Below are 72,089 nucleotides of genomic sequence, written 5' to 3' on the forward strand. Positions count from 1 at the left end.
CGTTGTTGCCAACGCTTAAAATTCTGACCAAGAAATTTTTCTGGCATACCAGATATGTTCACTTTCGGTATAAACCCCGATGCAATCGACATGCTTAAAATATTCTCTAAGACTGTTAGATCATATTTCAGATCACACAGTTTCACAATCAACAACATGAACAAAATCAGAACACGTATAAACATGATATTCATGATAGACAGTCAATAGAAACATAAACAGGGAGCAAACATGTCGGTTTCCGCATCATACCAAAATTCAGACAAAAGCAAAACAACAAACAATTGCATAGAACACAATAAAAACAACCAAAGCATATTAATATTATATAATAGGCTAAGGCGTACGAAAGTACTCCCCTTAGAGAAGATTCATCCCCATATACAGTGCAAACAGGGTCCGACTTCCTTATCCCAGTATACAACAGCATCGACGATCAGGATCAGTGCATTCTGACGAATCATCATTCAAAGACAACCTCTCTAAACCGCTGTGCAGAAAACCCCTTTCCGAAAAAACCCAGGAGAGAGAGAGAGAGCAACAGGGAGAGAGAAAACATAGAGTCAGATGTCCTCTGAATTCTGTGTTAATCATATATATATCTGTAACCTCAACCCTAACCACATTTTTATAACCCACGAACGGTTACAAAAATGTAGAAGGGGCCCGTTACAGAATTCGAGGATATGGCTCTAAAGGGCCAATTACCCGAGCCCGACCAAAAACAGCACGACGAGCGCGTGCGGGTGTGTGTGGTAGTCATCCCATCTTCTTGTTCTTAGGAACAAGTGTAAGAGTTTCCATATAGGTTATAAAGCCTATAACATTTTTGAAACTCTTTAATATGTGACTATTCTACGTCTATCATGTCCAAACTTATTCCAAAAAGAAAAGTGCCCACATTTTTGTTATTTGAATTCTCTCACCTCCTCTACTTACACCCAACAGGTCGTCCATGCAACACATGGGTCATATCCTCTGAATTACTTATAAAACTGATCATGAACAATCCTTGTTGAATAGACTAAAGTTAAACTGGCATTGAAAACTTTAATAGAGCAAGCAACTCTTTGAAGGCAAATTGGTATTCCAAATGCTTGCTGGGTTTGCCTCCCTAAAGTCCAGCTAACAATGCCCATTGGAAAGATTGTAGCATCTTGTCATGGCGTATGTTGACGTGATCTTCAACATCTATTTGTCACTGTGAATCACATATATAGTTGCTTGGGGAAAGGCCCTCGATTAAGTCGTGCCTTTCACTACGTTCACCTACGATTCGTTGGGAAGGTGGTGGAGGGTGCAAACCATGAGTGTGGGAGTCATCATGTTTTTTCTTCAACCCCATGCAAGGGACGAAGATTGCAAACAGACGTCATGGACGTTTTTCCCTCCACAATTACTTTCTACCGATGCCTTTCTCCTTTTTATTTCTTAAAAATATCACTATTTGAAGAAAACTTTTTTTCTTATTCTTTAGGTTGGGATCTAGGCCCCTCCCTCCTCTGCCCTTTTACATTAACACTCTCAAAATTTTAACTCAAAAATTTTAGATTTTTTTTAAAACAGCAAAAACAATATTTTTCGTTGAATTAAATATTTTGGACGAGTTATAATATAATCAATCATCTTTTGAATTAAAATCTAAATAATATTTATTATTAAAATCTAATTCAATTTCAATAATTTAAAATTTATATCAATCACTCTTTCTCTTTTGATTTTCCCCCTGACCCAAACCAATTAAACCCAAAAAACCAAGCATTTAGTTGTGATTTTGGCCCAAATTGAACTTGAGCTTAAGTTGGCCTAACATTGATCTCATGGTTATATAGAGAGATCTTTTGGCCAAAAGATGACCATGAAATGGTGATATGAAACCAAATAAAAAGGAGAGAAGGGACTTTCTGCCATTTTTTGGCCACCCATCAATCGGAATATGGCAAAGATGGCACCACCACCTATAGCGGAAGGTGGTAACTTGGCCATTTTTCTATTGACCGATGGGGTGGCAAGAAATTGGTCAAACTCACCTAGAGAAAAAAAAAAAAACTATTCCAAACATTTTCATCTGATTACAACAAGAAAATGGTGCATTCTTGCACTTACCAAGCGGCACCAAGTCAGCCATTTTTCTGGTCGGTCACTGGTTAGAAATGACGGGAATGAGGTGTGGGTTATGGTAGTGGAAAGGGAAGAAGGAGAGGGGGTTGGGGGTTAATGCCCCCCCAATAAACTTGATCTGGAGTGAAAAAACACCTCCCCACCAAGGTTTTTCAAAACCTGGTTTTGAAGTGGGTCGCTCCAAAACTATGTTTTAAAAAATGTCATCCAAAGATTCCAAAATGTGGTGTTGGAAGTGAAATCCAAGTTTATGCCGAAAAAATTAGTAAAACTGGGTTAATTCAATTAAGTAAAACCATGGTTCTATTAAAATCAACTTGGTAACTAGTGAAGCTGATTCAAAAAGCTTAAATCAAGTTACGGCACAAAAATGACAGGCTGAGCCAGGGTGATCAGGTCTTTGTGCCGGGTGCAGTTTCTTCGGGTTATAAATTAAAAAAAAAAATTTAAGACCCAAAATCGGGTTTTAAGTAGGTTAGTGTGTCATTGAAGCACAGCCCTAAAGAACGCATCTACAGAACGGATGGTTAAGTCACAACCGGGGGGGAGGGGTGGTGGTCTTGGGTTCGAAACCTGCTCGGTTATCCTCCGACTTTTTGCTTGATGCTTACCAGCCGTACCCCCAAAACAGAAGCGGCGAGAGAGAGAAAAAAGGGCGAGAGGTTTAAATAGATAAGAAAAGCGTCGGTTTGGTGGTAATATCGGAAGAGTAAGGAGGGTGCTCCCGAAAAGCAATCCCCCCGTCCCCTTCTTTCAGTCTTTCTTCTCCACCTTTTCAAGGCGTATAAGAATTCTGGCTCCGGGAATTCGATCGACGTTTTCCGATCCGATGGTGGTCGTCCTGTGAAGGAAGGAAGGAACCCCAGGGAGTGGGGCTCATGCTTCGCTCCTTCGTCTCCTATCTCTCGCCTTTGATCTCCCCGATTTCCTGTTGAGAGGAACTGAAGAAGAAGAAGACCGAGGGGAGAAGGAAGGTGCATGGAGATGGCTTCCATTTCGTCGAACCCTCGCAGCGTTGAAGAAATATTCAAGGACTACAGCGGCCGTCGTGCAGGAATCATCCGGGCTTTAACTTACGGTAATGTCCAGAGATCTTTCTCTAGTTTCCTTCTTTGATCTCATCCTTTGAAGTTCTTCGTCTTCCGATCATTTAAATTGTTTTTTTTTAATTGTTTGATGTTTTCAATCTTTCAGATGTTGATGAATTTTACTCGCTCTGCGACCCGGGTTAGTTGTTTCATTCGTGCGTCTACGTAGATCTGTGCATTTGTTAGGGTTTTCCTTTTTCTTAGTTGGAGCGTTTCGTGCAACAATTTTTTTTCCTCTTCATTTGTTCGTGGAAAGTTGACCGATCGTGAATGTAGATAAGGAGAATTTGTGCCTGTATGGAAATCCGGATCAGTCGTGGGAAGTGAATCTCCCGGCGGAGGAAGTCCCTCCGGAGCTTCCGGAGCCTGCACTTGGGATTAATTTTGCAAGGGATGGAATGAATCGGAAGGATTGGCTCTCGCTTGTTGCTGTACATAGTGACTCGTGGTTGCTCTCTGTTGCTTTCTATCATGGTGCTCGGTTTAACCGTAATGAGAGGTAAACCACCCCCTCTCTCTCTCTGCTGATTTAACGTCAACAATTTTTTGTACTGCCTCAAGTTTTGGGTTCCTATTCTTGGGTTTGCTTATTTTTCTCTGCTTTTCGCTAAGATCTAACTTTTAAGAATATGTAAATGGAAAAAAGGACAAAAAAGTCTCGTTGATATTTTTTATTCTAGATGCTGTGAAAGAATGTGGAAAATGCCAATCTTTTAGAAATATTTTGATGTTCCATGCATGATATACATATTTTTTTCCCCACGTCGGCATCATGAATGACAGCTGCTAATGATATTCTGACATTTGAAGGAAATTTGTGGTGTTTATCACCTAGTCATGATCTGCTGCTTTTGTTGATGTTCCAGGTGCTTGTCGAGGCTTCAAGTGTTTTGATTGTAAATCATCAGGATAAATTCCTGTGTTCCTTTTATTAGGAAAAAAACATTTGGAATAACCTGAATGGTGCTTTAGCTATGTCAACTTCAACTAAGAAAGGTTAAACGTAGAGAAGATTTATGTGCTTAGTGCGCCTGTTCTCAGAAGCATATCCACACACACACACACACACTGTCACACACACACACACGCTGAAAGATTGGGTAGCCCTATTTTACTTACAGTACTTGTTGTGGCTGTGAACTGATGGAAAAATGTATTTGATTGGAAAATGTACTCTCTGATAGTGCCTCCCTGCATTGGTGAAAGGTTTTTCCTTGTTGGGTTCTGACCACCTGGTATCCTTCCTTTAACAGCACGGTTCAAATTTGGTGTTAGGAAATACTCAGGTTGCTCCTTTTGACATGTTGCTCCCACGGTCCCACCTCTTCCTCTGGCCCCTTTTCTCATCTTTGAACTCAATTGGCTACTATGCTCGAAGTTCTTAATATTGGCTAATCTAAGGCCTGGAAGGCATTGGCCACACAAATTATTTTTAAACTTCTAGAGGATGCACTCCTTCAATTCTTTACAAATTAGGATAACATCTTATTTAAGCTGTTCTCCTCTATTCAGAGTCGTTCTTACAACTGCATTGAATCAGTGAGATGCTTCTTTTCTAAATTAGCTGGACTTTACCTTTTCTTTTCTCATGCAGTTAAAGTACAAGGTTTCCACACCTTATGCCTTGTCAGCATTGGGTCACTGCAATATTTTCTCTTCTAAAACTTCTGTTCTTTCTTGACTTTTTCGCTTCTCATGCAGTTAACCCACAAGGTTTCTGCACCTTATAACTTGTCACTATTGCTACATTTCTTTTTGCACCTTGTGCTTTGTCACTGTTGCTACACTTATATCTTAAGGTAACATCAACCATATCATCTAAGCAATGTTATCTAGTCTTTCCTACTTTAAGTTTTTTACCTTTTCAAGACATGTATTTAAACTAATATTTATAGGTGATAATCTTGAATAGACTGAACAATGTCAAGTGACCATTTTTTGTTTCTGTATTTTGGATGCATAGATCGGTAATAATCAGAATTGAGAATCCTATTCTTATTGGACAAGTGTACCTAGTGCAGTTGGATGATCCAATGCTTGAATGCCATTGTCTTGAGATGGCATACACCATTAGTGAGTGCAACAAAGAGTTGGCTATATTGGACCCCTTTGGTGCAGTCTCTTGAACAAGAATTGGCGCATGTTTTGGCTGGGATAAATGTATCAAACAAATGTATGATGTTGGTTCTACTATCTTGTCCACGGTTAAGTTATTAATTGGACCATAACGAGCACATTTAATGGTCCATATATTTCTTTTCAATTGCAATATCCAACTCTAGAGGCATGTGGAAATCCGACATAAGATTTCAAGTGCGTTATATGTATATAATGAATTTTAATATTCAAATTTATTAATTAATTTTGAAATAAATTTTTTATAACAAAGAGGCTTAGATATTGCACATCTAGTCCATGACTTGCTGCCTTTATGCCTTCATACACAAAAGGTAGTGAAGGCATGGAATATGAGGATGAATTTTAATTTGAAAGTTTAACTGAAAATACATGTATGGATGTCATGTTTATGTGCGTGCATGCTTACGTGAGTGGACAAACATATTCATTGCTAGTTGAATTCTCAAATTAATTAAGGTTCAAGGCATGTGTCACTGCAAAAAATAAAAGATGAAAAATTTGGGAGAAGGAACCAAGAGCATTTTTTTTCTTCATTAGAACAAACTAAAATATAAAAATCAGAATCAGAAAATGAGCAAAATACTGTTTAAATTTGAGAATAAAGAAAGCATTGTCATAATTTGTGATATTTTTTTTGATGTTATTGCTAAGATTTAAACTTTATTAAGGTTCTTTAATATCTAGCAACAATAATCACAAATGTCTACTCACACAAATGCAAAGATAGATAATTGCTCATCAAAGAGTGTAAGCATGGTTATTTTGCAGTGGAAGACTACCTATTAACTTAAAATGTAGTACATTGACACAATATAAGTGTGAGATTCTCCACCAGAACTTGTTTTGTGAGAAAGAGAAAAGAAGATGAGAGTAGGGGCTGCGGCTGTCACGATTTCCTTAATGTGAAATCATGACCTAAAGAGGTTATATTAATATGTTTTGAGTGTACAATATGGGTCCGGGTTTGGTATAATATCCTGACCGGAATGAAATAAAACAATATAAAGTTGTACATAAAGGCTATACAAGTGGATACGGGTCTGGTATGATATCCAGACCCAAAACACCACTTTATCACCCCTCCTCAAGTTGATCATGGTTCTGAACCATGAACAACTTGCCTTTAAGCGTCCAAAAACGATCTTTTGTCAAGCCCTTGGTAAAAATATTTGCAACTTGTCTTTCAGTGTTAACAAATTCAGGCTCAATCTCTTTTTCTTTAACCTTTTGTCTCACAAAATGTTGGTCGATCTCAATATGCTTAGCGCGACTGTGGTGTACTGGATTGAATGACATATTGAGAGCGCTTTGATTGTCACACAACAAGGTAGACGGAGAGATCGTTTCTCTCACTTCAGTCAGTAAGTGCCTGACCCATGTGACTTCGGCAGTAGCGGCAACCATGGATCTATACTCAGCTTCAGTGCTTGATCTAGCAACAGCCTTTTGTTTTCTACTACTCCAAGAGACTAAGTTTCTCCCAATAAAAACACAATATCCTGATGTAGACCTTCGCTCATCAGGATCTCTTGCCCAGTTTGCGTCACAATATACAATAAGTTCACGCACATTCTTGCCAGACGTCTGTGAAGAATATATCAACCCATCTCCAATGGTCCCTTTCAAATATTTGAGTATCCTCTTAACCGCCTCCATATGCCCAGTACGTGGTGCATGCATGAATTGAGACACTTGATTGACTGAATAAACAATATCAGGTCGAGTAAATGTGAGATACTGTAACATTCCTATTAGACTGCGATACCTGGTGGGGTTTTCATACAGGTCTCCATCATGAGCACTTAATTTTTGGTGGAGCACACTTGGAGTGGCTAAAGGTTTGCAGTCTTTCATACCCGCCTTGCCGAGAACATCTATCGTATACTTGTGTTGAGTGAGAGTCAAACCATGAGCCCAACTATCGACTTCTACGCCAAGAAAATAGTGCAAGGCTCCGAGATCTTTCATTTTGAATCTCTGACCTAATAGATCTTTTACTTCTTTGATGTGATCTTCAGAGTTTCCTGTGATAACTATATCATCAACATAAATTAACAATAGAGTGATCACATTCTGACTTCTAAAAATGAATAATGAGTGATCTAATAGGGAGCATGAGAATCCATGTTTCTGAATCTCAAGGGAGAAGCTGTCAAACCAAGAGCGAGATGCTTGTTTTAGGCCATAGATAGCTCTTTTTAGCTTGCACACATGTTTTATAATTTTGTTCTTGATATCCACGGGGTTGTTCCATATAGACTTCCTCCTTCAAATCCCCATGCAAAAATGCATTTTTTACATCAAGCTGACTCAGCTTCCATCCATGCTCAACAGTCAAGGAACGAATAATTTGAATTGTTCCCATTCTCACCACTGGACTGAATGTCTCATCATAGTCTTGTCCTGCTTCTTGAGTGAATCCTTTTGCAACTAGTCTCGCCTTGTATCATTCAATGGTTCCATCTGGTTTATACTTTATTTTGTAGACCCATTTGCATCCAACAACATTTTTGTCAGGTGGTCTGGGAACGATTTCCCAGGTTCCACATTCATGTAAGGCTTGCATTTCATCATTCATGGCTTCTACCCATTTAGTGGAAGTAGCTGCTTGATAGTACATGATAGGTTCATCTCCCTTATTCAGAGCAGTTAAGAAGAGCTGAAAGTCCAAAGAGAAATTGTTATAGCTGACCCACCTATCAATAGGATGTCGCATGTGATTGGATCTTCTGACCTCAAGAGTATGAGAGGGAGTAGGTGAAGCTGCTGAGATGTGATTTGAAAGATTTGGCGTTATCGTTCTCTGTCTAGCATAGTAAATGCCCTTGTATTTGCCCGGTACAAATGATATTTCTTCTCAATGTTGTGATCTCGATGTGCCAATAGTCTCAGACATTTCTTTTTCCTGCTGCCCACAATCTGGAGGACAAACTTCATTGGAACTAGCAAAAAGTCCTGAATTCAGCCAAGGATAATAAACTTCGGTCATGGTAGAGGACATATCCATTGTGCCAACTTTGTGATCAAAATTGTGTTAATCAAAGATGACATTTCTTGAGATTCTGATACGTCTGTTGACGGGATCGTAACACCTGTATCCTTTGTAGTCGTCGGCATATCCCACAAATCTATACTTCCGAGCCTTGTCCTGAAACTTGTTTCTTAGGGACCGATCAATATGCACATAACAAACACATCCAAAAGCACACAAATCATAATCACTAGAATGAGCTCCAAAAAGACAGTAATAAGGAGACTTATTTTCTAGAACAACCATAGGCAATCTATTTATCACATGCACGGCAGAATGAAGGCTTCTGTCCACAGATTAATGGGAAGATTACTATCATGGAGCATACTCATGGCACTTTCAACGATGTGCCTGTGTTTTCGCTCAGCAATCCCATTTTGTTGAGGCGTGTGTGGGCAGGACACCCTTCTTCCTATCCCATTATTTTGAAAAAAAGAAATAAAGTCACTAGAAGAGAACTCCCCACCTCCATCACATTGAAAGAATTGGATAGACTCAGAGAATTGATTTTTTACTAAGGAAAGAAAATTTTGAAACAAAAGGAAAACTTCTGACTTATTTTTTTATGAAATATATCCAGGTGTATCGAGAGTAGCTATCAACAAAGATTAGGTAGTATATGCTCCCAGATCCAGAGACAACTGGGGCAGGTCCCCATACATCAGAACATATCATCTCAAAAGGCTTTGAAGCTCTTTTATTAATAGAATGAAAAAGCAATACATGACTTTTGCATAGAGAACAACTCGAACATTTCTGGCTTTTCTCATCCACATTGAGACTTTCTTTTGGAATGAGATTATTAGAAACAAGTTTCTCAATAAAATGACTCCCACAATGTCCTAATCGACTATGCCATAAAAAAAGCTTATTACATTCAGAAATACTAAAAACATTTGCTAAAGGGAAGGAACACGACTCTAATGAAGACTTCGAATCCAGATGAATAGGGCGGACGGGATGACATGGAGCTTCTTCAAAGACACATATTGCCTCGTCTTTTTCCTTCAGCGAATGTTTCCCTCGTGCGAAGGTCCTTGACCTGCCCAGAGAAGAGAGTGAATTCGACTGAAGCATGATTATCATCAACAAGCTTGGAAACATAGACAATATTTTTCTTGATATTTGGAGCATGAAGTACATCAGTAAGTTCAAGAGTAGAATGTGACATGAGAATAACAGATTTTCCAACATGGGAAACAGGATGATAGGATCCGTCTCCAGTGACAATGTTACTTTTGCCAAAATAAGGGATAGGTTTAGAAAGTTTACCTGCATCACCAGTCACGTGAGTTGCTGCCCTTGAGTCGACGAACCATGTGCCTTGATCGTTCTGTTTTAATTTTAATTCTGAGAGGACATATATATTAACAGATCTTTAATCTCTCCATTGTCTCTGATATTAGTGGGCTTTGCTTTCTGTTCTGTCTGTGGAGCCTTTCCTTTATTTTCAGGGTTGTGCCAACAATTCGCCTTGATATGCCCCCTTTTGTTGCAGAGGAAGCAAGTGAGGATTGGCCTTTGTCCCTGAGTATGAGTCAAGATATTTGGAGTGGGAAGCAATCCACGTCCTCCGTGTCCATTTCGCCCTTGTCCTCCTCGCCCTCGTCCTCGACCATAAGTCACTCCTGTGGCAAAGACTTCTTGGGAATTTATATGAGCATGTATTTCTTGAGAAAATCCCTTCAGAGTCATTTCATACTAAATTAGTTTAGCTCTCAGCTCATCAAAAGTAGGAAGGGCAGGTAGACATAATAGTGAAGTGACGATCATATTATAGTCGGGTCCTAATCCACTCAGAGTTTGTTGCACCATATCACTGTCACTCACGGCATATCCTATAACTGCAAGTTGGTTTGTGATAGTCTTCATCTTGTTGAGATATTCCATGATGGTCATGGAATCTTTTCTCAGTAGCTGAAATTCCATCTTGAGAAAAACCATCCTCGCTTGTGAAACTTGTGAATACGTCTGAACCAATTTCTCCCAAAGTTGCAGGGCTGTACAATTGTCGGGGATCGCAACAAGAATTAGAGGTAATGTATGCAACTACTGATTGGTCTTTCCTTTCCCGGTTAAGATATTCTGCATTTTTGACATACACAATTGAAGTTGCTCCTTTATCATCTTTCTCTTCTCTCGTAACAAATTCTAGCGGGATTGGAGTGGTTCCATCCAGATGACCTAAGAGACCTTGACTCCTTATAAGGGAAATGATTTGTCTCTTCCAAATCAAGAAGTTTGAGGTGGTTAACTTTTCAGAAACAAGCTGGTTGAAGAAACTTGAAGGAAGACTCGATTGAGAAGAATGAGAATCCTTAAAAAATTTAACAAGGATATTCACGAAGTGTGAAATGCAAAAATTGAACAAGGCTATTCAGGAAGTGCCCAGTCTACTGTCGCCCCCCCCCCCCTTTTTTTTTTGAAGTTGAGCAACCTTCTAGGACCTGACGATTAGATACTGTCAGATTTAAAGAGAAACCAGACCTAAAATTTTCCCTTCCCCCTTTTTATAAGGTTTGTGATTGACGCAATAAGGAGTTCTCACACGTTGAACAAAATTTGGAACTAACTGTGTTTTCAGGCAAAACGCAGATGGTAATAGCAAGAAGAAATATGCTATAAAGTGGAGACGCTTGATAGAAATAAAAACAGATTGAAATCTGCTGTCAAAGAAAAATCAAGTCTGAAAAAAAAAAAAACTTTAATATTTCAGATCTGATGCAATTTCAGATCTGAATATTCCGGTTCACGTGAAAGGAGAATGCACAGAGATGAAATGTTCAGATCTGGTGCAAGAACACGACCAGGTCTGAATATCCCAAATGAAGAATAAGATGGGTCGTCTTTAGGGATTCATGTGAAACAGGAAATTCACGTGGGACGTAGTAAGAATTAGGGTAGTTTAAGAGATTCACGTGAGACGTGATGATTTTAGGGATTCACGTGAGACGTGAATCCTCCGAACAATGGAAGAGAAGAAGTTGAGATGAAGAAAACGAAAGGAGCTGAGATGAAGAAAACGAAAGAGAAACCTCTGGTCGTACCTTTTGGAAGCCCCTTCAAGCCCTATGTGGATCTCGGCTCTGATACCATGTGAGATTCTCCACCAGAACCTGTTTTGTGAGAAAGAGAAAAGAAGATGAGAGTAGGGGCTGCGGCTGTCACGATTTCCTTAATGTGAAATCGTGACCTAAAGAGGTTATATTAATATGTTTTGAGTGTACAATATGAGTCTGGGTCTGGTATAATATCCAGACCCGGAATGAAATAAAACAATATAAAGTTGTACATAAAGGCTATACAGGTGGATACGGGTCTGGTATGATATTCAGACCCAAAACACCACTTTATCAATAAGCTTGAAAAAGTATGCTGAATTTGCTCTGTGGGATTTGTATTTTCGTTGTTTGTTTTGAAGTTTGAGAACATAGCCCATATTTAATTATATATGCAAACTATCTAATAAAATTGTGCATTTATTTTTAATGTGGCTCGAAGGAATGAGTCTCTTCATATTCAAAACTTTGTCACGATAGTTTTATTTATTCTTGGACCAAATTTCATGGATTTGGTTCTACTCTTTGGATTGTTATTATCTGGAATCTATATATTCTTGCATTGAGATGGCAGTAGGGGTGTGAATTGGTCAGTCTGGGGTCTGATTTGGTTGGATCCAGGTAGTACCAAATTCGGCCTAAAATGATCTGTGTTTATGAGAGGTGGAGTTGAAGCCAGATTTGGACTTATATCATCCAGCTGAACTGGAATTCACATAATATGATAAAATCTGGAGTGAACCTAACTATGCTTATATATTTGGATTCCAATAAAAATTCAAATCAGTGTTTGTGTTTCTTGTTCTATATATAATTGATCTCACATTATCACACCATTTAAAGTGGATTATGTATGACGTGCATTGTTCAAGGTGTTCTATGGCCCTCTTGTTATGAGATGAAACCTGAAAAAGCTCGATTTTGTGTATATGGACACCTAGTACAAAAATCTGATTAGATTGTAGGAAAAATCCACATTCTAATCCGAATAGGATTTAGTAATTGATTTGGTCAGATTATTATCAAATACAAATTGATCGTATAACTAGATGTAATATTGCTTACAAACCCGACTGAAGAGTTGTCTAACAAAACCTGCACGTTGACATCTCCCAGTTGACTGGTATGGAACTTGTTCTTTTTTTCCCCACTGTTTTGGTGCTTTTAATAAAAGGTGGTTGCCATTGAGCAGCAGCCAAGAGAACAAGAAACTCAAGAAGAGAGAGTGAGAAGAAGAAGAAAGCCTTTATCTAAAACTTCATTGCTTGCAAATGATGGAGAGAATACAATATAAGGGGACGACCCCTCTTTGTTACAATACAAAACAAAAACTGTTGGCTCATAACCACTAACTACTTGTTAAAGTGCATAAATGCCCTCATTAAATAATCTATGTACATAATAATGGAGGAAAACACACAAAAATAGAAATATATATGATACAAAGCATATTACACTTCTAAATACTCCCTCTCAAACTTGAGATGATGCCAAGGGAATCATCCCAAGTTTGAAAAGGAAGGGCTGAAAGTATGAAAGAACTAAATTCTTTGTAAACACATCAGCCACTTGCTCTTTTAAGCTCACATGTTCTAATAAAATGATCCCATCTTCATATGTCATCATTGTAAAGTGACAATCAATCTCAATATGCTTTGTCCTCTCATGAAATTCAATATTTTTAGCAATATGAATGACACTCATATTGTCACAATACAAGGAAGTTCTTCCACAAACTTCCATACCAAGATCCTTAAGAAGCCATCTTATCCAAATAGTTTATGTAGAAACTTGTGTCATGGCTATGTACTCTGCCTCAACTGCGGACAAAGAAACACACTGTTGCTTCTTGCTCTTCCAAGATATCAAGGAATTGCCGAAGAAAACACAAAATCCCGTAGTGAAAAGATAATCTCTAGTTGATCCTCCAAAATCTGAATCACAATATGCTCTAATGTCTGTGGAGGACGAGACCGAAAAGAACATGCCAAAACATATAGTGTCTCTCACATACCAGATTATTCCGAGCACTGCTGGGTATTCATAAACTGACTGACTGCATGAATTGCATATGTGATGTCAGATCTAGTAATAATCAGATATATCAAACTGCCTATAAAGCACAAGATCTTCTAGTTTTTCTCCATTTGAAGCTCTCAACTTGACATTTTCTTCCATAGGAGTTGCAACTCTTCTGCAGTCATATGCTAACCTTGCCTTCTTTGCTAGATCTGTGGCACACTTGTGCTAAGATAGATAGAGTCCCCTCAATCCCTTCATTGAGTATGCAACTTCCAAATTTAGGAAATACTTCAAATTTTCTAGATCCTTCATCGCAAATACTGCAATTAGACTTTTCTTGGTATCCACAATTTTCAGCATATCATCAACATACAAGAGCAATATACATTTCTCGGGCTTAGAAGAGGACACAAATAAAGCAGGGTCATGATAACTTGGCAAAAAGCCAAAGGACTTTACTTAACTACTAAATTTCTCCAACCATACACGTGGTGCTTGCTTGAGCCCATACAAAGCTCTTCTCAACCTGCATATTCGTCCCTGAGAATCTGAATATCCTTGAGGTAATTCCATATAAATCTCCTCCTCCAAGCCTTCATTCAGAAAAACATTCTTCACATTAAGTTTCCAAAGGTTCCATTGACGAATTGTAGCCACTGCAAGTAAAGTCTTTATGGTGGTCATGTGGGCCACTGGTGGAAAGGCTTCAGTGAAATCAATGCCAAATTGTTGGCTATAGCCTTTAGCCACGAGTCTTGCCTTTACATCTCGATTGATCTATCTGCCTTAGTTTTGATTTTGTATACCCACTAGCTTCTTACTACATTCTTGCCATGCGGAAGGCCCACAAGGTCCCATGCTTGCATTTGTTCAAGAGCTTCAAACTCCTTTGCCATTTGCCTGCTGCCACTCCTTTTGAGGTTGCCTTTGCATAGGAACTAGGCTCGACATAGAAGTGAATTAAAACAAGAAAAACACGATGATGAAAAGAGAAAGACTCATATGACACAATATGAGTTAGAGGAACAAAAACTCGAGAAGTGCGATGTACTTGAGGAGGAGAAGGTGCAACATGGGACTCTTGACTAGTGTGTTTTGAATCAATAAGAAGGGGATCAAAATTGACATATGGACTTCTTGCTTCTTCAAATTCTATCTAATCCAATAAGAATATTTCTACTATATTATCTTGCCTTCTAGAGTAGCATAGACCAAACCTACCCCTTTCCTCTTGAGTTATCTTCCCTTGAGCTCTTACATTCCTCTCTACCTCCTTTGATTCAGGAAAATGTATTAGAAAAAAAAGACTACAAAATCCTTGTTAAAATATAGTTTGCGTATGGATCTGGATCCAGATCCATACGCATGTCATGTTAAATGAAACACATGCTTAATACAAGGCTCATTGTATACCTGTTTTATTTTATAAAGCCTAGGGTTTGGAGGTCGAGCCTGTGTGTGCCGCCCTAGCCGATTGTGCATCTCCTCTCTCTCTCTCTACTTTCCTGTGCAAGTTGAACCATACGTACAAAATTTAATATGGTATCAGAGCTTGGGGTTGCGGAATCCTATTAGAGGCCGTGTTCAGCGAGATCTGAAGAAACAGGTTTTGGCTCGTCTTCCCTTTTTTATTCTCCTCTCCCAATCTTTCTATGCAACTCGTCTCTTATTCTCCTCTCTGAGTAGCAGCCTGTTTGATTTATTTTTCTTTTGGTTGTAGTCACCATTTTTTATTCTGCTAGTTCTCGATTCTTAACGTGATATCAATCCCATCGTCTGCTACTCATAAACAGGTTCGTCTGTTTTTTTTTATTCTCGTTCGACGACTGTCAGTCATCCACGACTGCAGCCATCAACGACTGCAGCCATCGACGACTGTCAGTCATCGCTCTTTGATTTCCACTCTTAACGTCTGTCAGTTTTTATTCATTCTTTGATTCCAGAAATTTTTCCACAATCTCTTTGATTTCCACTTCTAACGTCTGTCAATTTTTATTCATTCTTTGATTCTAGAAAATTTTCCTTTCCTTTATTGCTATTTTAGCGTCTCCTGTGCAACGCCTATAGGCAGATTATAACAGTTTACAATCTCGATTCTGAATCTGCAAAAAAAAAAGGTTATTTCCAGATATCGGTAGCACAGGTACATGTCTTGTTGAAGTTCTCCTGATTGATTAAGTGATCTCAAACCTGTTTGTTTTCTTTCCATTCGTTTTGTTTGCTTATTCATTGTCCCATTGATATGGATTACTCATCGTCATCCGGTCCCTCTGCAAATTTCTTGAGTCAGCTCGTTAGAGAAAAACTTGCTCATTCTAATTTTTTGACTTGGAAGAGGCAATTCCTTCCTTTTATACGGAGTCAGGATCTCGATGAACATCTGGATGTTTTAGTTCCTATACCACCACGACTTATTTTGCAGGAAACCAAGGATGAGAAGGGTGACACAATTACCATTTCTATTAAGAATCCAGAGTATACAACTTGGAGGAAGCGGGATCAGTCTTTGGTTGCTTATTTTACATCAACACTCTCTCAAGAAGTGTTGGTTACTCTTTCAGATGATTGCACTGTGTATGGATCTGTGGAGTAAGCTGTCTCAGACATATTCTCAGATATCAGAAGCCCGAGTTATGTACTTAAAAAATGAATTTCAAAGTTTGAAGAAAGGCTCCATGATAGTCATGGAATACATAGGCCACTTGAAGAGTATTACTGATCAATTGGCGGTTATTGGAAGTGCTATTGCAGATAAAGATAAAGTTCAACAACTTCTCAATGGATTGGGTCCTGATTTTGACATGTTTATCACAACTTTATCATGCCTTCCGCAGTTGCCCACTTTTGACGACCTTCAAGCGAAACTTCTCCAGCATGAGATGATTATGAAACAAAGGGCAGAAGGAAATGAATCAGCTCGTCCTCATTCAGTTTTGGCCATGGACACTTCTGTAGGTTTTGGACGAGGGAATGAAGGGCATCAAGGAGGCAGAGGCCGCAGACGTTTTGGGCAGGGAGGACGTGGTATCTTGCCTACACCTAATATTTTAGGGGCTTTTAATACAGGGAATCAGAGGAGAGTGCCCACTTGTTTCTTATGTAACAAAAGAGGACATGTGAAAGCTGATTGTTGGTTTAATCTACAGAATAGAGGAATAATAAACAAAATTGAGAACAAATCAGCTACTACTGTGGACACAAAAGTGCCATCCACAGATGTGCAACAACTTTTGTTATCAACATTGTCACAAATGACGATCAAGCAAAATGAACAAGGCGAATGGTATGTTGATTCAGGTGCCGCCACACATGTTACGGGTAATACGGGTAAGTTATCTCACTTATTGCCTTATTTTGAAAAAGGTAGTATAGTTACGGGAGATGGAACTGATCACTCCATTAGTCATACTGGCAGTGCACATATCCCTATGTCAAAGTCCTCACTTCACTTGTCCAATGTCCTTCTTGCTCCTAATATTAAAAAGAACATTGTTTCTGTAGCTAAACTTGTTGACGATATGAATTATTCCGTCGAATTTACTCCCTCTTTTGTTTATGTTAAGGATCTACGAACGAAGGAGACGTTCGCTAATGGGGAGCGACAAGGAAACATGTACGTCTTCAAGGAGATTCCTTCAGTGTCTTCGTCTTCAGTCCCAGTTCTCCAGTTGAAGTCGTCCAAGCATTCTTTAGTGTCTTCGCCTTCGGAGTCTTTGTTTTTCCCTTCATTGGAAGTTTTTAATTCATCTCATTGTAATAAGCCAGATATTTGGCATAGCCGTTTGAGACATTGTAGTCGGGGTTTCGTTGAAAATCTTGTATCTGATGGTCTCCTTCCAGAGTCTAGTCTATGTTCATTTTTTGATAATAATAATAAATGTTCTTCATGCGAACTCTGCAAAAGTCATGTTCTTCCTTTTCATATTATAAATAAAAGAGCTTCAAAGCCATTTGAGATTATTTGTTCCGATGTTTGGGGACCCGCACCTATTCATTCTCTTTCTGGTAGTCGTTACTATGTTATCTTTATTGATTCTTATTCCCGTTATACTTGGATATATTTCTTAAAACACAAGCATGAAGTTTTTCAAATATTTCGGGAATTCCATTCGATGGCCAAAACAAAGTTTGCTTGTGATATTGTGCATTTACAATGTGATGGTGGAGGAGAGTATTCATCGAATGAGTTTATTGCCTTTCTTCGGGATAAAGGAATAAGTCGACATGTTTCTTGCCCTCATACTCCTCAACAAAATGGGGTTGTGGAGAGGAAACACAGGCATATTGTCGAGAGCGCGATGAGCATGTTACATGATAGCAATGTGCCCGTTAGTCTCTGGACAGAAGTTTTTCACACATCTGTTCATATCATAAATCGTCTTCCTATGGCACTTTTGGATCGGAAGTCTCCCTATTATACTTTATTTGGGCAACATCCCTCTTACGATGAGCTGCATGTTTTTGGTTGTGTATGTTATGTACATATTGATTCATCTCTGCGAAATAAGTTTCAGGACAAGGCTGTCAAGTGCAGATTTGTTGGGTATGCAGATGAATACAAAGGTTATCGATGCTATGATCCTACTACAAAACATATTAGGACCTCCAAAAATGTTGTCTTTGACGAACGAAATTTTCAGGTCAATGACTCTACAGCGTTGTCATCTCGAGAATTAGAAGTATATGATCCATGGATGAGCGCAAATCTTTTTGCTAATACAGAAGAAACATGTCAGACAAATTGTCCTTCCTTCGGCTTGAGTAGGGAGTTGAATGACCCACAGATGCATGTTGAATTATCTCCAATTGAGTCTCCAGTTGAGCCACCCCCAGTAGAACGCTTCTATGGACAGATATACACTAGACGAAACAAAAAGACAGAGCCGAGGAATGTGGAAAGCATCACCAATGACCCGGCTCAAAGGCCGTCACGCATTAAGCATCCTATTCAACGATGGGTGAGTTATGAAACCTTCTCCCTTGATTTCCAGTTGTTTATGTCTCAGCTCACAAAACAGGATGAACCCACTTGTTTTAATCAAGCTCTTCAATCCCGTCATTGGACTGAAGCTATGAATGAAGAAATGGAAGGTCTTCATGAATGCCAGACTTGGGAAATAGTCCCTCGGTCAGAAGGAAAGAATGTAGTTGGCTCAAAATGGGTTTATAAAACAAAGTATAAGCTTGAAGGAAGTATTGACATATATAAGGCACGACTTGTTGCTCGAGGATTCACACAACAATATGGTGAAGACTACGATGAAACTTTTAGTCCGGTAGTCAAAATGGGTACTATTCGTGCCATCATATCCCTAGCAGTCGATCGAGGTTGGAGCCTTAGCTAGATGGATGTTAAAAATGCATTTTTGCATGGAATTTTAAAGGAAGAAGTGTATATGGAGCAACCTCCTGGTTATGCCGAGAAGGATCCTACTGCCTGGGTGTGCAAACTAAGGAAATCTCTGTATGGGTTGAAATAGGCATCCCGTTCCTGGTTTGAAAGTTTCTCTATGCAAATTCAGAGTTATGGTTTTAGAAGATGCTATCTGGATCACTCACTCTTTATTTACCAAAAGGCAGACATTGTTATATTTCTTCTGTGATCACTGGGAGTTCAGATAATCATGTGCGACGTGAAGCAGTTTTTAATGAAAACTTTCAAGATGAAAGATTTAGGGGAGTTGAGGTACTTTCTTGGTGTGGAAGTTAACAGACAACAAGACACATTGACACTCATGCAACAAAAATACACTCTTGACCTTCTGGAAAGAGCCGGGATGATGAATTGCAAACCAGTCAATACTCCTAGTGTATTACATCAAAGGCTGAGCTCTGAAGATGGTCATCTTTGTGTCAACCCTACAACGTATAGAAGTCTCGTGGGGATGTTACAATACTTGACCTTTACCAGACCTGATATAGTTTATGCTGTCAATCAGGTATCCCAGTTTATGCATGCTCCAACGGAAGGTCATATGGAAACTGTGAAGCGCATTCTACGCTATTTAAAAGGAACTATAGGAGACAGACTTGTTTATCGCAAGAACGATAATATGCATAGAGGACATGAACTCATCACTTATACAGACGCAGATTGGGCAGGGGATCCAGATGAGAGACGATCTGTCTCTGCATATTGTGTATATATTGGACACAATTTAGTGTCATGGAGCAGCAGAAAACAAAAGGCAGTGGCACGATCGAGTACAAAGGCTGAATACAAATCGATGGCTGCAGGCACGACAGAAGCCACATGGATTAGACACTTATTGAGTGATCTTGGGGAGACAATTATTCGATCATTTCTTCTATGTGACAATCAAAGCGCAATAAACATTGCATGTAACCCTATTCAGCATAACAGAACGAAGCACATTGAGATTGATCAACATTTTATACAGCAGAAAGTCGAGATGAAGGAGATAGAACTACGTCGTGTTCGAACAGAAGATCAAGTGGCAGACCTGTTTACCAAGGGGTTAACAGGACGTCGATTTTGGCTATTGAAGAGCAAGTTGTACATGCTCCAAAATCACGTACAACTTGAGGGAGGGTGTTAAAATATAGTTTGCGTATGGATCTGGATCCAGATCCATACGCATGGCATGTTAAATGAAACACATGCTTAATAGAACTTCATTAATGACATCCTTGTAATATCTCTGATATTACAAGGCTCATTGTATACCTGTTTTATTTTATAAAGCCTAGGGTTTGGAGGTCGAGCCTGTGTGTGCCGCCCCAATCGATTGTGCATCTCCTCTTTTTCTCTCTCTACTTTCATGTGCAAGCTGAACCATACATACAAAATTTAATAGTCCTTTTCCTTAAGTTCAACTTTGCTTAAATAAGTTGTATCCTCATGAAATACCACATGCCTTGAAATCCATACACGCTTTTTCATTGGATCATAACACTTATATCCCTTTTTGTTCAAGAGAAATCCCCAAAAAGCAACACTTTACTGAACATGGGGAAAGTTTATCTCTATATCTACTAGTCAATAAAACAAAGCAAGTGCATCAAAAACTTTCAACATGCTATAATTAGAGGCACAAATCCATATTTTTAAATGGAGATATACTTGTAAGCGCACTTGATGACATACGATTGATCTGGTATATTGCCAAACAAACTACATATGCCCAATATTCTTAGGCACCATTCCATAAAAAGTAATGCTGTAGTAGTCTCCAAAAGATGTCAGTTATCCCTATCTGCTACACCATTTTGCTCAGGTGTGTAGGGACAAGTCTTTTGATGTTCAATTCCTTTATACTGCAAAAAATTCTTAAACATGCAACTCGTATACTCTCCACCAAAATAAGTACAAATAGCTTTAATTGCACTAGAGAATTGATTTTCAACCATTGCACCAAACTTCTTGAAAATGTCGAAGAGTTCATTTCTATTTTTCATCTATAAAGGTAACAAAATATGACGAACCACCTTTCGACAAGACATGAGAGGGTTCTCATATTTTTGAGTGTACAAGTTCAAATGGATTCTCTGATTCTATCTCTCAAACCAAATGGCAAGGTGATGGCGATGTTTGAGAATCCATTTTTTTTGAATGAGAATCCATTTTTTTCAGTTTTCATGAGGTGTAGGTGATGTTTGAGAAGTAATGCGATGACGCAATGTGGCGGCGAGGCCGGAAACCATATTTTCTATTTGTTTTGTCGATCTTAGGACTTTTGTGTATCTTAATTAGACTGAGATGTTTGAATTTAATTTCGCAAACTCATTGTGAAATGATATGATTTTGGAATGGATATGCTTTTTCTTATAATGTGAGTCGAGGTGGATCTGGTTTCAAATTCTAATTAGAAATGGATCCAGCCCAGTTCAACTTTTCATCTTTGTAACCCGCTCAGGGTTGTCCAACTTTTAAAACCCAAAACAATTTTCGTTGTGTTACATTAAAAAAAATTGGGTTACATTTTTACATGTCCTAAGTTGAAGATTTTAGGGCGTTATAGTGAACATCTATCCAAAAACGAAAGTAGCATTTTTCTCATTAAAACATGTGAGATGATGCCAAAATTTCTGGCAAATGATTACTCGAATCCTAAATAGCATGTCTGTGCCCTCGAACAAGCGTAACATTTTCTCCATTAAACATGGGAGATGCTACAAAAAATTCTAGCAAAATACTTACCTAAGCTAGTATGGATGACATGATGATGCCCTCGTTGTTGAAACCCCACTATGACTAGTTCCATTTATGCCTTCAAAGACATCATACTCGTAAGGGCCGCTGCGCCAGAATAGTTATTGCATCTTGTTAGGCCGGTGCTCATTGCGGCTAAATACGCTCAAGCAGTCGATCAAAAGTAATCCTTGATTATGCATGCTTCTTGAAAAAAATGGGTTCTCATACATATGTAGATCACATCTATGCAAAAAAATGAAAAAAAATATTACATTATTTCATTAGAGGGTTCCTTACCCAAGAGGGTAGCAAACGTTACCCCTATATATATGTATGTATGTAAAAGATACATTATATATTGTATTACTCTGCCGAGTCAAACCATGACTTGGCTGAGTTTTGTTAAGTTCCAGGTCATTTAATAATTTGATCTGGTGAATGGCCGAGTTGAGCCGAGTCACCGAGTTGATTCAGTGAGTTTTTAAACACTGATATATACCAATAAACCCAATAAACTGATTTAAGTATCACTTGCATCTAGAGGCTAATGAAGATAGGTGGTTCACTTTTTGGTGTATTTGCTTCCTTATTGAGATGTAATCTCTTTTCTTTCTGTAATGGTTTCCAAATCGATTTCCTTATTAGTAGGTTCTCATTGGCACACCCTGTTATTTGAAACTTTGCAATCTGTATTAATAGCTTATTGTGTCTAGTAAATATGAACCTATGTCACATGGATATGGATGCAGGAGCACGCCACAATACAGATTTGCTTGGTACAATTTGATAATTTCCAATAATTAGGACACAAGAACACGGCTGTGCACACACATAAATGTATGTATGTGCTTGTGTGTATAAAACAACAATTCTAAATCACTATAATTAGTAACATCAAATAATGAAAGTAAATTGAATGTAATGTAATTGATGACAATTTTTAAATGAAAAATGATTCAAGTGAATATGAAATAAGTAAATAAGATCATAAAAGAAAATAAATAGAGTTAATGAGTCAATGACACGATGTTGACAGTGTGAAACTGGTTTGACTGTGCCCATGAATTGTCATGTCGTGTCCATGAAGTGTCCAAGTGTCGTATGGTGTCGATATGGGATACACATGCTAAGTGAAGTGTCTGTGTGACAGATGTGAACAGTTGCTCTCACCTTTGTCCTTACTGCCTCCTTGGTTTCTTTTTTTTTTTCAAGACATATCCCTCCTTCCGTTAAAATGAAGATGATGCCCACTTGATGATAACATTTGGCACAACCTTGCTGTTAGAAAATTTTGCTCCATCTGGTAGTTGGTAGAGACCTTGTCAGTGTAAGATGAGTCAAGTCTTCTCTATTGTGCTTTCTTATCACATTCCATGTTACTGACAGTCGTGATCTTTGTATTTGCAAATGCAAATGGTTTTTCAACCATGTAGTTTTAGCAAATTTTGCAGTTTAAAATGATGGAGTGCGCATATGGAATCCAAAATATCCTATTAATCTTTAATAAGTGGTTTCTCTTCTACTTTATTATTTGCTTCATGATCAGCCATCAATTAAGTTGTGTTGTCAGGTTGAACCTCTGGAACGTACTGTCAAAATGCTCAATGTGAAACTATTGCTGTACTCCTATTGAAGTGCATTGTTGATTATATACAAAATGCCACGTTACTAGATGAAAATATGCTACCAAGTTGTTACTCTTGATGTTATCTATTACTATTTTCTCATATTGTTTTCACTCTTAATTTTAGTTTGATTAGTCCAGCATGGATGAGTACTAATTTTTTTTCCATTTTAAAACACCTTGCTTTGGTGGCACTACCCTATTGAGGTAGGCTCTCTGGGTCATGTTATACTGTGCTGTTATTTTGATTTAAGCTCATCATTTTAAATGTGCATGCCCTTATCATACACCTGCCCCATAATCTTGGGTATGGGGAAAGAAAAGGATAAAGGGACCTACCTCACTACTAATTGCAGAGACAGTAAATACTCCAGTTAGATCCATCAGCATGTTTGTATCTATGTAGTCAAAAGCTCCGACTAGGCACCGACTAGTCCACCTAGTTGGTCTAGGCATAAATAAAACGCCTAGGCTTTGCAATTCCTAGGAGGGTACCTTAAAAGGTACCAATTTTGCCGACTAGGCACTGACTAAGGCGCCTAGTCCGCGACTAAGTAGCCTCCACCTAGGCACGAGGGTGGTCTAGTCATTTATTATTCTTATATATATATATATTTTGTATATATAATTATATATGTGTGTTTGGGTGATTTGTTCTTTGAAATCATGAAAACATACTTAGTTATTATATATATATATGTGTGTGTGTGTGTGTGTGTGTGTGTGTGTGTGTGTGTGTGTGTGTGTGTGTGTGTGTGTGTGTGTGTGTGTGCTACTTTGCTTTTGGGATTTTTCTGTGAAACATTGAAAGCATGCACAGTTAATTTTAATTGATTATGTTTTTTTATATACGCGTGTTACTTTGTTTCTGATGAATTTTTCTGCAAAAGCCTGAAAACATGTTTAGCATTATGAATGATGCAATATGTTATTTATATATGTATGTGTTATTGTGCTTCTGTGAAAGGTTGAAAGCATATTTTGTTGATTATACTGAATATATTATGAATAATTGAATATGTATATATATTTGTGTGTGTACAATTATATATATGTATCTATGTTACATAGACACAGCAACTAGGCAGCTGTAATCTTGTCGACACAGCCCAACACAGGTACTGGTACCTGACGCAGCACGGATACATGCTGGTCCGGATTGGGTTGGGTCCAACCTCAATCCAATCCATTTTTTTTTTGTTTTTTTTCCTCGGTGAATGGCCGGGAGGAAGAAGAAAAAGAAAGAGAAAGAAGAAGAAGAAGAAAAGAAACAGGAGGAGAAGGAAGAAGAAGATGAAAGGGAAAGTGGAAGAGGTGGGGAAGACGGGAGAAGAGGACGAAAGAGGAAGAGGAACAAATGGGAGAGCGTACATTTTCTTCTTTTTCTTCCCGCAACAATCCAAGAGAGAGAGAGAGGCTCAACTTCCCCTTTTATAAGAGATATAAGAGTGAGAGAGTCGAAAGAGTTTGGGTCTGAATTGTATGTGGATCCAGACCCAAACTCTTTCCTCTCTTATATATATATATATATATATATATATATATATATATATATATATATATATATATATATACAACAACAACAACTACGCCTTCATCCCAAAACAATTGGGGTCAACGATATGAACCAAAAAAGAAATTCATTTTGGGTCTTCCACATGAATCCTTTTCCTCCAATCATTTCTATCCAATGCCATGTCCTCGGTGAGGTTCAAAGCATTCATATCCTTTCCTATCATCTCCATCCAAGTCTTCCTAGGCCTACCCCGACCTCTTTTAACTAATATATTTTCCCATTTCTCCAACCTTCTAACTGGAGCATCATTAGGCCTTCGCCGAATATGTCCAAACCACCGTAAACGATTCTCTCGCATCTTATTTTCAGTGGGTGCAACGCCTACCTTCTTACGTATCTCCTCATTCCGAATCTTATCTTTTATTGTATTTCCACACATCCATCTCATCATACGCATCTCAGCTACACTCATTTTTTGAATATGATGCAACATTCTGTACCATATAGTAAAGCGGACCTACTAGTCGTTCTATAAAACTTTCCCTTCAACCGCAATGGCATTCTACGATCGCACAACACTCCAGTTGCACTCTTCCATTTCATCCACCCAACCTTTATCCTATGATTTACATCTCCATCAATTTCTCCGTACTTTTGAATGATAGATCCTAAATATTTGAAAGAATCATCCACCAGTATTTCTTGCTCACCAAGCTTCACTACACTCCCATCACTACTTCGTTGCTTACTAAATCGACATTCCATGTATTCTGTCTTACTCTTACTCAACTTAAAACCTCTTGCTTCCAATGTCTGTCTCCATAATTCTAACTTAGCATTAACCCCAGCTCTAGACTCATCAATCAAAACAATATCATCAGCAAACAACATACACCACGGTACATTTTCTTGAATTGATCTCATAAGCTCATCCATCACTATCGCAAATAGGAAAGGGCTTAAAGCAGATCCTTGATGTAACCCAACCGTTATCGGAAAATTGGTTGTCACCCCTCCACAAGTGCGGACATTGGTTACTACTCCTTCATACATATCTTTAATTATACTAATGTACTTGAGAGAAACACCTTTCTTCATCATTGTCCACCAGAAAACGTCCCTAGGTACTCTATCGTATGCCTTCTCTAAATCAATAAAAACCATATGCAAATCTTTGTTCCTCTCTCTATATCTTTCAATAAGTTGTCTAAGGAGATGTATAGCTTCCATAGTTGATCTTCCAGGCATAAAACCAAATTGATTCTCCGATATCATGACAACCTTCCTCAACCTAGACTCAATCACCCTCTCCCAAAGTTTCATAGTATGACTCATGAGTTTTATACCACGATAGTTTGTGCAATCTTGTATATCACCCCTATTCTTATATAAAGGCACCAAAGTACTCTTCCTCCACTCATTAGGCATCTTATTTGTTCGCCAAATCAAGTTAAAAAGATTTGTCAACCAGTCTAAACCTTTCTCTCCCAAGCATTTCCAAGCCTCGATAGGTATACCATCTGGGCCAACTGCCCTTCTTGATTTCATTTTCTTCAAAGCCTCTGCAATTTCTTTCTTTTGAATCTTGCGCATGAAGTCACGATTTATCTCATGAAAAGGAATGGAGAAGTCTCCAAGATCTTGAGCATGACTATCATTAAATAGCTTATCAAAATAATCTTTCCATCTCTCCTTAATCTCCTCATCTTTGACTAAAACCCTTTGCGTTTCATCTTTGATACATCTAACCATACCCAAATCCCTCGATTTCCTATCTCTCATCTTTGCAAGCCTATAAATATCCTTCTCGCCTTCTTTGGTATCCAACTTGTCATAAACCTCCTTATATACCTTAGCCCTCGCGTTTCAAACTACTTTTTTAGCTTCCTTTTTTGCTATTATATACTTCTTTAAATTCTCATTATCACGACTCTTACTTAGATTTCTATAACACTCTCTTTTAACCTTAATAGCTAATTTGACATCTTCGTTCCACCATGATGTATCCTTACCTAGTGGTGCACCGCCTTTAGACTCACCCAATACCTCCTTAGCCACTTTTCTCATGCCACCCGCTATCTTATTCCACATTGATTCTGAATCCTCCTCGAGACACCAATCAGCTTCCTTAACTACCTGCTCTACAAACATTCCTTGTTTAGCTCCTTTCAGTGCCCACCACTTAATTCTAGGATCTATCCTATGTCTATCCCTTTTTCGGCATTGTCTAATTCTAAGATCTAAAATTAAGACTCTATGTTGTGTAGCTACACTTTCTCCCGGTATAACCTTACAATCGATGCAACAACCCCTATCTCTCTTTCTAAGTAGGAAAAAATCTATCTGACTCGTATTAACCACACTTTTAAATGTTACTAGGTGAGACTCCCTCTTCCTAAACCAAGTGTTTGCTAAGATCATATCATAGGACAAACAAAAATCTAAAATCCTTTCTCCACTTTCATTTCTTTCTCCTATACCATAGCCTTCATGGATACTCTCAAATCCATCCCTACTAATGCCTACATGTTCATTCAGGTCACCGCCGATGAAAAGCTTTTCTCCATAAGATATCCCTTGTACTACTCCATTTAAATCTTCCCAAAATTGATACTTAATGGAATCATCTAAACCTACTTGAGGTGCCTAAACACTAATAATATTAATATTATCCGTACCTAATACTAATTTAATAAGTAAAATTCTATCACCCTTCCTACGGACCTCAACTACATTATCTATAAACTGATGACTCATAACAATCCCTACTCCATTCCTATTCCTATTTATTCCTGTATACCAAATCTTATATCCCCAAGGTTCTATCACTTTTGCTTTCTCACCTACCCATTTGGTCTCTTGTAGACATAAAATATCAATCTTTCTCCTACACATAACATCTACTAACTCTACCAACTTACCAGTTAAAGACCCTATGTTCTAAGTGGCTAACCTAATTTTATGGTCTTGGACTAACTTCTTTACCCCCACTCGTCCAACAAAGTGAGGGAACCCTTGCCTATTTGACACCACACCCGGGCGCCGGTGTGACACGTCGCTTCTGGGCGACGACCTAGCAACCCTTGCCCATTTATCACTGCCTCCGGGCCTAGAGAGTACAGCGCGTCGCTCAGTAGGGAATGCCCCAACGAAATTCTCATATTGGTTCATTTTCATAGGGTATGACTAAGTTTTTATGCTGGCTGTCACAGGCCTACCACAACCCTCCTCCTTTATCCGGGCTTGGGACCGACAGTGTATAACTAAACAGTTATACACAGGCGGAGTTATATATATATATATATATATATATATATATATAGCTGTGTCCCCATACCCACAGTTTTTGAAATTGTCGTGTTGTAACCTCCATACCATTTCTCGTACCCTTACCCATGTGACATAGATCTATATATTCTGGTTATGTATATTAATAAATGTCGTGAAAGCAGGTGTAATTTTGTACTTGTGTAATGAAAACATCTTATTAGTAAAAGAATTAAGCATATTTTTATGTATATTTTGTGTACTTTTTTATATTTTAATTGGAGTACCGACTAGTACGACTAGTCCCGCCTAGTCCTCAATTAGTCTTTTTAGGGGTCCTCAATTAGTCAATTAGCGCTTTTGACTACATAGGTTTGTATTAATCTACTTTTACAGTTAGGTTCCATCAGCTCATACTTTGGGTTCTTGGAAACTCCACTATGTGCAAGTTTGTATATTATGCTTACAAACTGGCTTTAATGCATGTCTTTATGGTAGTTTGGGGAGGATTTTGTTGATGGTGGTTTGATGTTGACGAAGTTTGTTCTTCCATGGTTGCGTTCTTGTGTACAAGGGATTTTGTTATGCTTTACCAAGGACAAAGTGATCATGTCCTTAGCTAAAGGAGTAAGTGCTCATTTTTTCCCTCTCCAACATCTCTTTTTATTTTAGTTATATAAACAATATATTTAGTCAAACCAACATGGCCTACAGATAAAAAAATACACTGACCTTAGAAAACTGATAATACTTTTTAAGATCTTTGTACTAAGTAGACTTGTAATACATAAGAAAATATTTAGTGAAGAACCATGGAGAGTAAGGAGAAAAATGGAAAAGGTATTTTCATGTGATCAATATGGGTCTCTTTCTTTTGGGACACCCCTTATAGGCAATCAGGGTTACATCTTAATCAGGGTTATTATCTTAAGGTTATCTCTTTATATTACATTTATAACATGAGAACACAACTCTTATAACATACAATCAATTATATTAAAAATCTGTCTCAGGAACACAAAGGATTGAAATACCCCTAGGCTAAAAATGCCTCTTAAGCTGTGCAATGGTAAGAACTATGTACAGCTTGTTCTTTTTAGATGCTTCACATACAATGACTTAGTGAATAGATCAGCGATTTAAAGTTCATGATTCATCAAATATAAATCTGGTCTTGAATTCCTGATTCTCAATACTGTCATGAACAAAATGTTTATCTAATTTTATATGCTTTATCTTGCCTATGCTGAACAAAATTCACTGAAATTGCAACTGCACCTTTATTGCCACGATACTTGCACTGTGAGAGTGCCAAATGATTAGGTCTACGGTTCACTTCTATTTCAAGAAAGTGTTACGAGTGGCCACAATTGTTTCATTTAGAACTTGTCATTCAAGAGTGCCTTATAATGAGTGAAGGACGATTCCCAATGATACCATGTTACCCATATATAAGAGAATGAGAGTAATATGAAAGCTCTTACAAAGTAGGAATAAGGGGTTTCATGCTGCCGGGATGGCGATCATAGGTACAGCAGGCTAAGACCAGGATGACCAGGTCTCTGGTATTGGGTGCGGTTTCTCCACGTGATGAACAAAAAAAAATGTTCTGCTTTGCTTGATGAAATCATGTGTACACATAACCTGCCAAAGCTGTCAAACCAATTATGTGATGTTTACTTAAGTCTATAGAGAACTTTATGTAGCTGACACACCTTCGTTAATGGATCGCCTTCATCGAATCCAGGGGATTGCTCCATATGCACATCCTCATATAAAACTCCATGCAAACATGCATTTTTAACATCTATTTGTTCAAGGCTCCATAAACAACTGATTGCTAATGATGAAACAAGTTTGATAGTCCTCATTTATACGATTGGTCTGAAAATTTCTTCCTAATCTAATCCAAACACTTTTTAAGTCCTTTGGATACCATCCTCATTTTATATTTGTTGATACTTCCATCAATTTATGCTTTATCTTATAAACCCATTTACAACAACAAGATTTGGCGGACAAATAAGATGCCTAATGAGTGGAGGAAGAGTACTTTGGTGCCTCTATATAAGAATAAGGGTGATATACAAGATTACACAAACTATCGTGGCATAAAACTCATGAGTCATACTATGAAACTTTGGGAGAGGGTGATTGAGTCTAGGTTGAGGAAGGTTGTCATGATATCAGAGAATCAATTTGGTTTTATGCCTGGAAGATCAACTATGGAAGCTATACATCTTCTTAGACAACTTATTTAGAGATATAGAGAGAAGAACAAAGATTTGCATATGGTTTTTATTGATTTGGAGGATGCATATGATAGAGTACCTAGGGACGTTCTCTGGTGGACAATGATGAAGAAAGGTGTTTCTCTCAAGTACATTCGTATAATTAAAGATATGTACGAAGGAGTAGTAACCAATATCCGCACTTGTGGAGGGGTGACAACCAATTTTCCTATAACGGTTGGGTTACATCAAGGATCTGCTTTAAGCCCTTTCCTATTTGTTATAGTGATGGATGAGCTTACGAGATCAATTCAAGAAAATGTGCCGTGGTATATGTTGTTTGCTGATGATATTGTTTTGATTGATGAGTCTAGAGCTGGGGTTAATGCTAAGTTAGAATTATGGAGACAGACATTGGAAGCAAGAGGTTTTAAGTTGAGTAAGAGTAAGAAAAAAGATATGGAATGTCGGTTTAGTAAGCAACGAAGTAGTGATGGGAGTGTAGTGAAGCTTGGTGAGCAAGAAATACCGGTGCATGATTGTTTCAAATATTTGAGATCTATCATTCAAAAGTATGGAGAAATTGATGGAGATGTAAATCATAGGATAAAGATTGGGTGGATGAAATGGAAAAGTGCAACTGGAGTGTTGTGCGATCGCAGAATGCCATTGCGGTTGAAGGAAAAGTTTTATAGAACGATTATTAGGCCCGCTTTACTATATGGTACGGAATGTTGGGCTGCCAAGAGACATCATATTCAAAAAATGAGTGTAGCTGAGATGCGTATGCTTAGATGGATGTGTGGAAATACAATAAAAGATAAGATTCAGAACGAGGAGATACGTAAGAAGGTAGGCGTTGCACCCATTGAAAATAAGATGAGAGAGAATCGTTTACTGTGGTTTGGACATATTCGGCGAAGGCCTAATGATGTGAAAAAGGTGGAAAGGATCCGACCCGATCCATGTAACATATCCATACTTATGTATTGTAACCAGCTTAGACTATCGGGTCTGGATACACCAGACCCGGATCCATATCACTGTGTTATAACATTATAAAAACATCTTTTAGGTCACGATTCTATGAATGAGAAAATAGAAAGCGTAACAGCTGAAAAAGGCCTTGCGTTTCTTCTTTGCCTCTCTCTCTCTCTCTTCGTCTCTCTCTTTTCTCTACAGGTGAAAAACTTTCATGGTATCAGAGCGTAGATCCGACTAAGGCTGAGAAGGATTCCGGCAAGAGCGAAGTTCGGAAAATCGAGGTTTTTCTCTTCTTTCCCTTTCTCCTTTTTTTCTGTTCCTCCTTTCCCCTTTTCTTCTGTTCCTCTCCATTTCCTCTCCTCTTTTCTGAAATCTACTGTGTACCCACACCTCACGTGGGTTTCTTCCCTTGGTGAAACCGTGATCCACGTGACCTCTATTCACGTGGGTTTCATTTTTGGTGAATCTGCGATTCACGTTTACGTGAACACAGACTGTGGGTGACTGTGTTTCACGTGAACTGATTCACGTGAAACACCGAATCTCTCCTTAATTCCTTTCTTGATCTGCCTTACCTAATCTCCTCTAAGTCTGTCTTTCACATTCGAATATTTTTTTTATGATTCTTTACTGCTATACTGTGAAACTTATCCTTTGATTATCTATTTCTATTCTTATAAAAAAAAGGGGTTCTTTTAACGTGTGAAGGCATTCTTCATCTCATCAATCTCAGTTTCTTGACTGCATAGAAAAGGTTCAGAAATTGAGTTCCCTGCATCCGACAACCTGCGATTCTATATCCTAAAAAAAAAAACAGGCTGAACTTTTTGTGAACACTCTGGTCGACATTCTCGTTGTTTTTTTTCAAATGGACCCTTATCACTCTCAATCAAATCTTTCTTCAAGCTTCCTCAACCAACTCGTCTATGAAAAGTTGAATACCTCAAATTTCTTGATTTGGAAGAGACAAATTATTCCTTTTATAAGGAGTCAAGGTCTCTTAGGTCACCTGGATGGAACCACTCTTGTTCCACCAGAATTTGTCCTGAGAGAAGAGAAAGATGATAAAGGGGCGAGTTCGATCGTGTATGTCAAAAATGTAGAATTTCTCAATTGGGAAAGGAAAGATCAATCAGTTGTTGCATACATCACCTTAACCCTGTCTCAAGAAGTTCTAGTTGCCATTCCCGACAATTGTACAACGCTACAACTCTGGGAGCGACTGGTTCAGACGTATTCGCAGGTTTCTCAAGCAAGGCTGATTTTCCTTAAAAGGGAATTTCAGTTGTTAAGAAATGAATCCATGACCATCATGGAATATTTGAACAAGATAAAGACCATCACAGATCAACTTGCAGTAATAGGATGTGCCGTAAGCGACAATGACATGGTGCAAAAAACTCTGAGTGGATTGGGATCTGACTACAATATGATAGTCACTTCACTATTGTGCCTTCCTGCTCTTCCTTCCTTCGATGCGTTACAGGCGAAATTGATTCATTATGAAATGACTCTGAAGGGATTCTCTGAAGAAACTCACATCCACACAAATTCTCATGAAGTTTTTGCCACAGGAGTGACTTATGGTAGAGGACGAGGACGAGGAGGACAAGGGCGAAATGGATACGGAGGGCGTGGTCTGCTCCCCACTCCAAATATGTCTGCCCATGCGCAGGGATCAAGATTCGTCCCCACTTGCTTCTTTTGTAACAAAAAGGGGCATATCAAGGCGAATTGTTGGCACAATCCAAAGAATAAAGGAAATGGCCCACAGACAGAAACAAAAAGAAAGTTCACAAATACCAGAGATAGTGGAGAGATCAAATATCTACTAATATCTGCCTTGTCAGAGTTGAAATTGAAATAGAGTGACGAAGGCACTTGGTTTGTTGACTCAGGAGCAACAACTCATGTGACAGGTGATGCAGGTAAGATTTCTAATCCTATTCCTTATTTTGGAAAAAGTAAGATTGTTACTGGAGATGGATCCCACCATCCTGTTACTCATGTTGGAAAAACTGTTATTCCCATGTCACATTCCACTCTTACTCTTTCTGACGTTCTTCACAGTGTTTTAAAACTCGCCGAGTCAACTCGTTGACTTGACTGACTCGGCTCAGCTCGGCCCTCCAGCGAGTCAACCCGGCAAGGCAAACTCGGTTTGCCAAAACTCGGGCTTGACTCGGCCTGACTCGGGCGAGTTTTGGGATGTTTGAAATTTGTTTTTTGAGTTTCAAATTACAGTTTCGAAATATATAAGTACATATATTTTAACAAGGGTTACCCCCAGATTTTGTATAAAAAAGAAAATAAAAATCATTTAAAGATAAAAAAGCATTTAAATCTATAGAATAAAATCGCCATGTTGTTCGAACTACTGTTCACCCTATGTTATCAACTTATTCTAGCAAAATATTTTAAAGAAATGATTCTCACTATATATGGAGGGTCAATTGTGCCTATGAGAAGTCACATTTAGGTTTCATCATCCATTTGTTATGTGAACAAGCATTGTACATATTCAAATATTAGTAGTCTTTTTATAGTTGTGCCATTAATATATTTCCTGCATAGTTTTATACATGAGAAAATTGCTTATTTATGTTGATATTGGGCATTCTGTAAACTTTCAATATGCACATATATCCCTATTTTACATTTATGGATTTGTTAGAGAGGGAATTACAACTTTTAAAACAAGCTAGCATATATGATTGGCCATTTTAGGAACCTTAGGTAGTAGCAGACTGAACTCATGGTGACCAAATCCTTTAATTCAAGTCATGAATTAGTCAAAGTGCTTGTATAGATATCAAATTCAATTATTCAAGCAAACCTCTATAGCTCTTTGCAGTTGTTTTTATATTCTTACAGACATTTGGAGACTGTTTACTCAAAAACATGGTTTCAGACAAATTATATATTGTTTTTCTTTTAAAATCAAAAGTTAACAAAACCTGGTCCGAGTCACCGAGTTGACCCTCCAAGTCACGAGTCAATAAAGAACGAGTCGAGTTCCGAGTCACGGGTTTTAAAACCTTGGTTCTTCATGCTCCTGACATTAAGAAAAACATCGTCTCTGTCTCCAAGCTTATTGATGATAATAATGCTTCAGTTGAATTTACTCCCTTCTCTGTGCAGGTCAAGGACCTACGCACGAGGGAAACATTCGCTGAAGGAAAAAGACGAGGCAATATGTATGTCTTTGAAGAAGCTCCATGTCATGCTGTCCGCCCTGCTCATCTGAATTCGAAGCCTTCGTTAGAGTCGTGTTCATCTTCTTCTGCCAGTGTTTTTAGTATTTTTGAATGTAATAAGCCGTTCTTATGGCATAGTCGGTTAGGACATTGTGGGAGTCATTTCATTAAGAAACTTGTTTCTAATAATCTCATTCCAAAAGAAAGTCTTAATGAGAATGAGAGCAATCATGTAACGACCCCAACTCCTACCTTTGAAAAATGCAGAATAATTTTTTTTTCTAAGAGTCATGGAAAACTTCCCAGAGACCTGGGGTCCCTACAGTTCCAATTTCAGTTGGATAACCACACACCACAAAGCAACTTACATTTATCAATCATAACCAATCCACTGAATTCTTTTATTAATGAATCAATAAGAGTAATATGTTCCATGTCAAAAATGAAATATCAAATTGCAGGAAATCAGAAGAACTAAAAGAAAATAACAGTAGAGCCACTCTGTCCGTAAGTGAAGTCGTCTGAAACAAATGTGACCCTCGTATCCCTCAGAAGCGAGTCGACTTCACTGATCACCTGTGCCTGAGAAAAACCAATAAAATAAGAGGGTCAGAAATCCGAAGAATTCTGCGTACAGGTTTCCCTAATGAATCAAATAAGAAAAAGAGCATAAATAAGATCTATGTAATATTTTGAGGAATACGATTATAATCAATTACTAAGTCAATTAACCATTCATGCATAATTAAACATTTAACAAGAGGGAACACGAAATATGCAACATTGATCACAACTTAATCAATAAGGCAATTAAATGTAAAATAGATCAACATAAACAACTAAGTGAACAGGTAAACATGCATGAACTAATGCAGAGCAAGAATATGCATGATTTATGTACAATGCATGAACCATTTATTATCTTCCATTTAAGTTTTTCTCTTTCCATATGCATGTCCTATTAAATGCACACAATCCTTAAGTTCCTCTTTTTAATTTATCATTGCCCGCGGATACACCAAACGGGTACAATCCCCGAGGTCAAGTAGGGTTCCTGGGGTAGCTTCACACACAATTTGTATTTTATTACCGGGTTCCAAACTCAGCCCTCGACCGATATCAGGAAACAACACCATCAATCGGAACCTTGGAAAACAACATCCAAAGTCGGGGACACCAGAGAAAACAGCATCCACTGGCGCCACTTTCTTGGTATACCAAAACAAACTCACAGCTGTGACTAACACACCACTCCCGGGTAAAGTGGCGGGTTCTCCCTAAAACCGTGGCCAGGAGAAGAACCTCAATATCGGGTTCAGGGGCAACAAAACGCACACGGAATTTTTGTATCCTCACGGTTTCCCCTAACCGCAACATCCAAGATTCCCACACTAAAGCAGAGACATCAAGGAGAAAGTGAATTACACTGTTCTTTATTTTCTTTTATCTAGTTATTAATTCATTTCTTTTACGTTTGCAAATTTACATGCAGAATTAATAACATAAGCTTGCACATCAGCATGCTAAGCTTTTCACGGGACCACCGCCCATGACAACATAGAACAGGGTGGTAAAACAACAAATCTCACATTTGATTTGTTGAAATGCATCAAAATAATTAAAACGGAGAACAACTAGTTCTCGAGGCTCACCCAGCCCCTGATGATCCAATTTGATCATCACAGTATTCATAAGCATTAATCCTCAATCACATGCCACTATGCATTCTTTTCACATGCTTTCCAATGCGCATTCATGTATGCAAGTTGTGCATGAATCAATAATTTCATAAGCATAAGCATAAATTCACACCCCCACATTAAATGCATGTTTTCATGACATGCGCATACTCATGTCAAATGCAAGAGTTCATTCATGAATTGTTCCAATTAAAACATACGAGTACTTATGCCAATACACATAAGCATAGCAATAAAAATTCAAGATTTGCACATGCCCACAAGATGTGTAACATTACATTTGAAATTTGATCACACATAGTTATTCAAGGCGAATTCCAATTCTAACGTGCACATATCCGAAGCATTCATAACAGGAAAAATCTGGGAATTTAGTGCACTAAACTGAACTTTCAGCAACATATGACAACATATTTAGTGTATACAAATCTTAAGATTTGATCCACATAATCCCGTACATTATCCACATCAAAATTCCTGTGAAATGTGTAACCAGTATGAATCTATATTCATCGCATGAAAAAAAAAGAAATTCCGATCCATGTCCCTACACAAGGTAACAATGCACTAGCTGGTCTTACCAGACAATAAAACAAGAGGTTAAATTTCCAGTTTTTACACTATGATCAGATCATGCTTAACCACAATAAAGTATGCAACAAAACAAACTTTAGTACAGAAATTTCTAATAACATTAATATGGTCTATACAAACAATTTGTATGAGAAATCTAGGAAAAATGGTACAATAACTAAAGTAGGTATTTGGCATTTAATTTCACCAAGCACAACACTCAAAAGATCCCTTTATGCCTTAAATCAGTTTACAAGTGAAAAGGTTTGTATTTCCTTTCACAAATAAGATAAAGGAATTATGAAAACAAATTTCCTCAAATAACAAGCATGTAAAGATAATCGTACAAGTGATAAGCCCTTTATTCACCTTATAATATGTTTATAATTCATCTTGTGCAGTCATAAACAAACTTTCAGTTTTAGATATTTTCGAAAAATAAATACATGTGAAACAAGTTTAAGTTTGTATACAGTGAGTTTTTTTTCAAGTATTTGGTATTCCTATATATGCTTTCTCAAATTAATGTTAACACAGTTCTAGGTAATAGAATTCTGTTTGGAGTAGAAACGACCTACACAGAAAATTACATTCTTGACATGCATTGAAAAACACACAGTTAAGGAAATCTGGAATTTAGGAAACACACCACATGTATCTAAAAAGGATCGAACAAGTGCCTCAGTCAAAACTGGGTCTAGCACACAGCCAGACTCACCCAGCCGACCCAGTGGCTGGGTCTAGGACACAGCCCAGCCGACTTAATACCTGGACCCTATTCCTAAAAATTTATCGACTCTCTTTTTTTTTCTATTATTGCTGACAGCATCCCAAAATCAAAAAGAAATTTGCAGAACAGCAGGTATGCTCGCATAACTCAAACATACTCAGGTTTATAAAGTTCCTACCTTACGTTCGCCTATATTTTTGGCTTTATTTCCAGATTTACAAGCATTAAGAATCCCTAATATGGGTTTTTTTTTTTCATAAGGATCAGAACTACTAGACTGCACATACATAAGAAAGTGGATCAACCTTCTGTTTTACTGTAAAAACACCATTACACGAGTATTATTCCGCAATAAAAAAAACATGAATACACATGGATTTCATCCATGGATCCTAGAATAAACGCTCGGATTTACCTACCCACATGCTTCCACCCTAAAATACTTCATGGAATCGAATCCATGTTCGATTTCCTCACTTAACCCAAAGAAAAACCCGTACCTTGTTCGCTGGTTTTCCGGCAATCTTTCCGGCGGTCGGAGGTTGGAGGCACGGTCAACTGGGCTGCTTCTTGTTGCTGCCGTGACGGGGAGATCACTGGAGGTCGGCAATGGTGGACGTGGGCTGCCGCAGCTCGCCGGCGACCTCCTCTCACCCAACTCGACAGAGAGAGCGATAGAGGGAGAGAGAGATCAAGGGAGAGAGAGATGAGGGGAGAGGGTGAGACCCCCCTCTTCCACCTCCCATTTATCGCCGAACCCCCCCTTCTTGCCGAGATGGGTGGGGTTTCGGTTACGCCTGTGTAACCCCCCCCCCCTCTTTCCTGTTTTGTTAGGGTTTATCGGGCAACCCTTATCGGGTTGCCCCTTGCCTTTTAAAAACTTACAGGGGCGCGGCTCGGGTCCGGACCCGAGGCCCGTAACCCGACCCCCAACTGCATGGATCCATCAGTTGGATCTGAATGGATCCAATTGTGGATCCTCGGATAATAAAAAAAAATTAAATTTTATTTATATATATTATTATTTTTATTATTTTTATTATAGATATGGATATAAAGACCATTTTATGGATCTTAGATCAATATGTTGGATCCATTTGGATCCAAACACGGATCCAACATTAAATACTCAGTTTTTCTTTTCTTTTTTCCTTTTTTTTTCTACTATTAATTATTTATTTAACTATTATAAGTATAGTTTTAATACCCCATGGTGGGTTATTTACACGTTCTTTTATGGATCCGGTAACGGATCCGAGGCCCAAATTTAGAAAAATACTCGTTGTTTTCAAATAAATTTAAATAAATAAATTACAAAATTTGAGGTTATTACAAATCATAAGTGTTCCAATTGTCTTTCATGTAAGAGTCATGTATTGCCTTTCCATTCCATTAATAAGAGAGCTTCAAAACCTTTTGAGATTATTTGTTCTGATGTATGGGGACCCGCCTCAATTGTCTCTGGATCTGGGAGCAGATACTATCTAATCTTTGTTGATAGTTATTCTCGATACACTTGGATATATTTCATAAAGAATAAGTCGGAAGTCTTCTCTTTGTTTCAAAATTTTCTTTCCTTGGTCAAAAATCAATTTTCTGAGTCCATTCAATTTTTCCAATGTGATGGAGGTGGGGAATTCTCATCTCGTGATTTTGTTTCTTTTGTTCGAAATAATGGAATAGGAAGAAGGGTGTCCTCCCCCCACACCCCTTAACAAAATGGGATTGCTGAACGAAAACATAGACATATTGTTGAAAGTGCCATGAGTATGCTTCATGACAGTCATCTCCCTATCAACCTGTGGACAAAAGCCTTTCATTCTGCCGTGCATGTAATAAATAGGCTGCCCATGGTTGTTCTGGAAAATAAGTCTCCTTATCACTATATTTTTGGAGCTCATCCTAGTTATCATGATTTGCCTGTCTTTGGTTGTGTTTGCTATGTGATATTGATCAGTCTCTAAGAAACAAGTTTCAGGACAAAGCCCATAAATGTAGGTTTGTGGGATATGCAGATGACTACAAAGGATATATGTGTTATGATCCCACCAACAAACGTATTAGAATCTCAAGAAATGTTGTCTTTGATGAACAAAATTTTGATGACGGAGCTGATGCAACGAATATGCCAACTGAAGTTTACTATCCGTGGTTGAGTTCAGAACTTTTTGTTGACTCCAATGAAGCATGCTCCTCAGATTGCGTGCAGTAAGAAGAAGAGAGTTTTGAAGACACTGGGACGTCGGGATCACAGAATACCGAAGAAGTACCAGGCAGATACAAAGGCATTGTCTATTCTAGACAGAGATCGACAACATCAAGTCATTCAGATCATGTCTCAGACGGCAATCCGACTCATTCTCATACTCTTGAGGTCAGAAAATCAAACCGCATACGACATCCCATTGACAGGTGGGTCAGCTATAACAACTTCTCATTGGATTTTCAACTCTTCTTAATTGCTCTCAATAAGGAAGAAGAGCCCACTATGTACTACCAGGCAGCCACTTCTACCAAGTGGGTAGAAGCCATGAATGATGAAATGCAAGCCTTGCATGAATGTGGAACCTGGGAAGTTGTTTCCAGACCACCTGACAAAAATGTTGTCGGATGTAAATGGGTCTACAAAATAAAGTACAAGCCAGATGAAACTATTGAACGGTACAAGGCAAGGCTTGTGGCAAAAGGATTCACTCAAGAATCCGGGCAAGACTATGATGAGACCTTCAGTCCGGTTGTAAGAATGGGAACAATCCGAATTATTATTTCCCTGGCGGTTGAACATGGATGGAAGTTGAGTTGCTTGATGTAAAAAATGCATTCTTACATGGGGACTTAAAGGAGGAAGTATACATGGAGCAACCCCTTGGGTATCAAGAACAAAATTGTAAAACTCATGTGTGCAGGTTAAAAAGAGCTATCTATGATCTGAAGCAAGCATGTCGCTCATGGTTTGATAGCTTCTCGCTAGAGATTCAGAAACATGGATTTTCACGTTCCATGCTGGACCACTCATTATTTATCTTTAGAAGTCAGACTGTGAGCACTCTGTTATTAATTTATGTCGATGATATTGTCATCACAGGAAACTCTGCGACCCACATCCAAGAAGTAAAAGACTTACTAGGTTAGAGGTTCAAAATGAAGGATCTTGGAGTTCTACGTTATTTTCTTGGCGTAGAAGTTGATAACCAGGCTCATGGCTTGACACTCACTCATCACAAGTACACCGTAGACGTTCTCAGCAAGGCAGGCGTGCAAGACTGCAACCTATGGGAACTCCGAGTGTGCTTCATCAAAAAATTAGCGTTCAGGATGGAGATCTGTGTGATGACCTCACCAGGTATCGAAGCATAATAGGAATGTTACAGTACCTCACATTCACCAGACCTGATATTGTTTATTCAGTCAATCAAGTGTCTAAATTTATGCATGCACCACGTACTGGACATATGAAAGCGGTCAAGAGGAGCCTTAGATATCTGAAAGGGACTATTGGAGATGGATTGATATATTCACCACATTCATATGGCAAAGATAAGCACAGACTCACTGTATATTGTGATGCAGACTGGGCAGAAGATCCTGATGAACGAAGATCTACATCAGGATATTGCGTTTTCATCGAAAAAAATTTAGTCTCTTGGAGCAGTAGAAAACAAAAGGCCATCGCTAGATCAAGCACTGAGGTTGAGTATAGATCTATGAATGCTGCTACTGCCGAAGTCACATGGATCAGGCATCTACTAACCGAAGTAGGAGAAAAGATTTCCCACACTACTTTGCTATGTGACAACCAAAGTGCTATCAACATGTCATTCAATCCAATACATCATAGTCGTGCCAAGCACATTGAGATCGACCAACACTTTGTGAGACAAAAGGTTGAAGAAAAAGAGATTGAGCCTGAGTTCGTCAATACTGAGAGACAAGTTGCAGATCTATTTACCAAAGGGTTAACAAAGGATCGTTTTTGGATGCTTAAAGGCAAGTTGTTCATGGTCCAAAACCATGATCAACTTGAGGGGGGGGGGTGAAAAAGGTGGAAAGGATCCGACCCGATCCATGTAACATATCCATACTTATGTATTGTAACCAACTTAGACTATCGGGTCTGTATACACCAAACCCGGATCCATATCACTGTGTTGTAACATTATAAAAACATCTTTTAGGTCACAATTCTATGAATGAGAAAATAGAAAGCGTAACAGCTGAAAAAGGCCTTGTGTTTCTTCTTCGCCTCTCTCTCTCTCTCTTCCTCTCTCTCTTTTCTCTACAAGTGAAAAACTTTCATGATGCTCCAGTTAGAAGGATGGAGAAATGGGAAAATATATTAGTTAAAAGAGGTCGGGGTAGGCCTAGGAAGACTTGGATGGAGATGATAGGAAAGGATATGAATGCTTTGAACCTATCGAGGACATGGCATTGGATAGAAATGATTGGAGGAGAAGGATTCATGTGGAAGACCCAGAATGATTTTCTTTTTTGGTTCATATCGCCGACCCCAATTGTTTTGGGATGAAGGCGTAGTTGTTGTTGTTGTTGTTGTTGTTGGCTTCAATTCATCTCACACTATCTTTGATTTCACATAAGCCTGGTGTTCTTTGGATTGTTGTAATCCTGCGATAAATATCTGAAGTTCAGCAGAGAAATCATGACTTATGAATTGATCAATGAGACATCATGGCCTCCAACTACTTGTGATGGTGGATCTGTCATATGTAGAGAACTGAAATCAGTGTCGTCAGTATTATCACAATCAAGAGTATCTAATGGATCCTCTTGATGCCTTTCACAAAAAAGAAAAATGGTTCTTGATTATTTTTTAATCACCTCTTGTTGTGACATTGATTTGGCAACCCATTTGTTCACAGCAGAATGGAATTCATTGGTTGCTTTCTCACTTGAAATGTTTCTAGGTTCAGGGAGAGGTTATGCATTGTCATGGACTCATGCATCAGAGACTCATGCATCAGATGTGTCTCCATCATTATGACTTCTCAAGGAGTCAAGGTAGTATTAGGCTCTAATCCTCCACTAAATATAAAATCCTCTATTTTTAGACCTCGAGCTGCATCTTTCCATGCCCATTGATGATCAGAATTAACTCATCGAATATGACATGATGAGATATGAGTATCATCATAGTTTATGGATTGTAGTGCTGGAATCCTTTATGTTGATTATCATAATCACAATCTGCAAACTTGAGCTTGAAGTAAAAAAATTATCATGGATTGATTTGTCTACATGTAAATAACACGTGCAGTCAGAATTTGCAATGAATATGGAGGCTTCCCAAAGAGAGAATGGTATGGGGAGATTTCATCCAAAACATTGATGGGCATGCATTGATGAGAAATTTAACTGTGTAAAATAATTCAGTCCATAAATTATTTAACTACAGTTCTGAACACCATTTTGTTGAGGTGTGCTAGCATAGGATATCTCATGCTTTGTCCTCTTATCTAGAAGGTGGATTTAAACACATTGGAGATATACTCACCACCTCCAGAACTTCTATATGTGCCAATATATGCAGAAAAATAATTCTCAACATAAGCTTTGAAGTTTTTTAGTATGAAAGGGCTTTCAAATTTGCATTTGAGGAAGACAATCCAAGTGTACCATGTGCAATTATCAACAAAAATGACAATAATGGGATCTGGGCAAATAACCACAAGGTTGGTAGCAAATCAGATTGTGTCCTTGTATTAACGGTAAAATCTGTTCCTTCCATATAATACAACTTTTTGAGTCAAGCTTTTCAGGGTTCAGTTGGGACAAAAAAAAATAAAAATTAAAGGATGAGAGGAAGAAAAAGAAGAGAGAAATAAGGTACCAAATATGCTTTGATACCATGCTAAGTAGACCTGCAACACTTCAAGTGTTAAACAAATGGGTTCTCTCATTATGGGACATCCCTTCTGTTGATACTTATAAGCAATTAGGTCGGAACTCTAATCAGGTTAACCAATATCTTAATGCTTATCTCTTTATATTTCTTTTGTGCCATTAGGGCACCACTCTTGCAACTTATAATTTATATTACAAATCTATCCCAGGAAATATCAAAGGATTGAAATAGATTTAGACAAACACTTTTGCCATGTTGATCATGTCTTCCAATATTTGTCTGGTGCAATAACTGGAAAAATAAGTTCTAGAAGAAGTTTCAAGATTAAAAAATATGTTTGTGCAGTCTCCAACAGACTTTGTTAGCACTCTCCTAAACCTCTTTGCCATCCCATTCAAGATTAGATGGGTGCTGTGCACATTTTGATTGGATACATAATTAGATCCTAAATCATATAGTCTAGTGGATGGTTGATCAAAGTTCATGTTAATCATTTGTTTCTTGTGTAAGGTGCATCATCTCTTTCAGAAGTCCATCCCATTAGAGGACAATTCCTGAATTAGAAGTCTTATCAATGTTGATATTTCCAGCTTGCCTAAATTGGGTTCGGCGTTGGCTTCAATTCATGTCTGTCCATGGGTCCACCTCATACAAGTCAAATACCTCAAGTCAGAGTCTATTTGGTTCAGTCTTAAGGCTAGGGTCATATATTGGGGATGGAAAAGTCTAGAGTGGAATTGATGTTCTAATGAAGAGAGCTAAATGGGAGGTTCGTAATGGTAAGTCCTTAGAATTTGGTTCTAAGTATGGACATGTCACTACTCCTTGGTATCTTTTCTTGAGAGATGTCAAATAAATAATTATACAAAAGTCTTCATACTGTTCAAGTCGTGGAGGCTTTCGAAGTGCTTAAGACCCCAGGCTGTGTATTATTTCTAGCAATTGTATGCATGTTCTAGATGAGGTGGTGGCAATTCTTAGTCTACTATTATTGGACCTAGTGAAAGAAGATTGATTTAAATTTGCTCATTTTAACTCCTTTCCTCAAACTCACCTTTGCGTTTGATTTGTGAAAAAGGGAATCAGCTTCCTTGGAGTTAATTATTATGGTTCATGCAACAGTACCATGAAACGATCCTCCTCAGAATTGTTGTTTCTAATCATCTGCTTATAGACGAAAGACTTAAACCTATGTCACATGGGTGTGGGTGCGGCACTTTCAAAAACCTTGGGTGCGGGGGTGCGGCAAAAAAATATTATATATATAATATAATTTTTAAGTTTTATCAGTTAACAACATTAACACTAATGAAATAAAAAACAATTATCACAATATCATCAAATCAATCCATCATGCATGAAATAAATCAACTTAACAATCTACAAGGCTATTAACTCTCGCTTTACTACGATTATCCGAGTAGCAGGTGCCATCAAACAAACTATAACTGATTTATTGAGCCATTTGCAATTTCACTGTCTGAATTAGTTCATACTTACACATGCAAGTGTTAATCTTTGAGACAAGCATAGACTACTGGCAAGATCAACCAGGTAGCATCCCTCGTAAATGTCGCAACACTGGCCCGAAGGCCACGCAACTGCGAAGCATCATCCGTCGATTCCGACATTGAAAATATCAGTGCAGGAAGGAGAGCTTTTTCGACTCCCCACCCGAGCCAACACATACCGAACATCCGAAAGCCCACATAGCGGCAAGGGGAGGGGCCGAGCCCCCTCCCTTTGCCCTCTTTGTGCAGGGGAGGGGCTGAGCCTTCTCTCTGTCATCCCTCTTTGTGCAGGGGAGGGACCGAGCCCCCTCCTTTTGCCATCTTTGTGCAGGGGAGGGGCCGAGCCCCCTCATTGCGCCCTCTTTGTGCAGGGGAGGGGTCGAGCCCCCTCTCTGCACTCTCTGTTTGCAGGGGAGGGGCCAAGCCCCCTCTCTGCACCCTCTTTGTGCAGGGGAAGGGTCGAAGAGGAGAGGAGGAGAGCAGAGAGAGTTAGAGAGGAGAGGAGGAGAGTAGAGGGAGTCAGAGAGGAGAGAGCGTACCTGAAGAGGAGCGGCCGACGGCGGCGTCCGACGGAGTGGTCGACGGTGGCGTTGGGGTCTGGTGGAGGCTTCAGGAGGAGAGGTTGGGAAGAGAGGAAGGGAGGATTAGGGCAAAAATTTGCCCTAATCCTCCCCTCAGCATCACATTTATCGGGCAATTTTTTTTAAAGTTTAAAAAAAAGACACAAATAACCCTGGGTGCGTTGACTGCACCCAGGGTCGGGTTGACCGCACCGGGTGCCGCACCCGCGTCGCGTCGACGCGGGTGCGGCACCCGTTTTGCCGAGTCCCTATGACATAGACTTAAACAGATGCAATCCAAATTGGCGAGTTTGTGCATTTTTTCCATGATAAATATGAAGAAGGTATTGCCCATTTGTTCTTTAACTATGAAATAAGTAAAATAGTGTGGATGAAAATTACGGCTGTTTGGTGGGTGATGAATGCCACATTGTGATGTTATGAATTAGAGAAGTGTGACGATCCCTTTCAAGGGAAAAATCATCGTATGATGTTGGCTGGTTTCCTTTTTTTGGTAGCTATGAAGGCCTTATAGGATCTCTTAAAAAAATATGTTCTTTGGTGGCAGGAAAAAAACAATCCTCCAATGAAGTTGTGATGATGTGACTCAATACTATATGGGAATATGTGGTGCGCATTGGTCATAGTTATGTTTATGCGGTCATTGCTAGATGGAATTATGCAGAGATGGATTTCACCAGAATGGAAACTGGATAGTGGTGAACATTTTTGGCTTTCAATGCCTCTTGTTGGAAAATATGGTTTATGGTAAGAAATAGTGAAGGTCAGTGTCTAGCCATTGGTGGGATGGTGGGTGAAAAGGGAGGAAAGTGGAAGAGTGGGTTTGGCGGCCGAGGATATGATAGAACGTAAATCAATCTCAAAAACATTGTATTAGAATCCTCCAGAAGCGATCTGATTCATATTCTCTATAACTTATTATAGGCATGTGGTTGGATGGAACTTATGTCACACAGACTCGGCTAGGGAGGCACCACACCCGAGTCGACACTCCCCGACACGGGTGCGGACACGGACATGGCCCGGACTCAGTCAATGCCGAGTCGGATTCAATCAACGAGTCAAGGCCGAGTCCGTCCTTGTTTTGGACTCGGTCAACGTTGACTCAGTAAAAAATTGTCCATTTTTAGGGCAAAAAACAAAAAAAAATGATCTTTATATATATATTTTTTAAAAAATATATATAGCATGAGTTTCAAACATAAGCCCCATAAAAAAAAAATTCGGGGGGCTGGACCGCTGACCGCGCAGCGGGACCCACGTCGGGGGGAGCCCCTGGACCCCCCTTTCTGCAAGGGCAAAAGTACAATTTGCAAAGTTTGTAAAAACACTCATGCTGGTGCCAAACTTTAGAGGACAATATCCACATATATGCACACACTGGATATATTATTATATATATATATTTTTAAAAAATATCTATATATATATATAGCCGAGTCCCCGTGTCCAAAAATTTTAAAATTACGCCGCACCCGCACCTGCACCCGCACCCATGTGACATAGGATGGAACTAATGGATTTACACATTATTTACTTTATGTATGAATATAATAGGTTAAAACTGGATCTGACTCCAGGGCCTCATAATTACATAGCTAAAGCTTGAGCCAAATAGCAATAGTGGGTCATCACGAGATCTGGAAAATAAATCACCAGATTGGTTTCTAATGGTTTTAAACGCTTAAGTTCATCAATTAATTAAGTTTTAGGGTCTGCCTAAGCCAGCTTGCCTACCACACATTTCTCAACTTTTGATACCAGTGTTCTTAGAAGCCCCCCTGTGAGGAGTTTAAAGAATGATCCTCATGGAGATGAGCAATGCAGCCCACTTCAATCTAAGAAGGGAAAGGTATTCTCCAAAAAAGGATGACAAGCATGTCCTTTATCAATCATTACTATATGCCATGATTCGATGTGGGGCATGAGTCGCATGACCCAAACTGAGGTGCAGTCTTCATTAATGCCATTCAAACTGCACCTCAATATGAGGTGTGCACTTCGATTACACTTGGTTAAATGGTTACTTAATCCTTTGATAATTTCTTAAAATTATAATGAAGGCGACCTTCTCTCTCAATCTCGCCTGCCACTCCTCTTTCCTTACCATCATAACTTGGAACCAATGTCTCAAACCTCTGCTAATATACCAGCAAATGGCAAGCTTTTAGTAGGTGGTGGTGACAATTTGCGAGCAACGGGTCAAGGAGTTCGAAAGCCAGTTGACAAGATGTCACCAAGTTACAAAGGGCAGTCAGAAAAAACAAAACAAACAGAAAATAGGAGCATTGGTAGCAAGCCAAGGATCCAATTTTGCTAGGTCAATCCAGCTAATGTTTGGGACTCAAGTCTGCTCCTCCCTAGCAAAGGGAAAAAACTGACTTCGAATCTTGCTGTGTAACAATAGGATGTCTACTGCTTCCCACTTGAAAATCTTGTTATTCCTTTTGTGGCAGGTGTACCACCCAGACAAAAAGTGCAGTCTCCATATAACTAACCACCTTTTCCCTTTTGCATAGCCCATGGGTCCTTGAGGATGTCTGAAAAATGGTATTCCAAAATCATGGTCCCAGTCAGGCAAGCTGAGATTTAAGAGCCTGGTTTGATCAGAATTTAGCTTAGCTGCAACAATCAATTTACAGATAAGAAAATTCTTGATTGTATTCCGTAGATTTGAATTAAGATTTGATCAGAGCATGGATCCCAATGTACTCTAGAATGAGCACCAAGAACCAAAATATAATGTATTTGAATACAAGCTCACCATAAGAAATAAAATGGAACACAAGTATTATGAATGAATAATTTTATTAAGAATGAAATTCAAAAGATACAAAGAAAGAATTCAAAATACAAAAAACCTTACTACAAAACACTCATATTACTCACAAAGACCCTAAATCTATCCATCACTTTCTCACCTTCACTATGCACATACACTCACATATTTATAAGGGAAGAGTGAGGAAATAAGGGAGATTAGAGAGGAAAAAGGAGACCACACTAGCTGTTGGACTAGCTTCCAATAGTTAGTCTAAGTCAACCATGGTTGACTTAAAGTCTATAATATATATATATATATATGTATGTATATACGTATATACATAGAGTGATGCGTAGGTGCTTGAACACTTGATGTTGCTAAGCGTCCATCGCGTGCACGATGGACACTCAGCCTTTTTTTACACAAAAACATGCAAAAATAGGTGAAAAGGGCTTTAGGCTTTTGAAGCGCCACTAAAAAACAATTTCAAAATGCCGCACGTCCATGTGGACTATCTAGCCTTATTTGGCTTAAAAGTCTATTTTTTAGCATTTTTTACCCTTGTTTCACATTGTCCTTTCATCATGCGCTTGCGATGGGCGGTCAGTGTGATTAAGCACGAGTTAAACACCTATTTCATCTACACATTTTCCTAAATATATTATAGACTTTAAGTCAACCATGGTTGACTTGGACTAGCTTTTGAAAACTAGGTTCAACTACTAGATTTCTAGCAGTTGGACTAGCTTCTAATAGCTAGTCCAAGTCAACCATGGTTGACTTAAAGTCTATAATATATATATATACACATATATATATAAACAATATATAATATATATACATATATATGTATATCCATATACAATATTATATATATACAAAAAGATATATATCTTAACACAGGTCCGTTCAGATTAGTCTATCACCGAAAAAAAAGAGTTGCTGTTGATTTTTTCCAGTGACCTCTATTACAAAAACGGTCAGTTGATTGTGTGCCCTTAAATTCGATCTAGAAATTGTGCCAATTTGAGGTAGGAACTCCTCCCTATCTTTGATTTGCCCAAGATCTCAAAATTAGAGGTGAATTGGATCTATTTGATTGACTAATTGGATCAACATTTAGATGGGTTGCTGTACCCTTTTTTGGCAAAAAACTCAGTGAAATTCTGTCTGTTATATATCACTTATCTTGTATACCTAATTATCCTTGGAAATCTTTGCTGGAATCTCCTCAAATTCGGACTAGGGACTCCTGATTGTGTGTATATAGCTATCAAAACTGAAAAAATTGCTGGAAGTATCCAAAAAATTCAATCTTGAATGAAAAGCCCAAAATTGGTTTTACAGTTCCCCACGCGAGGCTAGTTTTCATCTATAGCTAGTGTCATGTGCCAAATCCCCACGGAATTGTCCCATATTTTTCCAGACCTAGTGGACACTGTTGTATGGTCAATTCATTGAAAATCAATTTTTTGCTGTGGAGATCAGACTCAAGACTCTGTCTCTCGATGGAGACTGTAGAATAATTCGGTAGTGTTCTGGAAATTTGCTACTTATTGGAATTTTGTGGTTGCTACTTGTTTGAGGTTGATATAAGAAATTTGACAAGATGTCAGAAAACAAGAATTGGTGCAAAATTTGAGTGCTGAGACTGAAGAAAAAATCAGTTCTATTAATGGGATGTTTAGTTACTTTAGTACCATAGATGAGAAGTTAAAGATGATGGCCGAGATGTGCATTATCACTGGAAAATCTAGTGGGCCTTTGGCTCTAAGGGCGGATTCCAGCCAAGTTGAGAGCTTTAGGACATTGCTAGGCATGGATAAGTTCATGGTACTTTCTGAAATGATCGATCAAGAAGAATAATTAGAGAAATTAAGGGAATTTGAAGGAAAAAAAAGGAACAAAAGATATTGGATGTGGACATATTAGGTTTATTGAGTAGGGTTGAGTTAAGGATAAAGTATAGTTTGTTCCAGAGTTACCGGAAGCGCCTAGGTAAAAGGGGAAGCGCGCTTCGGAAGCGCGAAACGTCGCGCTTCCAAAGCGTGAGGGGAAGCGTCCCCCTTTTATGGGAAGCGCGCTTCCCCCATGCTTCCCCCCACGCTTCCCCCCTTGCTTCTCCATTTTTTCCATTTTTTTCGCTTCCCCTTCGCTTCCGGTTCGCTTCCTAGGTCGCTTCCGAGACGGTTCGGAATTTTCTTCTAAGTAGTCCCACGCTTCCCCGCTTCCTAAGTTTTTGAAAGTGCCTCGCTTCCCGCTCCCGCTTCCTCGACTGGTAACTCTGGTTTGTTCTCCAATCTTTAGCTAAACTAGAGCTTTAAAGCTTCTCCCACTTAGAGGCAGGGACAACCTGTCAAGAATTCTAGAGAATTCATACAATTGGATTAATAAGCGAAAGATCTTAACACAAGGCAGGGGCTAACTATTTATAGCTCATGGAAAGACTTCCTACATAAGTTACCCCATGTAGCTTTTCTTGCAAGTTTCTTTCATGAGCTGCTTCCTCTATAGGCTAATACAAGTGAGATGCATTGAACCTAAATCCCTTATAAGATATAGTGCACCCAAACCTAATAATTCTCTCAAGATGGATGTAGGTCTTGGTATAAGGAGATCCAATCCACCCCATGTGGTGTACATGTAACAATCTATCCCCCTTAAAATTTACCTTGTCCTCATGGCAAGAATTTGATAGGATGCGTAAGGAGCTCATCCTCCCTCTTCCAAGTGGCTTCATCTTGTCTATCTTCATTCTTGCCCCATGACCGACCCATACAACACATGATAGTGATCCAACTCATCTGGCCATCCCAGGACCGACATCCAATGAATAATCCCAACCCAACTACACACACATGAATACAACTTCAAAATTAAGCATACTACTACTATATATTGTACTAGTCTCATCTATTTACATGGTAGTGGGGTTTCCCTAATTGAGAAACCACAAAAGGCATGGGAACATATTTTGCTTTGACTCCATGGTTGAATCACCGAAAGACATGCTAATATGTGTGCTTCCTCAAATCTTGTGCATTCACCTCTTGAGTGAACTCTTTCTTCATAGCCATTAGGACATGCATTTGTGGTTTCTTGTAGCAATATTTCTTGATGAGAGGTTTCCTTGGTGCCTTGGGTCTCCACACTCTCCTTCATGTATGAACTCTATCTTCATAGATGCCACTTTTGGGGGGATTCTTAGCTGAATCTTGAATTGTCAATCTTTGAAGCACTTTTTTCTCGACTTGAAGGCTGGCCACTGTTGAAAGGCCTGGTCACATGGTTCCACCATATTGTTTTGCTTCTCTTTGACAATGCATGCCAATTTGAAGCACTCAATGAGGCTATTGCTCCTAAGACCAACAGTGAATGTTCCAATGAGTGAATCTTGGGACCAGCACACCACAAGATCACTTAGCCTCTCAAATTGGGCTTGGGAGTTGAACACACCATCGGTTTGTCTGATTCTTGAAAATGCGACATTATGATTGACAAAAGATGAGGTTCCAAAGCGTAAAGTGGGTGCTTTGGGGAATGATTTCTAGTTGTGAGTGCCCAAATGTGTCTCAAACTATCTATACCACCAAATTGTATCTTCCTTAAGATCCATCGAGGTGAGATTCACCTTCTAGTTTTCTGGCGAGTGGGTAATCTTGAAATATTGTTCTACTTTGAATAACCAGCTTATTGAGTCTTTGGTGGAGAACTAGGAAACTCTACAATAAGATATAAAAAGTTAAATATTTTATTGATGAGAAATAACCAAAAAAATATACAAGAAAAACCTCACTACAACACATGCACACACACTCAATATACATCCATCCTCTCACGCCTATACAACAAAAGAAAGAGCAATATATAGAGGAAGACACAACGGCTAGTTTGACTAGTCGGCAAACTAGCCATCTCTAACGATTAGTATACAACAACAACAACAACAACTATGCCTTCATCCCAAAATAATTGGGGTCGGCGATATGAACCAACAAAGAAAATCATTCTGGGTCTTCCACATGAATCCTTCTCCTCCATTCATTTCTATCCAATGCCATGTCCTCGGTGAGGTTCAAAGCATTCATATAATTTCCTATCACCTCCATCCATGTCTTCCTAGGCTTACCCCGACCTCTTTTAACTAATATATTTTCCCATTTCTCCATCCTTCTAATTGGAGCATCATTAGGCCTTCGTCGAATATGTCCAAACCACCGTAAACGATTCTCTCTCATCTTATTTTCAGTGGGTGCAACGCCTACCTTCTTACGTATCTCCTCATTCCGAATCTTATCTTTTATTGTATTTCCACACATCCATCTCATCATACGCATCTCAGCTACACTTATTTTTTGAATATGATGTCTCTTGGCAGCCCAACATTCCGTACCATATAGTAAAGCGGACCTACTAGTCGTTCTATAAAACTTTCCCTTCAACCGCAATGGCATTCTACGATCGCACAACACTCCAGTTGCACTCTTCCATTTCATCCACCCAACCTTTATCCTATGATTTACATCTCCATCAATTTCTCCATACTTTTGAATGATAGATCCTAAATATTTGAAAGAATCATCCACCAGTATTTCTTGCTCACCAAGCTTCACTACATTCCCATCACTACTTCGTTGCTTACTAAATCGACATTCCATGTATTCTGTCTTACTCTTACTCAACTTAAAACCTCTTGCTTCCAATGTCTGTCTCCATAATTCTAACTTAGCATTAACCCCAGCTCTAGACTCATCAATCAAAACAATATCATCAGCAAACAACATACACCACGGTACATTTTCTTGAATTGATCTCGTAAGCTCATCCATCACTATCGTAAATAGGAAAGGGCTTAAAGCAGATCCTTGATGTAACCCAACCGTTATCGGAAAATTGGTTGTCACCCCTCCACAAGTGCGGACATTGGTTACTACTCCTTCATACATATCTTTAATTATACTAATGTACTTGAGAGAAACACCTTTCTTCATCATTGTCCATCAGAGAACGTCCCTAGGTACTCTATCGTAAGCCTTCTCCAAATCAATAAAAACCATATGCAAATCTTTGTTCCTCTCTCTATATCTCTAAATAAGTTGTCTAAGAAGATGTATAGCTTCCATAGTTGATCTTCCAGGCATAAAACCAAATTGATTCTCCGATATCATGACAACCTTCCTCAACCTAGACTCAATCACCCTCTCCCAAAGTTTCATAGTATGACTCATGAGTTTTATGCCATGATAGTTTGTGCAATCTTGTATATCACCCTTATTTTTATATAAAGGCACCAAAGTACTCTTCCTCCACTCATTAGGCATCTTATTTGTTCGCCAAATCAAGTTAAAAAGATTTGTCAACCAGTCTAAACCTTTCTCTCCCAAGCATTTCCAAGCCTCGATAGGTATACCATCTGGGCCAACTGCCCTTCTTGATTTCATTTTCTTCAAAGCCTCTGCAATTTCTTTCTTTTGAATCTTGCGCATGAAGTCACGATTTATCTCATGAAAAGGAATGGAGAAGTTTCCAAGATCTTGAGCATGACTATCATTAAATAGCTTATCAAAATAATCTTTCCATCTCTCCTTAATCTCTTCATCTTTGACTAAAACCCTTTGTGTTTCATCTTTGATACATCTAACCATACCCAAATTCATCGATTTCCTATCTCTCATCTTTGCAAGCCTATAAATATCCTTCTCGCCCTCTTTGGTATCCAACTTGTCATAAACCTCCTTATATACCTTATCCCTCGCGTTCCGAACTACTTTTTTAGCTTCCTTCTTTGCTATCATATACTTCTCCAAATTCTCGTTATCACGACTTTTACTTAGATTTCTATAACACTCTCTTTTAATCTTAATAGCTAATTTGGCATCCTCGTTCCACCACGATGTATCCTTACCTAGCGGTGCACCGTCTTTAGACTCACCCAATACCTCCTTAGCCACCTTTCTCATGCCACCCGCTATCTTATTCCACATAGATTCTGAATCTTTCTCGAGACACCAATCAACTTCCTTAACTACCCGCTCTACAAACATTCCTTGTTTAGCTCCTTTCAATGCCCACAACTTAATTCTAGGATCTATCCTATGTCTATCCCTTTTGCGACATTGTCTAATTCTAATATCTAAAATTAAGACTCTATGTTGTGTAACTACACTTTCTTCCGGTATAACCTTACAATCGATGCAACAACCCCTATCTCTCTTTCTAAGTAGAAAAAAATCTATTTGACTCGTATTAACCCCACTTATAAATGTTACTAGGTGAGATTCCCTCTTCCTAAACCAAGTGTTTGCTAAGATCATATCATAGGACAAACCAAAATCTAAAATCTTTTCTCCACTTTCGTTTCTTTCTCCTATACCATAGCTTCCATGGATACTCTCAAATCCATCCCTACTAATGCCTACATGCCCATTAAGGTCACCGCCGATGAAAAGCCTTTCTCCATAAGATATCCCTTGTACTACTTCATCTAAATCTTCCCAAAATTGACGCTTAATGAAATCATCTAAACCTACTTGAGGTGCATAAACACTAATAATATTAATAATATCCGTACCTAATACTAATTTAATAAGTAAAATCCTATCACCCTTCATACAGACCTCAACTACATTATTTATAAACTCACGACTCATAACAATCCCTACTCCATTCATATTCCTATTTATTCCTGTATACCAAATTTTATATCCCCATGGTTCTATCACTTTTGCTTTCTCACCTACCCATTTGGTCTCTTGTAGACATAAAATATCAATCTTTCTCCTACACATAACATCTACTAACTCTACCAACTTACCAGTTAAAGACCCTATGTTCTAAGTGGCTAACCTAATTTTATGGTCTTGGACTAACTTCTTTACCTCCACCCGTCCAACAAAGTGAGGGAACCCTTGCCTATTTGACACCACACCCGGGCGACGACCTAGCAACCCTTGCCCATTTATCACTGCCTCCGGGCCTATAGAGTATAGCGCGTCGCTCAATAGGAAATGCCCCAACGAAATTCTCATATTGGTTCATATTCATAGGGTATGACTAAGTTTTTATGCTGGCTGTCACAGGCCTACCGCAACCCTCCTTTATTCGGGCTTGGGACCGGCAGTGTATAACTAAACAGTTATACACAGCGGAGTTAAATTAGCTGTTAGAGCAAATCCCAACAGCTAGTTTGACTATTCAAACTAGTCATTAAAGCGGTTAGTATGACTAGTCAAATTAGCTGTTAGAGCAAATCCCAACAGCTAGTTTGACTATTCAAACTAGCCATTAAAGCAAATCCTAACGGTTAGTTTGACTAGTCAAACTATCCGTTACAAACCCCAATGGCTAATGGTCAATCTCATTTGATAAAAAAGAAAAGTAAATAAATAAATAAAATTACAATATGTAGTCATCTTAAATAATGACTAATAGTAATAAAAATGAAATCCCTATTCTACCCTAAAGGTCATCTGTCCTAAAGTATCCTTTTACTAAAATCTAAATCACAGTAAGTATACTTTAGTATACTTGGAACTACAATGAGAAAGACAATACAAATGAAAATATCTGTAAGTATACTTTAGTATACTTAGGTATATAATACAATGTATATTTCTTAACATGTATAAACTTTAGCAGTAACTGTGCTTTGTGAAGTGATTTTCAATCATGTTCAATCCTTCGTACACTTGGTTCATATTTGTAGGAAGCGTCTGTTCAGCATGATCAATAGACTGGCGGTAGGCCGCTACGACCTATATATATATATATAAACTTTAGCGGTAATTGCGCTTTGTAAAGTGATTTTCAATCATGTTTAATTTTGTTTTTCTGTTTCAATCCTTCGTACACTTTGTTCATATTTGTAGGAAGCGTCTGTTCAGCATGATCAATGATCTGCCGACCGTCTTTGAAGTTGTGTCAGAAAGAAAGCCTGCAAAGGAAAAGCTCAGTGCAGATAGTGGAAGCAAACCAAGGCCATCAACAAAGGTTGGCAACTGTAACGATGATGTGGTTTTTGGATTGATAAGAAATTTTGACTGCTTGCCTTTCTGCAGCGTTCAAGTGATGGGATGATTAAAAGTAGTTCAAAGCCAACAGTCGATGGAGATGCATATGATGAAGAAGATGATGAACACAGTGAGACTCTTTGTGGAAGTTGTGGAGGCAACTACAATGCGGACGAGTTTTGGATTGGGTGTGACATCTGCGAGAGGTGGTTCCATGGCAAGTGTGTGAAGATAACACCGGCCAAAGCTGAGAACATAAAGCAGTACAAGTGCCCTTCATGCAATCTTAAGAAAAGCAAGTAGAGATTACAGAAGCAGTGTCTTCCCAGTAAACATGTGAAACGTAAGAGTTGAGACTATAGACTTTTTAAATTTGTCAAGCTTAGTGGAATCCAGTGAGAAAATCTTTGTGCATTGTTGAAATATTATCGTTGTTAAATTTTAAAGAAGAATTTCTGTTGTACACGTGATTACTTGGTTACCTGTTTATTAACGGTGGTTGGTAGGAAGTGTTAGAATCTGAGGAAGTCCTTGGGTTTCTGGCATATGATAGAATTGTTTTGCTGGAAAATTTGCCAATTCTTTGGTTTTCTGACGTATGATAGAATTATTTTGCTTGATAATATGATTGTCAACTTTCCACCCATTTACTATGTTTCCAATGAGTCCATATCATTCAATCATTTATAACTTTGTGGATGAGATGTGGAATCTGTCACCTATGAGAGAAATAAGAGGGGCGTTGAATATGCCAAATCAGGCTAGCAGGTTTTATTAAAGCGTACACAGTAACCGACTCTAGAAAATTGAAAATATTCACGGTGTATTTGTATTCAGATCTGGATGTCTAAGCATTCTGGTTTCTAAAGTTTTTATGTTCTTGGGGTTGAATGTGATAGCTGGATGGTTAGGTTGCATCCTCATTACTGAGGAGGCTATCGTTTCTGAAAGTGTCTCGGGTTTGAATCCTACAGGGTTTATCCCCCGGTTTGCCTGTCAAAATAAGGAAAAAAGAGAAGTTTTTATATTATTTAATAAGTGGTTTGCTCGGTGAGAACTGATTTTTTCTTTGTACAAACTTGCTGGGATAATGGCTCTTTTCAAAATTTATCACTGTTAAATTTTAAATTCAGTACAATGAGTTGATTCCACAGGAATAAATCCAACCCGGAGGTTTATGCTTCCAAAACAAAAGGTATGACTGGGCTTGGGATATTTTAAATGCTAACCTTGCCTTATTGTCGAATTAAAACACATTTAGGTCTACAATCCTGTTTCGATTTAGAGTTCAAGCTGCTTCCACCATAGCCATCCATTTTCTCTCGTTGGCGATAACTTCAGTATCTTGAAGATCTTGCCGCAGACTTTCAATGTTCGATGCCAATGTGTAAAACATCAATCTTTGTCCAATAGAATGTATATTCATTGCTGGAATAATGAACTGAAAGCCCTACATCTGCTCTATCACTTCCTTCAAATCACTAAGCCTCTGGGAGCTTCGAATCAGAGCTGGTGGTTTCTCTCAGTGTTCTCTGCTGTCTTGGATCTGTGGTGTTGCCAAAACATTGCATTGAGTTGGCAGCGTCAGCATCATATTTGAACATCATTCACAAGATGTTTTTGGCATCTCCATCATTAACACCAGATTTTGACAAAACCATATTTTGGCCACACATGAAATTGGCGTTTCCATCTCAATGCAAGGTTCCCAAACAATGCCCAAGTATATATCAAAGAAATAGTGCATGCCATCATTTAGTAAAATTTCAGAATTCATCCAAAATGTTGCCCTATCCTTTCAATTATCACTCTTTATAGCCGTTCCGAATATCACTCTTCAATTTAGGAATGTGTCAGTTTTGGTTCCATATGGAAACATGAAACAGAGGATCCCAAAATTGCTTTAGCCCAAGGCTAAGAATGCTCCACTAAGAACCGCCATTTCATCACTTCAACTAGAGACATTGAGGATATCTTTATGTAACAAACGATTTCCTCTAATTTCACATAAAAATCGGCTAGATCCTCCAATCAGCTAAGACAATTTTTTTGTTTTTGATGTAGGATCAATGTTCTGATACCAAATGATACCAGACCGTCTTTAGATAAGAAAAATGAAGAAGAAAAGGTGATAAAGTAGTGGTAAAGGGGTTGGCTAAACAGAGCCAATTCTCTCTCTATAAACTAGAGGGAGAGAGAGAGAGACCAAAGAAACTCAAGTCTTTTTAAATTGAGTAATGGATGATACAAAACGTGTCATGCTGCTACGCATGGCCCTCCGGAGGGGGCCTGGGCCTACTTATAAACTCCATGGATCACATACAATGACAATTATGCCCCTCACTTATGCTAACGTTTCTTCTATGTATATGACCCAATCCAGATACAATTAGTTAATCTAATCCCAATGCAAGGCCTAGTCAACTCCCATTGAGCCTAGGTAAGCTAAACTAGCATAGTATGTTCCTCCATCACATGAGTCTTCCTCTATTGGGTTGGTAGCAATTTTCTTACTATTAGTTTTCATAGGACTTTTTTTTTAGGACTCAGTTTTTTTCCTAGGATTTAGTGTTTACAGGATGTCATTTCCTTAGGAATTAGCATTCTTAGGGCATAGGATTAGATTTTTTTTGGATTTCTTTTTCCTAGGATTTGTGCTCATAGAAATCTTATCTCCAAGGAAGTTTTCTTGTTTGCTATCACACACTGTCTTGGGGTGTTTTTTTCATGGAGGTCATTATTTCTTTTACATTGCTTAGGTTTTCTGGTGAGAAACCTAGTTTTTCCATAAATTAGGCAATTCTACCTAGCATTTTAGAGACAAGTAGGCTAGTTTCCTTCATTGTGCAAGCATATATATTATGCCTTTGTCGGTTTGAAACATAGAAACCCTTACTGGAGCTTTTGCAAATCACCTAGTCTTAAGAAAATATTAAGCCCCAACAAACTTAGGTCTCATTTTTTTTTTTTGGAACAATGTTTACAAGTGATTGCTCATTTCTCTTGTTTTAGGTCTCGTTCTTAGGACTTTTGAGAGCCCCTCACTTTTGTGTGCATTTTTCAAAAAACTCCCATCTTGTCGTATCTTTAGATCTTCAGATCCCCTTACTACTACCTTAAGTTGTATTCTTGAGTATATCAGTAGAGTACCTTGAAGTCAAATTATCCATTTATCCATACCAATTGACATATATTAATAGTGAACCTAGAAAGTTGAGAAATTTCAACTTTTGAATATTTTATGATTTCAATGAACAATACATCTTAGCAAGATTGTCTATTTTTGTTAAGCTAGATGGACCAAAATCTTCCACTGCATTGACATGTTCAAAATCTTCCTTTTCAACATAATTCTCAAACACCTCTTCTTTCAAAATAGGAGCTACAGTGGTTTGATTTAGGCACAATGAGTGCTCCTTTTTCTAGAACCATGGCAAAAAAAGAATGATTATCGACCTGAGCCTCACGTTAATGAGCCTAGGTGTGAACCAGCTTGGGCATTTTGATAACTTTGAGTGTAAGAACCTGTGAAAAAAAAATCATGTGTCATGTCAGACATGCCGTGTGTCTGACTCGTGTTGGGCACGTCGCGTGTTCGACATGTATCCAGCACACCAGACTCAGTGTGCTGGACACGATCCGGATCCGAGTGAGATCGGATCGGGTTTGACCCAGACCCGGTCTCCAGAACCTTCAACTGAGCCTTCAAAAGGCTCCGGTGAGGCTGTGCGAGGAGCAAAAAGCCAGAATGAAGTTATGAAAAGATTCAAAAAGATAAAAAGATAGAGTCCTGATCCAACTAGGACTCTAAAATTTTAAGATTTTTGATAAATAAATGAATCCAGAAGCGACACCACCTAAATAGGTCTCATCTTAGAATTGAAATTGATTAAAAATGAGTTTAAAATGAATCCAGATTGTTTTATGCAAAAGCATTTAGAATATAAGATCCTGAGGGTTGGCAAATGGCAAGAATATCGATTTAAAAGCCAGGTTTTAAAATTGATTTCGAAAGAAAAGTTTTAAAAACTCGAATCTGGATTTAATATTTTGAAAACAGGAGTTCTGAATCTCGATGATGAGATGCAGTGACATGTAATGCCGTGCAATGCAATGAAATGATATGCTGAATGCATGCAGTGATATGCAATGATATGTAAAATGTAAACCTTGGATGAGGGACTTGGAATCCTGGATCCCTAGCAGAGACAAAGAATTTGAAGATTTTCATCTGAGGATGAGAACTGATAATTGAAATTGAGCCAAAATGAGGGTTGCAACACAAGGACCTGATATTGGACTTGCATGTCTTGGTTGGAACATGGCCTGATGTGCTCCTGCGGCTGAGAAGGTTGTTCAGAGATAACTATCGTGTTATGAGGAAGAAATGGTTGCTTCATGATATTCATCCTCTGCACGCTCTATCAGCAGATCCTTGTCAATAAACAATGTTCTTGAGAACAAAGCAGTTCTCAGTGTTATGCCTCACTGTTCTATGAAACTTGTAGAATTGATCCTTGAATTTCCCTATGGGTACAAGGGAATCGACCAGCCTGGGCAATTTGACCATGTCTTTGGTCAACATGTACTCAAGCACAGTCTCGAGTGATTGGTCTAGTAGAGTGAATTTTCTGTCATAGCTCCACCCCTCATGTTTCACCTTTTTTCGGGCTTTTGGTCCCTGCTCCAGCTGAAGTGGTTTGTTGAATTGAGAGACTGACTTGCCTTTTGAGTCATTTTTGTGGGGATTTGAACCCCCTACACCATAACAAAAGTCTTTGTTCTGTCCTTTGTGATGGTTCTGGTTGTTGTTTCTGGTAGAATTAGTGAAATGAGCATTTTTCTTCTGTTTGTTCTGATTATTGCTTTTGGTAAATGCAAAGCCTTCATAGAATCCATTTTCAATGCTCAATTCGAGCCATTTGGCTCTCTCTGTCAATTCAATAAATGTTCTGGATAGTGCAGTAGAAATGAGGCCTCTCAAAGGCTGTGAAAAATTACTTAGAATTAGAGATAATGCATGCCCCTATGATATACGATCCCTCGTCTTATTGCAGGCCGACCTCCAACGGTGAATAAATTCTCTTGCCTTCTCATTCTCTTTCTGCTTGAGGCTGCAAAGGTGATTGAGGGTGGAAAGTGCCTCAACATTAAAGCGGAATCGCTCGATAAACATATTTACTACTTTGTCAAAATCTTTTAACTCAATTGGGTTTACATGCTTCGACTACCATTTTGCTGTTGTACCCTCCATACTGCGAGGGAAACAAAGGAAAAGTGCCCGATTATTTTGCCTAAACATTGCACATTCGGCAAAAAATATAGCCAAATGTGCCTTCGGGTCACCAGATCCATCAAATTTGATGAACTTTCTGGGGAGATTCTCAAGATTGTCGTCCCCATCCAAACCATCATAGAAATCTTTACTGGTAAAAACTTTCTTGCTCTTGTTGCGGGCTTGCAGATCCTTAACCATTTTAACCACATCTCTGAGTTGTGGTTGGTCAGAATTATTGGCGGTTTGTTCTTTGAACTTGAGGGTTGACCCTTGCCCCTGAGTTGATTTCTGAAATGCCTGTTGGGTCTCAAATTCTTCGTCATTATCATTAACTGCCTCTGACTCATCGGATGTATCCTCATGCTGACTATGCTTTTTGGACACCTTGACCTACTTTTTTAATTTTCGGCCATTGGCCTTCTTCTTGATGGAAACTTTCTTTGAGCTGGCTCCAGCTTGCTCACTTATCATTTTCTTCATCAATCTTTGAAATAGGGCATACATCTGAGGATCAATGTTGTCCTCATTCTGCTGACTTTGACTTCGGACTGATCGGAGGGAATCCATTTCTTCTTCTGAGATTGAGTACACTATGCCCTCGACTGGTGCAATTTTTTTCCTGACCTTGTCTGAACCATTAAGTGTCATGAACGCTCTCTGTAGGGCAAAATTGAGGGTTAGATGCTGAAAATGAATTTGAATAGGAAATATTTGCTGGATATCTGGTAGACAATTGAGAAGATGTCCCATCACTAGGAACCGAGTCATCGCTAGAGTCACAATAATTGCGTTGCTATTCTTTGCAAAATAACAACTGGAAATGCGCCTTGTTACCTAGGCGAAGTCGTCAAACCATGATAGAATAAAAATGGAAGGAATTTTATTGAAGAAAACATGATTTAATAATAAACTTGACAGAGAGAAAGGGGACAAACAATTTTCCACCACTCCTGATAATCATTAGACACCCGAGGACCCGGAAAAAGAGTAAGATTGACAAAAGAATCTTAGCCATATCTGGCAGAATGGTATGCTCCAGACCACTGTGCTGATGGGAGATCGAACTCTGGCATGATCTCTGAAAGTAGACGAGCTTCTACGCGTTTCTGCCTCTGAGAAAACTGCCTGGCACAACGCTCTGGATGACAGTAAGTGCAGAAGAATAGGCCAAGTAGTTTGAATCGCTTGCCATACGCATAAGTATATTTGGGAGGTGATTCCTGACGATCAAAGTAGTCCCACACGACCTCCTCTTGGAGATTGTTGATCAAGAATCTGTATCGTGCAACTGAAAGAAGCTTTTCGTCGTCGTATCTGAATGAGCTAGCTCTGGTTGGCACATGCCGAAGGAACCAGGACTGCATAAGTGCACCCTTCAACTAAAATTGATTCTCCGAGTGTGAAGTGAGTGAAGCCATGGCTATAGAGAGGTGGCTGGTCTGTCGACTTTCCCACCTTCGCAAGAGCTGAACTATCCTGATGTCCACCTAATTTTGTCCATCTGGGAAGAAAGTCAGTCCCACAGTGCATATAACCATCTCATGTTGAATTCTCTCTCGAGCTGTTCTGGATAACGAGCTGACTTCTGTGAATGCCCCATACTGCCGGTAGATCTCGAGCAAATCTATGTATTCATTTCTATCTGCGTCAATCAGTGGCTAAGATTTTCGTCCTATCATGCGAGTTAAAGCATTTTTAGGATCCAGACTCTTAACATTGATAAAAAACTGCTACTTTAATGGATCTTCAGGTTGACCAACTGGCTCTGGCAATTTTATAATCTCTAAAAACTCATCCATCAACAGGATCATCTCTCCCCATGAGAACCAGAAAGTACTAGTGCACGAGTTTCACCGCTCTGCCAGGGCATGAATCAAATTGTTGTTGACTGTCAACTTTCCCACTGCGAATGCCAGTTCTAACCCACAATCGCTCAAATGGTCCGGAAACATACGAGAGAATTTTTTGAGCCATGAATAATACCACCGTAAAATGAAGGATTCAGTGTTGAGGACTCGATGCTCGGGAAGACCTTGTTGCATCTCGTAGGAGATGTGACCCTCAGGAAAGATAGAATCAAGCTGAATGTATGCCATCAGACTGAAAACAGAGAAAATTGGAATGAGACTTGAGAAAATACAAAAATTTTCAAAAATTACAGGCAGGATAAAAATGAAGCTAGAAATTTGAGATCCAGAAGAACGAAAGGATGGAAAATCACCTGGAGTTTTGAAGAAAATTGAGGAGAATTTAGAAAATCGTTCAAGGTTTTGAGAAAATACAAAGAAGGTTTTCATAAATTGGAAAATGAAGTATTTTGGAAAATCGTCCAATATTTTGGGAAAGATTAGAAAAATATGACAAAATAAGATAGAAAATGAATACATCACATCCTGCACAAACAATTATGCACGTACAACATTCCCTAAGAAGCTGACTTTAAATGCATCAGTTTTGGAAAAGCTTGTAGGACCTTAATCCTGACTCTAGGCTCAGATCAGTTGTGTTCAATCATGCTATGTAGATATACTCGAGCCGAGGCCTAATGTACGTGGAATAAAATTAATTTCTCTAGTTCTAGGTTCATGTTTTCCAACATCCTTGAGCACCTGCCGATATACTTTGAACTATGGCCCTTGGTACGTGGCAGGGAAGCATCAACCCAAATAAGTGGCCCAGTTGTGAGGCTTTGTCCCGAACTATGGTTCTGGAAGAAAGCCTAGCAACGTGAAGACCGAGTAAAGATAGGTGGAGTGGTTTTTGAAAAAATGAGCACATGAAAGCAAACAGAAGGCTCTAAGACCTAAAGAAGTAGAGATTTTGAAAATTTTGAAGAAGCAAACATTATTTTCGTATAAATCCTAGATTGAGAAGTGTTAAATTAGACCTAAGTCTATGTGAGCATGAAAATTTCTCCTCAATTTGGTCCTACCAAACTATGCCTAGTCTACATGCAATCCATGTCAGTCGGGTTCGAGTCTAGGCTCCTAGGTTCACATGATATCAGAAAATAAAAGTTGACATTCCATAGAACACGATTTTAACAATTTGAACTAAGTCAAGCATACAATTGATCAGGCGAAGATAGGTCCCATCACAGTCGTCAAACCTGTTATCATCACAAAATTTTACTTTTGCATGTCAAACTGACCTTTGAAAAGTTTTTGAAAATAACTCACCTCCGTTTTAAAATGCGGGAAAATTCTGTAGAATGAGACTTGTCTGTCAGTACGAGGTTCAACCATTCCTGATGTCTTTACCAGGGGGTAATTGAACCAAGGATCAAAACTATGCTTGGCTTTGTTCAACTTATCTAAATTGATGTTATATTTCCTAAATGCACAAAGAATCAGGCATGTGCTATGGATTTTCTAAAAATGCAAATTTGAAAGCATGATGTATGCTTCTGAGATTTGAAGTACTTGGAAAATTCTTGGAAAACATAACACTTTGAAAATCGTGAATCATGATTAGGAGAGAGTTTTTGAAGAAAAGAAAATCAATTTATGAAGAAATACAAGTGTTTTGTGAAAATCAATTTTTGAGAAATTTCAAATAACTTTGGGAAAAACTTGGTTTCTCTGAATTCAAACTTTGAAATTTAAGATATTATGACTTGGAAAATCATGATTTGAAGTTGAGAAATACTTGAAATACCATTTGAAAGCTCAGAGTTTTGAGACAATCAATTTCTGAGTAAGGCTTAGAAAATTTTGAGAAAATTGATTTCTCTGAACTAGAATTGGAATTTGCAAATTGAATGAAATAAATGAGTATGGATTTGAAAGACATGGTTTTGAAGAATTGAGAAAATCTTTTTGTATTTTTGAGATATGCAGTGCATTTTGAAGTTAGCCTAAGAGTGTAGGTTGAATGTGGCTAATGCGAAGATCACAAATCTGGGTCCCATTCATATTCTGACTATGGCCATGAATACGAATTTCACCGAGTTTGTCAACTCTTTAAGAGCTTGTGCACGTGCCATTTGTGTAGACCATGGTGGTTTTGTAAAAAAATGCATGAATTGGCATACATCAGATATTGAAATTTGCATAATTAAACTATATGCAATGCCCCCTATTCTAAGCAAAAAATGTAAATTTTATTTCAATATTACATTTGATATTATATTTGAATTGAATAAAAGAAAGATAAAATGAAAAGCTAAGTCCTCCACTTTAATAATCCTGCAAAACTAGAAAATATGTTAGTACATAAATGTAGGTTTATGTAGATTTATCCAAAAATACTAAGAAATTATCGAATGTTATCCAAATATAAACCTAGTTCATACTTTTCTGATATAAACATAAATGATGAAATTGAATTGAGAATATGAAGATGAGTTTTGAAAATTTGAAATTGGGGTTCAAATGACCAAAATGACCCTGATAGCAAGACTATGGCCTTGAAATCAGGGTTTTTCAGAAAGATATTTTGTAAAATGCAAATTTTGAAATTCAAATGAGAATAAATCAAACACAATATGATATGATATGATATGATTGAAAATAAGAAAATCTAAGTTAGGAATTTTGAAAATGAGGTCAAATGACCAAATTGCCCTTGATAGCAAGACTATGGCCTTGAAATCAAGGTTTTTAGAAATTATTTTGGTAAAAACTTTGGATTTGGGGTTTGAATGAAATCAAATAAACATAAAATCGGATGTAAAAACAACCTAACATGATTAAAAACATACACAAACCCTAAAAACATGAGCATATACATAAAAAATTAGAAATATCATGAAAATCATGATTTTGTTAGTGTTTCGGGATCCTGCGAGTACCCTATTCTGCAATTCGACTCATCCAAGCATCAAATGATATCCAAAATTGATAAAAATCGACATCTGCACTCTTTATAAACCTAAAAGTAAATTGAAAATAGAAATATTAAATTTTTACATAATTTTAATACGAAAATTATTAAAAAATCCTAAAATATGCTATTTTTACCTATAGGCATATACCTGTTTCAGTGTTAGACCCAAATTAGGGGACAATTCACCATGAAAATTCATAAAAGTTTACAGAGCCATAATAGACAGAAAAACAAAGATTCTCCTTTATACAGATCGGAAAAATAATCTTTGGTTAGGGAGATATCATTCTGACAATCTGTACTTGAATTTAGCAAATATAAAATCTATCAAAACAAACACTTCTGGATGCAAATATAAGGAAAAATAGCAAACATCATCAAACAATTCTAAAATTTTGGCATTGAATATAAGATAGACATATAAACAATTTCCTTTTTTATGGATTGTTGATCGAATCTTCGGTTAGGGAGATACGATCAACACAAGTTGCATTAGGGTTTAAATAAAAGATAACGAGCTCTAAAAAGTTGATCTAACTCTCTGACAAAGAAAAAATAGCAAACAGTGATGGAAACTTTTAAGAAAATTACAATAAATAATAGAAACTAATACGAAGCTACTGCAATTTACGTATCTTGAATCAAATCTCGGATGACAAAAATAATGCCACTATAAGTTGTACTTGAATATGAACAACGTTTTTAACCAACAAAAATTATAATTCGACTTTATATTTTTTTTAACAGAGTTCCCAAATCTCAAGACCTATGATTTTTTTACAAGGGTTCACTGACACATCCATAGACTGTATATAAAAAAATCAAAAAATTTTAACAAATATTTAAATATGAAGTAGCATGATTTCTATGGATCTAAAATCAAAACACACAAAAATCTAAGAAAACCCTAAAAAAACATTATTTAACAATGAAAAACAATAAAAAAATATCTAAACAGAAAAATGAAATTTAATTTAATCCTGAAACACATGAAATAAACATTAATATGACAAAAAAAATATAGGGAATCTATGAAGGAAATTGATTTTACCTTTGAAATGATGGATTTAGCCAATTTAACGAGTAAATTGCATCTTTCGTCGGTTAAGAACATAGAAGACGTACCTCTCATCGATTCTAATGGATTAAAATCCTGAAAATCACCCTCAAACTGAGTTAGATCATCTTTCTAGGTCAATTTTCAGGTTCTTGGACGGATTTCATGGTTAAATCCATGAAACAAGAGACTCCCATGGTGAAATAATGGTAAAATAAGAAGAAAAATTAATAAAAAGCATAAAAAAAGTTGTAAAACCTCACCTTGGGTGGATGCAGCTGCAAGGAGGAAGGAGAGGTGCTAGAGAGAGGAGAGAGAAGCTCCAGGAATCCAAAAGGGGAAGAATAGGGGTCGACCCCCCCCCCCCCCAATTGGATCTATTTATAGATTTTTTTTTAGGTTTTTTCTAAAAGAGTTCTAAAAAGGATGGACTTCTAAAGAAGGGGGGAGGGGATTTTGATGTGGGATTACTATCCTACCCCTAACCCTAATTAAGCTAATTACTACCTAACTAGACCCCTAATTAAACTAAAAAGACTCCAAATGTGGCGCCACCTAGTATGGGTCCACATTGGGTTTTTTAAAGCTTTATTTTGAACTTTTAAAACCAATGGTTTAAAACCTAAATAAAATGAATTATCAAAATTGTTTTTGACTCTTCTAAACCCCTAACCTAACTAGGACACTGACTAATCCTAGTCTAACCCTAACTTTTGCAAATGTGGCACCACCTCGAGTGGGCCCCACTTGAATTTTCAAAAACAATTTTAAAACTTGAAAATGAGAAGTTTTTCAAAAGAGATTCAAAAGTAAACTTGGAATTGAAAGTTTTGAAATAAAACAGAGTTCTGACTGGGTCAGAACTCCTCCAGATATGGCACCAACTGAGTGGGCCCCACATTTAAGTTTTGAAAAAATTGAAATAAAGACTGAAAATGGCTTTGAAAAGTGGTTAAAATCAATAGATGAAATTCAAAGGTTTTGAAAATAGAGTTCTAAGCGAACTGAAACTCTGGGCCAGAGTCCTAAACCAATTAGGACTCTGTGATTTTAAAATTTTGAAAGCCAAATGATGAAAGTTTTGAAAGATTTTTTCAGAACTGGTAAAATAAATCAGAAAATACAGTCAGGGTTAGAGTCCTAACTCAACCGAAACTCTGAAACAGAGTTCTGAACCAACTAGAACTCTGGAAAATAACCTAATTTTTGAAAAACAAATGAAAATGAATAAAAATGGAAGTGAAAACAAACTCAAAATAGACTCCTAACTAGATTAGGACTCTGGGACATAGTCTTGATCAGACTAAAACTCTAGATTTTTTTGGTATTCTTTTTTAAAAACAAATGAAAGAATTTGTAAAAACAATGAAAATAACAACAAGTATTGAAATCAAAACAGAGTTCTGATCCAACTGAAACTCTAGGAACAGAGTCCTAATTGAACTAGGACTCAAAATTTTGGATTTTCTGAGAAAATGAGTGAGGGAATCTTGAAAATATGTGAAAATAAGATGAAATTGAAGTCTGGTTCAGAGTCCTGATCTGACTAGGACTCTGAGGAAGAGTCCTAATTCGACTAGAACTTAGAGAATTTTTCATTTTCTAAAAATAAAATGAAGAGATTCTAAAAGGAACTTTTGAAAACCAGTGAAAATGAAGTGAGAAAATGAACTCAGGATAGAGTCCTGATTCGATCAGGACTTTGGGATAAAATTCCAGAATTTTGAAATTCCATGATAAAGGTGTAACAATTTTGAAATTTGAAAAGATAAATAAAGACATTTTGGAAAGATTCTTGCAAAATTGAAATCAGGGTCAAAGTTCTGATCCAACTGGGACTCTTTGGATAGAGTCCTGGTTTAACTAAAACTCTAAGTTTTTGACTCATTTTGATAGATTTTGAAAGATTTGATTAAAGATAGGCAGAATACCAACGAAAGATAGAGTCCTAAGTCGATTAGGACTCCGAGAAAGAGTCCTAATATGATTAGAACTCTAGAATTTTGGCTAACATGGAAGATTTTGAAAATCAGATGAGGAGGTTTTGAAAACAAGTAAAGAATAGGAGTAATGAATGAAATCGGTATAGAGTCCTGATTCAATTAGGACTCTGAGAAAGAGTCTTAATTCGATTAGGACTCTAAAATTTTAGCCCAAAACAAAGGATTTTGATAGGTTTTCTCAAAAATAGGTAAAGGGGGCAGTAAAAGGTAGAGTTCTTATCCGACTAGGACTCTGGAAAGAGTCCTGATCCAACTAGGACTCTAGAATTTTGACCAAAATGACAGAAATGTGCAAAGATACGACCACAACTGGTTTAAAATCAGAATGGAGTTCTGGAAAGATTCAAAAAGATGAAAGATAGAGTCTTGATCCAACTAGGACTCTGAAATTTTGAGATTTTTGATAATTAAAGGAATCCAGAAGCGACACCACCTAAATGGGTCTCATCTGAGAATTGGCGTTGATTGAAATTGAGTTTAAAACGAATCCAGATTGTTTTCTGAGAAAACATTTAAAATATAAGATCCTGGGGGTTGACAAATGGAAAGAATGTCGATTTAAAACTCAGGTTTTGAAATTGATTTTGAAAGAAAAGTTTTAAAAACTCGAATCTGGATTTAATATTTTGCAAACAGGAGTTATGGATCTCGATGATGAGATGCAGTGACATGCAATGTCGTGCAATGCAATGAAAGGATATGTCGAATGCATGCAATGATATGCAATGACATGTAAAATGTAAACCTTGGATGAGGGACTTACAATCTCGGATCTCTGGCAGAGACAAAGAATTTGGAGATTTTTATCTGAGGATGAGAACTGATAATTGAAATTGAGCCAAAATGAGGGTTGAATCTTGATTGTAGGATGAAGTATTAAATTTTTTATGAAAATTTGGGTTGTGAAGAACCCTGGCTTAGATTTCAACAATTTGGTTTCCTGAAGACTATGGAGAGTGGGTCCCAGTGACAGGAGGCAGGTGTTTGTGAATGGGGGTAAAAATTTGGGGTGTTTACACAAATCTAATTCGCTTAGCTTTTCTTTAAAGGTTTGAACTTCTACTCGAACTTTTTTGCAATTTAATAATTGGTCTAGAAGATCCAAGTTCTGACTCAATTTTTTTTCAAAACCCAATTCATTTAGCTTTCCCTTTAAGATTTGAATTCCGATTCGAATTTTCTCGCCGAACCCAGTCTTACACCGGTCTGGCCAAATCCAATTTTCAAATTGGTCTTTTTACAAAATTTAACCTCGCATTGGTTATTTTACCAACTCCTGTATACGTGTTGGTCATTCTTTCAAATTCAATCTTTATATTAATTCCACATCCAACACAATACCAATTTTCAGCTTTGATATTCGGGTCATTCATATCCTCAATTTCGACCTTTGATTTTGACCCTTTAAGTCATTCAATTCTCAATTTTGACCTTCGGGTCACTCAATTCTCAATTGTCGATTTTGACCTTCGGTCATCCAATTTTGTCAATCAGGCCTCTGAGCTACCCACTTTATCAGATTCTCAATTCAAGCCTTCGGGTTACAATCTTACCAATATGAGTCATTTTCTTAGCCTTCGAGTCACAACTTTTATCAATGTCAATCATTTTTCAAACTGTCAAATTAACCTTTCAATTAAATCTTGCTTTCGAGCTGGTCGGTCAACAAATTCTGCTTTCGAGCTGGTCGTTCATCAAATCCTGCTTTCGAGCTGGTCGGTCAACAAATCTTGCTTTCGAGCTGGTCGGTTAATAAATCATGCTTTCAAGCTGGTCAGTCAATCAAATCCTGCTTTTGAGCTGGTCGGTCATCAAATCTTGCTTTTGAGCTGGTCGGTCATCAAATCCTGCTTTCGATCTGGTCGGTCCACAAATCTTGCTTTTGAGCTGGTCAGTCAACAAATCCTGCATTCAAACTGATCGGTCAACAAATTCTGCTTTTGAGCTGGTCGGTCAATCAAATCCTGCTTTCGAGTTGGTCAGTCATCAAATCCTGCTTTCGAGCTGGTCGGTCATCAAATCTTGCTTTTGAGTTGGTCGGTCAACAAATCCTGCTTTCGAGCCGGTCGGTCAACAAATCCTACTTTCGAGCTGGTCGGTCAACAAATCCTGCTTTCGAGCTGGTAAGTCAAAACAAGAATCCTGCTTTCGAGCTGGTAAGTCAAAACAAAAATCCTGCTTTTGAGCTGGTCCATCAAAATAAAATCCAGTCTATCCACTGGTCAAACTTCAAAGTCCAAACTCTAGCCATGGATTTATCAAACCGACATCAAGTAAACTCTCTCATAAAAGGATTCCAAAACATATATTGTCATTATATTTCCAAAAATACTTGTTGATTCAAAACGCTTATTACACAAATCTTTGTCTCAGAATACCTTCAACATTACTTCCGAAAGAGCAAATCTTTTGCGAAGAAGAATGCAAAATTCAAAATCTTTCTATTGGCTAACCAAAAGGATGAAGAATAAATCCTCGATATGGTCGGCAAAGAAAATTCAATGTTGTTGCAAAGCCATAAGTGATTGATATTGATCGCAGTCAATGGCATATTGTTAAAGATCATTCTTGTGGAAATAAGGCAGTTGAAATATCCTGGGTAAAAAAGAAAAATCCACTCTATTTCATACCTCCTCAATCATTTAAGTTGCAATCAAATATCTGCAAAAGGGATCTCTCAATCATCGTCAAGTTGAATGCTGGTGGATGAGTTAGACCCCTGAAGCTAAAGAAGATTTGGATCATCTCTAAGATGAAGGAGT

General features: G+C 38.1%; 1 protein-coding gene across 1 annotated transcript; it reads left to right on the forward strand.

Annotated features, from left to right (window-relative positions):
* Positions 1 to 2,808: 2,808 nt before the first annotated feature.
* LOC149845766 (PHD finger protein ALFIN-LIKE 2-like) lies at positions 2,809 to 56,628 on the forward strand. The gene is made up of 5 exons (XM_089995981.1): positions 2,809 to 3,199; positions 3,316 to 3,348; positions 3,486 to 3,708; positions 56,022 to 56,142; positions 56,211 to 56,628. Exons 1-5 carry the CDS (start codon positions 3,100 to 3,102, stop codon positions 56,463 to 56,465), a joined length of 732 nt encoding a protein of 243 aa, XP_089852107.1. The 5' UTR covers positions 2,809 to 3,099; the 3' UTR covers positions 56,466 to 56,628.
* The last annotated feature ends 15,461 nt before the right edge of the window (positions 56,629 to 72,089 follow it).

The sequence above is a fragment of the Nuphar pumila genome, chromosome 2 (assembly GCF_984573655.1).
Source record: "Nuphar pumila chromosome 2, dmNupPumi1.hap1.1, whole genome shotgun sequence".
NCBI lineage: Eukaryota > Viridiplantae > Streptophyta > Magnoliopsida > Nymphaeales > Nymphaeaceae > Nuphar > Nuphar pumila.

Coding starts and splice junctions, on each gene's coding strand:
- LOC149845766 (XM_089995981.1), top strand. CDS start 3,100: ATGGAGATGGCTTCCATTTCGTCGAACCCTCGCAGCGTTGAAGAAATA. Junction 3,349..3,485: donor TTACTCGCTCTGCGACCCGG/GTTAGTTGTTTC, acceptor TCGTGAATGTAG/ATAAGGAGAATTTGTGCCTG. Junction 3,709..56,021: donor CGGTTTAACCGTAATGAGAG/GTAAACCACCCC, acceptor TCATATTTGTAG/GAAGCGTCTGTTCAGCATGA.